The 72,089-nt window shown below is 37.6% G+C and overlaps 2 protein-coding genes and 1 long non-coding RNA gene across 4 annotated transcripts; 1 reads left to right on the forward strand and 2 right to left on the reverse strand.

The window, feature by feature from the left end:
- Positions 1-16,473: 16,473 nt before the first annotated feature.
- On the reverse strand, positions 16,474-18,462 carry LOC133789007 (uncharacterized). Its single transcript, XR_009873435.1, has 3 exons — positions 18,309-18,462; positions 17,986-18,073; positions 16,474-16,672 (listed from the first exon to the last, which is right to left on the reverse strand). It is a non-coding gene; the product is annotated as an uncharacterized LOC133789007 (long non-coding RNA).
- A 34,405-nt stretch (positions 18,463-52,867) lies between these two features.
- Positions 52,868-56,285, forward strand: LOC133789008 (uncharacterized). 2 transcript variants are annotated; one of them, XM_062226714.1, is made up of 7 exons: positions 52,868-53,080; positions 53,220-53,278; positions 54,000-54,282; positions 54,398-54,459; positions 54,942-55,140; positions 55,226-55,322; positions 55,925-56,285. In XM_062226714.1, exons 2-7 carry the CDS (start codon positions 53,231-53,233, stop codon positions 56,013-56,015), a joined length of 780 nt encoding a protein of 259 aa, XP_062082698.1. In that variant the 5' UTR covers positions 52,868-53,080; positions 53,220-53,230; the 3' UTR covers positions 56,016-56,285. The 2 variants fall into 2 exon arrangements, with proteins under 2 accessions (XP_062082698.1, XP_062082699.1); XM_062226715.1 differs by having other exon boundaries at positions 54,012-54,282.
- Positions 56,286-60,386: 4,101 nt separating this feature from the next.
- Positions 60,387-62,178, reverse strand: LOC133789009 (uncharacterized). Its single transcript, XM_062226716.1, has one exon. The coding sequence runs from the start codon at positions 62,134-62,136 to the stop codon at positions 60,595-60,597; it is 1,542 nt and encodes a 513-aa protein (XP_062082700.1). The 5' UTR covers positions 62,137-62,178; the 3' UTR covers positions 60,387-60,594.
- Between the last annotated feature and the right edge of the window lie 9,911 nt (positions 62,179-72,089).

Genomic DNA, 72,089 nt, shown 5'->3' on the forward strand with positions numbered 1-72,089 from the left:
ACGAGACAATGTCTCGTATTGACCTCCAAGTGTCTAAAATAACTTTGTCTTCCTGTATATAGCTGCACAAAGAAGCAACTCATTTAGGAGGGTTAGACTCAATAAAAAAGGTATTCACGTATGAAATTCGAAAAGTTAGGAAACTTACGAGGACGAGTGAAGTACCGATGAGTGCAGTTCTTGAGTCCATTTGACATAAAGAATTTATCTTTATAGTCGTTTGGGTGGCTGGGGAGGTCAATGACAGAGGCCATGCTGGGGAATCAAGTGAGGTTGTAGGAACCATCACCTCACCCTTTTTTCTTAGGGTTGGCCTTGAGGCAAAAGAAGTACATAATGTCGGCCAGGGTGGGGACCTCCAACTCATGCTTCGAAAATAAATTCTTTAGCCCCACCAAAAGCTTATATGAGTTTGTGGGGGAGTTGGAATGGAGCCAGTTCTATGTAGTTTAAAAATTATACTAAGTACTGGTCCAGTGGAGGAAAGCACTTGCTTTCAGATGCTCATCATGCTAGGCCCCGAAATCATCTTGAAGTGGGGCGCAACTCCGCTCTCCTTCCAACAGAGGACGAGCAACAAGGCCATCGGGTCCCATCTCAGTTTCGTGGCTTAGCAAAATCTTGTTCACCCTGCCTTGAGTCGTTATTCGAGACACGATGTGTAGGGTTATTCACCCCGCCCCGCAAACATTTTGCCCCACCCCGCCCCGGTTAGTTTCTTGGAGCGGGGCGGGTCGCACCGCCCTGGCTTAATCGGGGCGGGTCTGCCCCGCCCCATTTAACTTTTTTTTTTTTTTTTAAAAAACATTAAATTATAATTTTAGAATTTTCCCCAAGCCTAAATATTATTTTTTATTGTAATCTTTATATTTTACACTTGATATCAACTACACCATCAAATATTATATTTTGTTTTTTTATTTTAAAATTTACAAAATAAATACAAGAATAAGGATGAATTATATAAAACACATTTTTCAATATTTATAATTCTTTCTAGTCTATATAGAATTAAAAATATTCTAAACCACATATAAAATGTCAATTTTACGTACTATGTATATAAGTAGCATGAGAGAATTAAGTTAGAGTATACAAAAAAAAAAAAAAAAAAATTGAGGCGGGGCGGCCCTGCCCCGTTTAAATTCCTAGCGGGGCGGGGCTGCCCCGCCCCACCCCGAATTTCGCCCCGTTTTTACCGAGGCAAAGATGCCCCGTCGGGTTGGGGCCCCGCCGCCCCATTTTGCTATGCCTAACGATGTTCTCGGCCTCAAAAAAGGCGTCAGGGTCTACTACGATCTCCTTGTCCACCACTGGGCCAAAGTGGGGGAGGGGGTTGTTAGACGCGACCTCCTTGCCCTTATTCTTGCTTTGAGAAGAGGAGCTTGTGATTGTTTTCTTTTGATGGGCCATGATCAAGCTCGCCTGGCAACAAAGCAGTATGTTAGTGGCGACCTAAAATAAAGTCTAGTTACGGCGACAAAGGTCCAATGATCCTGGGGTTTGAATTTAGTTTATTTAGCCTAGAATATACGCGAGCTAAGAGGTACCCTAGCACCACCACGTGTTGCCATGCTCAGTCCTTAGTCACGCGCTATAGACTGGGGGAATTCCCTGATACTTCGGGATTCGCGTGTCAGACCTAGTACCCTTTTGAAAGCGGTTTAATGCAAAACCGCTCAGGGAATCGTAACCCTTAAGCTACCCAGAACTAAACCTAAAAATCCTTAAAATTCCTACACATAAAAAAGCAACCTAGATGCTTAATCATATGCCAAACCTGTAACGCCCTGCTAATTAGGGTCCATTACCAGGTGTGTTTAGAAACTAGTGCTGGACTTACTAACAAGTCATTTGGACTAAACATGTACTTAAGCCACTAAGGTTTAGGTATTAAAAACTTTTGATTATCTTATAAACATTTCCATTAGGTTAGTAACCAATTCTCTACATGGGATCCCAAAAACATTAGTTTAAAAGCTTGTTACAAAACTCAGATTACATATTAAGCCATCCTAAGCGGCAAAATCTGGGTTTAACCCTAGTTCCTCTGAGCATCTCGGCCGTGGTGGTCGAGCGGACTGCATATGTACATACCACTGCTAATGCCCTCCGACTCATGGTTGGTTGAGCTTTTCTTTACCTTTACCTGCACCACAAAGCACCTATGAGCCAGAAGACTCAGCAAGAAAACTCAATCAACAGTTCAGTGAATAAAACAACCATCAAAAAGTAATAACTGAATCCAGTGCACTCATTAAACCCAGTTGGAGACCATAGAGTCACACAAGTGCATGTCACACTTCCTTTCATGTTGTTGGCATTCGAGCCAGTCAAGTGCATGTTGCACTCCCAGGGTGGCCCAGCCATGGTGGCCTGCACTCCACGTACTTTATGCCAATCTTAGCTTATAAACTAAGTTCCTTACGCCCTTGACTTATAAGTCAAGCCACCACGTGCCTCCAACTTATAAGTTGAAGCCTTGGGATTTTCAACCATTGAGAATCTCCCAGAGCCCATCATATTCTAAACTAATAAGTTGATCCCCATTTAGCATTCTAATGATACCCTAGTTTATAAACTAAGCCTCACAGTTATAACAGACAGCCACATGTTTCATATAGCATACTTAACAGCTAATCACACAATGCATTATAATACATTCACTCAACAGTCATAAGCATAATCATAATTATGCACGTTACATCACACCTAATCAGACATTTGCAACATAATTGTAATCATGTTCATCACCTTAACTAAGCTCTAATCATGCATTCACATAACAGGTGCAGTTTTCTTACCTTTGGTCCGTATGTGGGTTACTAGCGACAACCCTTCGAGCACGATCCCCGATTCAAGCCCTTAGTGAAAACCTAGTCACAACCGCGATAAAGAAGTTCCCATCAATAACAGGTAAATAACAACTTCCAGACCAACTCTTAGCCTCCGAGACATCGAATTCCACTTAACAAGGAATTAGGATCGATCCCAAGCCCAAACGGTTAAGTTCCCATTCTAAAAATCTCACTTAAGCCAAAATTCCCCTTAAGAGTTGCGGGCCCTCCCAGCCGAGCCAAGGCCCGCCTCTAAATCCAGAGGCGGCCACCCTGGAAACCAACGCGCACTACGGCGCGCCCCTGAGGCGCCGCGGCCCGCCCCTGCATCCGAGCCCTGCTGGCTCAAAATCTCCTTCGTAGGCCGCGACTCATCACCACGAACCCAGAATTTTCTAGGTTTTTCTTCAACCGAATCCAACTAAAACTTATCCAATTCCATCCCACTCCTCCAATTCAATTCCCCAAACTCATATAATCATTCTCACCAATCAAACCCAACCAATTATCATAGTGAAACACATCAAATTTACCCAAACCTATCCCTTCAATTATCAAGCATGGATAAACATATTTTCTCTAAATATTCAGCAAAGCTAACCAAGAAATTTTAGTTCAGAACCCTTACCTTAACTGTGATGAAACCTTTGAACCTAGCCTCTGATTTTCCCCCAAGCCTAACACCTTGCTTTCCCAAGCTTTACTCCTCAATTTTCCAAAAAAACCTCCTCAAGCTTCTATGGCACCTAGAGAACGTGAGAGAGAGAAATGACAGCTGCTGAGTTCTTTGTTTCCCTTTTGTTCCTTAACCTTCTCAGCAATCCCAGTGTAACGCCCTGGATAGCCAAGACCGCTACACTGTGTATTTGTAAAGGTGCAAGACTTGCTAATCAAGCCATTAACTGCAAATCGTGTCGCTAGACATGTAAGAGCTAAGGTTTAAACGGTTTTGGTCTCAAAAGACTCATTTAGCATATATAAACTGTAGTAACATGTGATCCCACTCTGCCTTAGAACATCACAACCAAATTTGTTTCAGCATTTAACCAAACCCAGCAAAAATTCATAATTCAACCACAGAAAACAGAGTTAAATACTCACCTTAATCCCTGTTCTAAAGCTTGATAAATTCCTGAGCTAGACCTTCAATTCCCCACCTCAAATCACAGGAATCCCAGCTTGTTTCCCCTTTGATTCACTGTGTTTTTCTTTTGGTGTTTTCCTTGAACGTGAGCAAGAGAGAGAGAGAGCCTAAGTGCTAAGTTAAGGTCGGTTTGTATTTTTTTTCCTTCCAAAGGCTTCCTTAAGTCTGCCTCACGTGTTAAACTAATCCCGAGGCTCGGGGTGCCGGAACCGCCCCCGAGGCCAAAATGGTAAAATTCCCCATTAGTCCCGCCTAGACATTCTAACCTCGAATATATCTCCATATATTTATCTTCATGTCCCGATAATCCAATTCACTATCTACTATCTAATAACATTCCCGACTTCTCCAAAGTCATAACTTAACCCCATTGTGACTTTTCCCGCTATCCGACCCTAGAATCGTCTTGAGTCGTGCTCAACGAACCTGTCCACATAATAATGTGGTTCTCACATATATCACATATCATACACCACATATTATAATCATATAAACAATATAAAGCACATAATTATTCATTATATCACAATTATTCCAGTAATTCCCTCCTGGCACACTAATCAAGGCCCTTAAGCCTTATTAGCGAGTTTGGGTCGTTACAACTATCCCCTCCTAATGAGAATTTTGTCCTTGAAATTTAACTGAATAGCTCGGGATATTGATCCTGCATCACAGTCTCCAACTCCCAGGTCGCTTCCTCGACCTTGCTATTCCTCCATTACACTTTCACTAATGGAATCGTCTTGTTCCGCAAAACTTTATCCTTCCGATCAAGAATCTGAACCGGTCTCTCCTCATAGGACAAATCTGTCTGCAGCTCCAAGTCCTCATGCCTCAACACATGCGTACTATCAGATACATACTTCCGCAACATAGAGATGTGAAACACGTTATGAACTCCTGATAAGGACGGTGGCAAGGCCAGCCTATAAGCCACCTGCCCAACTCTCTCTAGAATCTCAAAGGGTCCAACAAACCGAGGGCTCAACTTGCCCTTCACTCCAAACCTCCTCACACCCCTCAACGGTGAAACTCGCAGAAACACGTGGTCCCCAACCTGGAACTCCACGTTCCTACGCTTAGGATCAGCGTAGCTCTTCTGCCTACTCTGAGATGCGAGCATCCTAGCCCGGATCTTCTCTATTGCCTCACTTGTCTTCTGAACCATATCTGGCCCCAAGTATCTCCTCTCACCCATCTCATCCCAATGAATGGGTGATCTACACTTCCTCCCATATAGCATCTCATAAGGAGCCACTCCAATCGTTGACTGATAACTATTGTTGTACGAGAATTCAATCAACGGAAGGTACTTACTCCATGAACCCTCAAAATCAATCATGCAAGCTCTGAGCATATCCTCCAATACCTGAATCGTCCTCTTAGACTGTCCATTAGTCTGAGGATGAAAGGCTGTACTAAACTTCAACTGAGTCCCCAGAGCTTTCTGCAAACCACCCCAAAACTTGGAAGTGAAGATAGGATCCCGGTCTGACACTATAGACTTAGGAACCCCATGGAGACGTACGATCTCCCTCACATACAGCTATGCATACTGATCCACAGTATAAGTCGACCTCACTGGAAGGAAATGGGCTGACTTGGTGTATCTATCCACTATCACCCACACCGAGTCATGAAGTCCAACTGTCCTGGGAAATCCTCCCACGAAATCCATCGTAATATCCTCCCACTTCCACTCCGGGATGCCCAAAGGCTAAAGCAATCCCGCTGGTCGCTGATGCTCAGCCTTAACCTGCTGATAGGTTAGACATCTAGATACATACTCAACTACAACCTTCTTCATCTCGGGCCACCAATATAATGTCCGTAGATCCTGATACATCTTCGTGGTACCCGGATGAAGTGAGTATGGTGTAGTATGGGACTCATCCAGTATCTCACGCCTAATCCCCTCATTTGTTGGAACACATATCCGTCCCTGATACCGGAGCAAACCTGTCTCTGAAACTGAGTAATCCTTAGCTGTCCCCGCTAAGGCATGCTGCTTACTATCCTGCAACTGCACATCCACCAACTGACCCTCCTTGATCCGCTCCAATAAGGTCGACTGCAAAGTAATATTGGCTAACTGGCCTACCACTAGTTCTATCTTTGCCCTAACCATCTCATCAGCCAATTCTCTCGAGATCCGAGTAGAACTATACAACTATCCTGGGCCCCTCTGACTCAATGCATCTGCCACTACGTTGGCCTTCCCAGGATGGTAAAGGATGTCACAATCATAATCCTTAACCAACTCTAACGAACGTCTCTGCCTCATATTCAGATCCTTCTGCGTGAAGAAATACTTCAGACTCTTATGATCAGTATAGATTTCGCACTTCTCTCCATACAGATAATGTCGCCACACCTTCAGGGCAAACACAACTGCCGCTAACTCCAAGTCGTGAGTCGGATATCTCTGTTCATACTCCTTCAGCTGTCGAGACGCATAGGCTATAACTTTCTCATTCTGTATCAGCACACAACCTAAACCCAACCTCGATGCGTCACAGTAGACCACAAACTTTCCTTCCTCCGAAGGAAGACTCAACACAGGTGCAGAAATAAGTCGTCGCTTCAACTCTTGAAAGTTGTTCTCACACTTCTCTGACCAGACGAACTTCTGATTCTTTCTTGTTAACTCTGTCATTGGCGAAGAAATCTTCGAGAATCCCTCAACAAACCGCCTATAATAACCAGCCAACCCAAGGAAACTCCGCACCTCCGAGGCATTCCTTGGCCTCGGCCAATCCCTAACTGCTTCCACCTTGGACGGATCCACCTTAATCCCTTCTACCCCAACTATGTGTCCAAGAAAGGTCACCTCTGGTAGCCAGAACTCACATTTCTTAAACTTAGCATACAACTGATGTTCCCTTAACCTCTGTAAAACCTGTCGAAGGTGCTGCTCATGCTCTGCCTCTGAGCTGGAGTATACCAAGATGTCGTCGATGAAGACAATGACAAACTGGTCCAAAAAGTCCTTGAACACCCTGTTCATCAGATCCATAAAAGCTGCTGGGGCATTGGTCAAACCAAAAGACATAACCAAGAACTCATAATGTCCATAACGTGTCCGGAATGCCGTCTTTGGTATATCCTCATCCTTGATCCTCAGCTGGTGATAACCAGATCGAAGATCAATCTTTGAGAACACAGTCTTACCTTGCAGCTGATCGAACAAGTCATCAATCCTTGGTAGTGGATACTTATTCTTAATAGTCAACTTGTTCAATTCTCTGTAATCGATGCACATCCTCAGAGTCCCGTCCTTCTTCTTGACAAAAAACACTGGAGCGCCCCATGGAGAGTAGCTAGGCCTGATGAAACCTATATCCAGAAGTTCCTGCAGCTGTATCTTTAACTCTTTTAATTCCGCCGGTGCCATCCTATATGGTGCCCTCGACACTGGCTCTGTCCCTGGTGCCAACTCAATAACCAAACTCAATCTCCCTACGCGGCGGCAACCCAGGCAAATCCTCAGGGAACACATCTAAGAACTCACAAACCAATCTGGTCTCCTCCGGTCCAACTGGTGAAACTTTGGTGGTATCCACCACACTAGCCAGAAAGCCTATGCATCCACCCTGCAGTAAGTCTCTGGCTCTCAACGCTGAGATCATAGTTATGCGGGGTCCAGACACCGCACCCACAAAGACAAAAGGGTCCTCGCCCTCCGGCTCAAAGGTAACCATCTTTTTCCCACAATCAATCGTAGCCCCATACCTAGTCAGCCAATCCATGCCTAGAATCATATCAAAATCTCCCAAATCCAATTCAATCAAATCCACCGAAAGTTCCCTACCATCAACCATTACCGGAAGTGCCCTAATCCACCTCCTAGAGACTACTAACTCCCCCGTAGGCAACAAGGTCCCAAACCCCGCAGTCTGATACTCACTAGGTCTGCACAGTCTGTCAATCACTCTACTAGAAACAAAAGAATGCGTAGCACCAGAATCAATCAATACTGTAAAAGGAAAGTCAGCACTAGAAAGCTGACCTGTCACTACTGAGGGGCTAGCCTCAGCCTCCGCCTGAGTCAAGGTGAATACTCGAGCTGGAGTCAAGCTATCCACCCTTCCTGCTTCACCTTTCCTTACCGCTGGGCAGTCTTTCCTGAGATGCCCCACTACTCCACAAACGAAACATGCCTTGGCCTTGCACTCACCCAGATGGCGTCTTCTACACCTCGGACACTCTGGATAGGTCCTCCATGCCTCACCGCCACCCTGGCGGCCTCCCTGACCACCCTGACCCTTCCTATCAGAACCAGGAGCGGCTGAAGTGTCAGGAGCCTTCCTCTTGAAGTCACTGGAGCCTCCGCCCCTACCTGTCCCGGAGTAAGGAGGCACCGCCCTGCGGCCCTCACGCCTCACCGCGCTCTCCTTCCATATCTTGTTCTCTGCTTCCTCATCAATAAGAGCCCTCTCAACGGCCTGGGCATAAGTTGTTCCTCTAGGTACTGTAGTAATCCGAACATCCCGGGTTATCATAGCATTAAGCCCCCTGACAAAGCGATCTTGCCTAGCGGCATCAGTAGGCACAAGATCTGGTGCAAACTTAGCAAGCCTATCGAACTTCAGGGCATACTCTGTAACAGTCATACCGCCCTGTACCAAACTTACAAACTCATTGACCTTCGCTGCCCTAACAGCAATGTTGTAGTACTTCTGGCCAAACAAATCCTTAAAACCTTCCCAAGTTAGTGTAGCAACCTCTCTGGTCTGCGATGCCACTTCCCACCAAATACGGGCATCCTCCCTCAACATATAAGCGGCACAAGCCACTCTATCCTGTCCCTCAATTCTCATAAAATCCAGAATCACTGTAATCATAGTTAGCCACTGCTCGACCTTCAACGGATCTGGTCCTCCCTCAAAGACTGGGGGTTGTTGCTTCCTGAACCGCTCATATAACGGCTCAAACTTGTTAACAACCTCCCCAGGCTGCACAGCTGGTACCACTGCAGGTGGTAAAGAAGGGGCAGCACTCCCTAATGGAGCCTGCTGCTGCAAAATACGAATTAACTCCTCTTGGCTCTGTAATCGAGCCTGCATCTCAGCCATTAACTGTTGCCAGTTCTCAGGGACTGGCGGAGGTGTCTGGCCCTGGTCATTGCCCCTGGTCCCAGACCCAGTGCCGTCTACTCGTGAAGATTTCCTCGGACGCATAACTATCCAAGTCAATCTGCAAGTAACGACTCGGCGGTCAGACCACAATGACAGGGTAAAGCTTCTCCAAAACTCATCAATTGCACATAATCTATCATAGATAACCAATACATATAAGCATCCATGCACCATAATCAATTAATCATCCATATACTCATTTACATGCACGACAATGTTCATAAACATGCCTCAATATTTTCACACAGCATTCCAGGGCCAGGCCCTATCAGTATCTCATGCTTCCTAGCAACACATGCAATAAATATCATCATGCATAGCTCATCTCAGACACATAAACACATAAGCACACGTATACACATTACCAAACCCCGACTTGAGCTTGTCTCCAGCAGCGAATGTACATATCCAGGCTGTCTTCAGGAACCCTTAAACCTAGGACGCTCTGATACCAAGTTGTAACACCCTCAATAGCCAAGACCGCTACACTGTGTATTTGTAAAGGTGCAAGACTTGCTAATCAAGCCATTAACTGCAAATCGTGTCGCTAGACATGTAAGAGCTAAGGTTTAAACGGTTTTGGTCTCAAAAGACTCATTTAGCATATATAAACTGTAGTAACATGGGATCCCACTCAAAAATGAAGTTAAAAGAAAGTTTACAAACTCCCAAAAGAAAAACTTAAAGAACCACTGCCATACTAAGGCCAAAACAGACAGTCATCAGGTTCCTTGTCCTTGTTAGATCTCAACCGTGGCGGTCGAGCACCTGACTATGTACATTCTACTCACTGAGCTCTCCGGTCAGGGCTGATCAAGCTTGCCCTTGCCTTTACCTGCACCACGTAGCACCCGTGAGCCAAGGCCCAGCAAGAAAACATTACAGATAACTCAAATCATAACAACAGTCAAATAGCTCAGAAAGCATGTATACTTATCAGATATTCCACAACAGATAATCAGCATACACGATTCAATCCAAGACACATTCTATCTTATATATCATTCATATCTCATAATATTCAGGGCCGACGTCTTAGGCCGCACCCTCTGTTTAACCCACTGACTCTGGCCCGCTTAAACCAAGCTCAGTGCATAATAAGCTGTCCTCGGATACCAGTGTCCAAGCCGCGCCCTGTGCGCTAGTGAGACCCATGGCACCCTTAGGCTGTTGGTTCACTAAATGGCTTGCATGGCATAATACCATCTTTCCAAGCATCTACAATAGGGAGCCCTTAGTCCCGTCACATATATTCAACCGGGTGCAGTTCTCTTACCTTTAGTCTGAACGGTTATCGAATTACGAGCAACGCCCCTCAAGCACGATTCGTTCCCGAGCCTAAGCTTTTATCACCTAACCACAATTAAAGATAGGGTTTCATAAATAATCAAATATTGGTTTCCAGTTACAAAACTAACTCCCGAGACTCCTAATTCCACCAAGCATGGTGGTGAAACCAAACCCGAGCACCCAAGACCACTCCCCCATGCTTAAAACCCTCAAAATCCCAAGTGTGCAACCAAGGGCTGCGACCTCCAAAGCCTAGCCGCGGCCCTTCCCCAAAATAGAACCCACTCCCTCAATGAACCATACACGCGCCGCGGCCTTTGCCTTGGGCGCCGCGGCGCGCCCCCTTGGCCGAACCTCCTTGCCTCCTTTGCATGCTAGGGCCGCGGCGCTCTAGAACAGAGCCGCGGCCCTCCCCTTCGAACCCAGTTTTTCCACCATTCTAGAGCCCAAAACCTTACCTTAAACCATCCTAAAACTCCCCAACTTTTAACCAATCCATTCCCAACCTTTTTAACATGATCTAAACAGCATAACTCCCAAGAAAACATAGCCTAACCTACACAATCTCTTCCTTTCAATTTCTGCAACCCAAATGCTAAAACACACACAAACCAGCCATCAAACTCAATCTAAGACCTCCAAACTAGAAGTTAAAACTCACCTCTGCTGTAGAACCACTTCACCAAGCTGTAGCCAAATCAAGTCCCCAAATTCCCTTCTTAGTTCTGCCTTAGAACATCACAACCAAATTTGTTTCAGCACTTAACCAAACCCAGCAAAAATTCATAATTCAACCACAGAAAACAGAGTTAAATACTCACCTTAATCCCTGTTCTAAAGCTTGATAAATTCCTGAGCTAGACCTTCAATTCCCCACCTCAAATCACAGGAATCCCAGCTTGTTTCCCCTTTGATTCACTGTGTTTTTCTTTTGGTGTTTTCCTTGAACGTGAGCAAGAGAGAGAGAGAGCCTAAGTGCTAAGTTAAGGTCGGTTTGTATTTTTTTTCCTTCCAAAGGCTTCCTTAAGTCTGCCTCACGTGTTAAACTAATCCCGAGGCTCGGGGTGCCGGAACCGCCCCCGAGGCCAAAATGGTAAAATTCCCCATTAGTCCCGCCTAGACATTCTAACCTCGAATATATCTCCATATATTTATCTTCATGTCCCGATAATCCAATTCACTATCTACTATCTAATAACATTCCCGACTTCTCCAAAGTCATAACTTAACCCCATTGTGACTTTTCCCGCTATCCGACCCTAGAATCGTCTTGAGTCGTGCTCAACGAACCTGTCCACATAATAATGTGGTTCTCACATATATCACATATCATACACCACATATTATAATCATATAAACAATATAAAGCACATAATTATTCATTATATCACAATTATTCCAGTAATGCCCTCCTGGCACACTAATCAAGGCCCTTAAGCCTTATTAGCGAGTTCGGGTCCTTACACCCAGCCCACTCAAACACTAAACTTAGCCCAAAATGACCACTATACCCTTATCTTATTCATCAAGTGTTCACAACGGCAATTTTGTCCTTTGCTTTAAATCCCGCTATCCACAATTTGCATTCTATAATTCCCACTACTCCCGATATTCTCACACAATTACCAATAAATTCCCATTACCCACTAATTCCCGGTAATGTACTAAATTACTAGAATACCTCTAAGCTCACCCTGAGCTAGGTATCAAGACCCCGTTGTGACTTTTTCGCTAACTTGCTCATCGGGATCGCCTCTTGTCGAGTAACCCAGATATATCCACATAATAATGTGGTCTCAATCACACAAGCACATATTGACATTTATACCCCTAACGGGTCAGATTACCAATATACCCTTCTTATAAGAAGCGGACCCACATGCACATAGTTAATATCTTTAAAATACAACCATGATTATATTATAATATAATTCACATATTAACTCAATTATTGCCTCCCGACCCCCTAATCCAGGCACTAAGCCCAATTAGGAAATTTTGGATGTTACAATACCCTTTCAAAACCCAAAAATCTACCCATTTCTTACGCGCATTATTTCTAACCAAGCCTAGTATTGCGTTTTTAGCCTATCACCAACCTCTATTAAGCCCAAACATACCCAAAGTAAGAGACTGTACTGGAAATTCCATAAAGCTTATTGAAAAATAAGAGTGAGAAATTTAAACCAAGCATAGAAACACTTATAATTCAGATGGTTGATCAAGGGAAATAGTGATAGCTCCGATGAGAGGGCTTGAGAACTTATGAAGAATGGGAGAATTGTGAAGGGTTTTGAAAGTTTTGAGAAGAAAGGGGAAAATGTTTGAATGTGAAGGTGGTGAGGTTTGGTTATGATCCTCCTATTTATACGAAAACTTCAGGAACCATTCTGGGCCACTTGATCAGGTCAGTTCGGTATCCAAAGGCCAAGATTAAATGACCCTTGAAAAGACAAAAAGTTGGCAGGACAGTTATCATAGTCCTCGAAACCCGAACAAGCGCCTATTACAGATGACCACGTGTTTAACACTCGAGTAGTGGGTGGGCATGATTTCACAAAACAGAAGCCTAAAAGCCCTTACTATGCATGCCAGAAGTGACGTCATGCACGCGCAGGAGCTTGGGGCCAAATGTTGTACCCTAAAATAAGCACGAACTGAATCACTGAGCACAGGGGTATTGTAACGCCCTGGTTACTCTAAGACTGTTACTATGGACTTTAAACAGTGCTTAACTCGCTAAATGAGTCATTTGGTTATAAACGTGCATCTAGGTCTTATTAATAGGCTAAGGTGAAAATCTTGATTAAAAGGAATGGATATATTTTATTTAAAACATAAAACTGTACATGGGCCCATAAAAGTGTTTACAAAGTTATTTACAATCCAAAATGGTCATTACAATGTAAAAATTACAACCCACCGACCTAAGCGGCAAAAATAGGGTTAACCCCTAGTTCCTCTGAGAAACACCTTGGCCGTGGTGGTTAAGCGGCCGCACATGTTCACATTGCCACCTAAGCTCTCCACTCAAAGCTGGGTGAGTTTTTCTTTTCCTTTACCTGCACCACATAGCACCCGTGAGCCAAGGCTCAGCAAGAAAACTTATTACTACATGTATGTAATATTAATAAATGATTATGATAATCATTCTAGGGCTTGCAGCCCTAATCATATAGTGAATCACACTTTGGGCTCCACACCCTAATCAAATAAGTGACTATTAAGTCATACTTTTAATAGACGACTAATAAGTCTTTCTCTGGATAGATGACTAATAAGTCTATCTCTAGGGCTCTGCACCCTAAGCCATGTGACATTCAGTCACCTGAGCCTTTTGGCTTTGGCTCTATGTAACAAGTCTTTAGACTAGACAAGCGCTTTTAGATTTCATCGAACTTAGGGTCGGTCAAGCATTTCATGCTCATGGTGATTATATCTAATCAGTTCGGCCTGTGTTAAACACATTAATGTTGTTCTTTACTCTTAAGCCAATACCATACGACCAGTGCCCAGTATCACCGCTGAACTTGACAGATAAGTCACAACTTCACGATCAATACTAAACACAATTGTCGTTCCCTAACTAATAAGTCATTTCCATACACAGATAAGCAAAGCTGTTATGCATTTACTATGAAATCAATGTCAATATATAGAGCACTCAACGTGCTTCATCAATAACCATGCATGTCACATACTGGGTGCAGTTTTCTTACCTTTGGTTTGAGCATGAAATAATAAAAGAGCAACCTTTGAGAACGATCGGTCCTTAAGTTCCTTAACGGTCACCTAGTCTTAACCAAATATGAAATCCCAAAAATAGAAATAAATAATAAAAGGGTTTATAATCTTAAACCTCACTTTCGGGGCCTCGAATCGTACTAAATTGGTTAGTAGATTCGATCCTGAGCCTTAAGAAATGAAACCCCGAGCCTAACCCTTGAAAAAATCCTCCATGGCACAAAAGGAAGGGCGCGAGTCTCAACTTGGTCTAGTGAGTCGCACCGCTCCCCCAAGACAGAGAGCAATCTGTCTGGGGTACTAAGGGCGGGTCGCAACTTGGCCTAGCAAGTCATAGCGCACCTGCTTCGTAGAGCCTAGGGGAGGCTTTGACTTGGATCCAAGTTGCGAATTGCACGAACTAGGTCACGACTTGACCCAGCGAGCCCAGCTCCGCTGCCCATTTTCTCAATTAAAACCTCAATCAAACCTTCACCAAGCCATCCCAAAATCAAAACCAATCATCAACACAACATATCCACCATTCCAACAACAAAACCCAAGCTTTGAATCATTTAAAACCACATCAAATGAGCACTTCTAAGATCAAAACTCTCAAGCTCAATAACTAACTCAAAACCTAGCAAAACTAGAAAATAAAGCTTAGAGTTCTTAACCCTGACTTGAATTGAACCCCTTCCAATGGCTGAACCAGTAACCTAAGCTCATAAGCCTTGATTCCCAAGGTTGAATCCTCAAAGTAAGCTTCAAAATTCAAAGAAAAGGAGAGAAAGAGAGATGATCGAGAGGTAGAAGGAAAATCCTCTGTTTTTTCTGCCTAAAGCTTCTACAACCAGCCACTTAATTTAAAATATATCCCTTGGTCAAAAGACCAAAATGCCCCTAAGCCCATTTAACTCCTAAATAGCCACCCAAGGGCAAAAAAAGTCATTTCCCACTTATCCCGCTAATTATAATTAATGTCCTCCAATTTTCGTTATTCCCAATATTCTCAAATAATAATTAAATCATACCTCATTAGCCGTTCATTCTCAGTAATGTACTAAGCATCAAATTACCCCGAGACTCACCTCGAGCCCGGTACTTAATCCCGTTATGACCAGACCGCTAATTTGCATTCTATGATCGTCTCTTGCCGAATAGCTCGAACGTATCCACATTATAATGTGGTCTTATCCATAAATCATAACACATGCATAAAAATATACAGATATGCCCTCAATGGGCCAAATTACGAAAATGCCCTTCTAATAAGAAGTGGGCCCACATGCATACAATTATTATCATATAATCATATAGCTCACATAATCATAAATATAACCACATAATTGCATAATAAATCAATTATGGCCCTCCCGGCCCCCTAATCCAGGCATTAAGCCATATTAGGGAATTTGGGACATTACAGGTACAACTGGCAGACAAACACCTGAAGAAAGCATACAAGTAGGACTTCCAGTTAACTCTGACGTGAGCAACTCGAGTTAAACGTGGTACTGTGACAACTGGATAATCTTCAGATCGCTTCTTAGGACAATAACCTAGTTCGAGACATGGGATAGCTAGATTGCCTTCTGGATACTCCGAACTTGGTTCGAACTATAGTTTGTTCACCCTTCGATCTTTAGCTCGAGGAATATGTTCAGCTCGTGGAAACCTTGTAGTGACGCACATTGAAGGATCCCCAAAGACTTGGAGGTTCCTTATACGCTCATTAATACCCAAGCTGTATTACATATTTATTGCATGAGATAATGTGTGTAATTTACATAGGCAATCGTACCCTTCTGTAGATGAGAAATTATATTGATTGATTGTTTACCATATATATGCAAGCGGTTACCTAAACCTGTTCATGAATATCCACTATAAATATCAGGGATAATGGACAAGAAAAATGACGACTTTTTAAGATACAGAAACTTTACAGAGATTGTAAGAGAATAATAATATTGTCTCGTGGACTAGGTGAATTTTTAACTACTGAACCACGTAAAATTGTGAGTGTGAGAGTTTGTTCGTTTAGTTAATTACGGTTCAGAAAAAAAACACTAATCTCTTTGTTATTGAATTTTTTAATCCACTGTTGGCGAAAAACTGCGACAACAAAATGTAATAAAAACATGTTTTAAAAAAAGATAATTTTTTTTTAAAGAAATCTCTATATATAAACCACCTTTGGAAAGGAAAAATTAGTTAACTATTGTTTGTTAAGAATGAGGTTTGATCAATATCAACAATCATATTAATTCATTAGTCCCAAACAAACATACATGATGAGAGACAACTCAATTTGTCTACTGAATAGTAAACATGATAATTAAGAAATAACTAAAGATATATTATGGATAATCACTTCCACTCCAAAAAGTAATCCACTTTCACAAACCATGACTCTTCTCTTATTGTAATATACGAGAACATGTTTATTGGCTACACTTATTAAATCGTTTCAGCAATATGAAGAAGGATCACAGCAGCATCCGTCCATAAGACAGCAGCAACACAGAGCTGCAAGGCTGAAAAACAAACCAACAAAGTATCAAATGTATAATATGTAATAATACTATAGTAATAGGAACGCTAGTTTTTATTATGTGGTAATGTATCATATGTTCCAGTTTACACATGTGCAGAAGTTATAATAATCTTAATTTTTTTTTTTTATGTAGTGATGGTGTTTAGAGGAGACATCTTGCATATTTTTGGGAAATTCAAAATAGTTTAAGGTGCCAAAAACAGAGTTTGAACTTTCATTTTCATCACGTACACAATATTTTTTTTGGACTATTTTGGACATTTTTTTTGCATCCTAAACTATTTTGAATTTCCTGAAAATATGTAGGATGTTTGCTCTAACCGCAATGAACACTGTCATATAACAAAAATAAGAGTGCTAAGAAAACTCTCTATCGCATTTTCTTTTACACTCTTCTTTATCCATGCATGATATGTGGATATTATTTAATTTTTTATATTTTAATATTTAAGATAGTAAAAAAAAAGAATATATATAACTTTTGCACATATATAAACTGGAGCAGCGTCATTATTACATTAAAAAAAACTTGGGGTACCCTGGGTGCTTCCCTAATAATATATGCATGGCAAAAATTTGTACGTTTAATAATAATGAAAAATAAAAAGTAATAGTGCTAAGAAGAGATTCTTTTTTATATTTTCTTTTACACTTAAAGGTATTGTTTTTTTCTTGAGGAAAACACTTAAAGGTATTAATGCTTCACTCAAATATTTTATACTTCAATAATGTTATAAATGATTAGTAATGTTCATGTGTTGAAAATTGAGAAAAAAAGAATGTAAAACAAAGTATAGAAGAGTGAATATATATATATATATATATTTTTGAGAAAAGAGTGAATATATATATATATTTTTTTTGAGAAAAGAGTGAATGTATTTTTACGGAAGATAAAATAAAAATAACATATTTTTTATATATAAATGAAGAAATAATTCTTTGTCTCTCCCACTAGAGAAAAAAAAATGGTTGATATAAAATAAAAATACTAGCAGGAATAATATATATCATAAAAAAAGAAGAAGAAGAAGTTATATGGTGAATAGACTAAAAATAGTTACCCAATTGTTCGAATTAAAAGAGTCAAGAAGGGCCACTCTACCCAGCTACTCTTTAGTATTTTCTAATATACAATATTGGTTTCTTAGAAGTAAAGAAAGGAGAAGAAAAAAACTATGAAATAAATAAAGAAGTATGACATATATAGTTAAGTTAGAACATAGTAGCAATTATATAAGTATATATATATATTATATACATGTTTTAAATTATAAAGTTTTGTGTACATACCACCCCTCAAGAAAACCAGGTTCTTCTTTCTTAGGCTCTGGAGCTGGATATTGAGGAGGTGCTATTGCAGGAGGAGGGACATAAGTTTCTGACCATTTTTCAAATCAACAACATTTTCTTATTCAACAAAAATAATCAAACTATTTTAAATATCCACACTTCATATATATGATTGGTTATATATATATAATAAAAAAATGGAAAATTTGTAAAGATAAAAATGTATGACTTTTAAATCATATTAATTAGTATAAACTAATAAAAAAGAAAAATATATATAGTTTTTTTTTGTTATTGTTAGTAAGGAATGAACACATAATTACCTGGAGGAGGGTCTGGATAAGCATTTTTTGTATCACTCATTATGTTTTGCTTCTCAAAACCCAACAAAAGAAAAGCTAATAATTGAGAAGAAGTAATAGGATATTATAGGTTGTATGCCTAGGTTGAGTTTAGTATATGTATATGTATATATATATATATTTATACTATGATATAGGCATAATCATGAGAAGAACGTTGGAAGGAATATATTATAAAGATAAGATTTTGAAAAGAATATTTAAAGAAAGCTCCAATATGTATTAATGGTGATCAGTGTTAGTAGTACATATTCTTGGCCATAACACTCATCCATTCCCATCAAGTCTCTAGATAAGTTTTTTATTTTTATTTTTTTATTTGAATGATTGCTAATATTATAATTACGTATATGGTATACGTATATATATGTTATGTCATATTCTTTATCAGCTACAACAACAAAACACATGACCTTAAAAATTAAAATAAATAAATAAAGGAGCTTTTTAATGGCAGTTCTTTATTCATTGATTGTAGTGCTTTTATTTGGTAAGTGATGCTAAGAAAATACATTTATGCTACACATTCTTTTTCTAATTTAAACAACTTGATGGGAAAGAAAGGAATATTCTTTTATTTATTTATCAATTATTTTCACCATAACATGGATTCGTGTCAAAAAGTTATCAAAAAAAGAGTTTCAAGCCTAAACTTGTAATTTAAGTATAATAAGATATATATAGTTAATAAGTACTATGGAAGTTTAGTTTATATAGTGGAAAATAATCTCCACTAGCTTTCACTTTCACAACACATATTCCCTCACATTTTAAAAAAAATTACAGAGAATAATATACATATATGGTGTTATTTGTGGTGTATATATGTTAGAATTTTGGAAGGAGAGGTCTAATTAATTTGGCATTGGTCTAATTAATTTAAATAATAATTCTAAAAGAATGATAAATAAAATCTTAATTTATTTAAAAAAAATAAAAAATAAAAACTAAAGAAACCTAAAAATCATAATTTTTTTTAAAATATATTAAATTAGAAAATAACAAAATTAAAATTGAATTAACTAAATAAAATTATCAAAATCTAAATAAACCTAAATCTAAAACAAAATTTGTGAAGAAAATGCCTCAACCAAATGAAGGAAGAAGGCAATGTGCGATGATGGTGACGATAAATTAAGTGAGACGCCAACATTTGTAGAGTTAAGAGATGAGCGACTAAGCTATGATCTTCAACAAAGACAACAAGTCTCACAATTTTTTATTGTGACTCATTATTTGGTGTCAATATAACTAGATAATAGTTTTTCTATAAATTTTATGAACTTCATACATTTGAGTTGCAAAATTGTTTGTCAAAATATGTTATGGTTTTGAATTTTAATTTTTATGGTATTTTTTGCAAATTAGAATTTACAAATATTAAGTAGTCGCAAAATTGCTTTATTAATATTAGAGAAAATAAACCTTTTGTTTTATTGATTTGTGAAAAGTGTCTTTGCAGAATAGACCTAATAGTATGTATAGGCTGAAGAAATAATAAGGATTATTTAAGCTAACCAAAATAGCTTAACAACACTTAACATACCTAAAACAGAATTAGTTAGGATAACTAAACTAATTGATTAACTAAAGCTAATCCTAATAGTCCCCCTCAGGATGGAGTGTAGAGATTGATTACACCCATTTTAGAGATGAGATCATTAAAGTATGTGGGAAACAAATCTTTAGTAAGAACATCTGCAATATTGTTCTTAGAGCTAACATGAATGAGTTTGAGTGACCCACTGTTGACTTTATCATGAACAAGGTGGCAATCTATTTCGACATGCTTGGTGTGCTCGTGGAAGGCTGAGTTTTCTACAAAGTGGATGGCAGCATTGATATCCAGTACAAAAGGTCTAGCCGGTTGTGAGAAATACAAAAGCCTTTAAGTAGAGCTTGTAACAAAGTGATTTCACATGTTGCATTTTCCATAGCACGACACTCAGCCTCTACAGAAGATTTGGAAATAATAGGTTGTTTTTTTTACTTTTAGGAAATGAGGCTATCTATAAGAAATACACAACAGCCAGAGATTGATCGTCTAGTGTTGACACAACTCACCCAATCAACATCATCAAATACTTTGAATTGCGCATCCATATTGGAAAGGCTCGTTTCTGCATATCCTTGAATATGTTAAGATAAGTAGATTCGGATGGGAAAAAAAGACCCTGCTCTAGAGTTCCTTTTAGAAATTGGAGAATGCATTAAGGATATAGCTTGTAAATAGGTTGTTTACCCAAAAATGGCTATTGATGATGTGGCAAAGATTTCTCACACGTGGATTGACACGTGGCGAAATTGAAAGGCAAAGGTGTTGTTCGGCTATCGACCAGAAGCACACCTCATCGTCAGTGTTAATTTTTTATACGACCAGGCTGATCATGAAGTCTGATTTATTTCCTTCTTAAGTTGTAATCTCATATTAACTGCATTGAATATTTCTTCATTATTATCCTTGATACGCGGTTATTAAGGAAAGATAAGGCCCATTGACCCATGTAACTCTCCTTGAGCCTATAAATAGGCATGAGATAGCTCAAGGAAGGGACCTTTTGGATTGATTAGATTTTTTGTTTAATATTGAGAGAAAAAGAGCTATAGTGATTGTTCATCGTTCTATTGTAATCCTTCCAAGGTTTGTGAAACTCAAAGAGCCCTAGTTCTTTGATCACGACTTTGAAAGTTCAATAATAACAATACACTAAGTGGACGTAGGTTGTTACCAATCATTGGGGCCGAACCACTATAATTCCTTGGTGTTTTTTCCCTTTTCATTAGATTATCTTTTCAAGTGTCATTCCATATTTTTTCGTACATTTGACTCCGTGTCGTTGGCCAATTTGAGGGTCAACATTTTGGTGCTTTCATTGAGAGCTTGTGAAAGAATCTAATGGCAAAAACATCCAAGAAGACTGGACAGGCCACTGGCGCTGCATCATCCCAGCCTCCTCCCCCAAATGTGGCTGAGGATGAACCACATTTGGAGCTTGATGAGGAGGAGTTAGATTTTGAAACATTGAAGGCAATGCTGGGGGTGTTGCAGGATGAGCTGGCCAATCTGAGGGCTAATCAAGAGAATGTTGCAGAGATAATGGCATCGCAGCAAAGAGAAATAGAACGCCAGCGTCAGGAGTTGAGCGAGCGACAGGCTGAAATGGATCGTCGGCAGAGGGATGCCATGGCCGCCCTTGAAGCAGCCATCCAGCTGGATAGCAATCAGGCTGCGCCAGCCTCCTAGCCAGATCAGCCACCAAACGGGCTGCCTCAAAGGAGTCTCAATCCTAGTCCTCGGCTCCGGCCGGCAAGCCCTCAAAGGCAGGAGCAGCCGCCTGTGGCTCAGGATGATGTCCCACCTAGGGATCCTGAGCAGCAGCCTCCATCTCAGGCTGATCGAGGCAATCCCCAGCGGCCGAGGCAGAATAGGGCCGGGCAACCACCCCGCAACCCTAGACGCCCAGGGGATGAAGAGCCGAATCTATCGAGCAGGGGGTAGCGTCCTTCTGCCAACAGGAGGAACTCCGAGACAGGCTCTGTGGTCAGGGGCCCCCAACGGCATAACAATGCATGGGGACCCACCGACCAGTACAGGCCTCCCCCTGACGCTCGAGAAATGCCAGCCCGAGGAGGCAACAACGTGAATAGCCGGTCACGCCATAGTCAGCCATAATTCAGAGATGGCCACGACTACAATGAAGCCGATTCCGGCAGAAGAAATGCTGGTTAGAGAAACGAAGAAAGAGGTGGAGGCAGGAGCCCCCCACCTAGAGAGGATCGACCAGCGGGCCATAACGCTGGGGGGCAGCCCAGGCAGCAGAACGTCTTTAGTCAGCTGGGAGCCAGCGAGCAGAGATGAAGAGACGATGATCTGAGGGACGTACTTAACGACCGCCGTGAAAGGCATGATGAGTACGTTCCCCCGGCACCAGTGGCCCCAGCAATCCCAGAAGTTGTTCAGGCTCAGATCGATGCCCTAAACTAGGTGGTGCAACAGCTGGTTGGGGGGCGAACATCCCACATTGAGTACGATCGGAGGAGAGGCACCCCCTTTGTACAGAGGATTGTTATGGCTGAAACCCCTAGTAAATTCAAGATGCCAACACTACCAAATTTTGACGGGTATGGAGACTCGGTATCTCACGTTAATAAGTTTGAGATACAAATGGATATACAAAAGGTGTCAGAAGATGCCCGCTGCCGCATCTTCCCTGCAACACTGTCTGACACCGCCCATGAGTGGTTCTTCAAGTTCCCTCCTGCTAGTATAGTATCATGGGAAATGTTTGTAAATGATTTTTATGGACAATTCTATGTGGGTCGCGTACACCCCACTGAGGCCAACCAGCTAGTCGAGATACGCCAGAAAGAGTGAGAGCCCTTGAAGGAGTATATTCAGCGCTTCATGCGAGCTGCAGCTGGAGCTAAGACTGTGGGCGATGAAGGTAAGATGATGGCCCTAATAGCTGGGGTTAGGCGCCATTCACCCCTCTGGAGTAGCCTCAAAAAGAATGGGGTAAGGAGCACCCAAGAGTTCTTAGATCGAGCTGACCGGTACATCAAACTCGAAGACACGATTGCCAACGAAGGGAAATCGCCAACAAAAGACAAATGGCCCAAGGAAGAACCCGCCAAAGCCACTAGCGGGTCAGAAAAACCCAATGGCAATGACAAAGGCAATGGGAATGGCAATGGTAGAAATGGTGGAAAGCGAACGAACAATGAACCCTCGACCTCTGAGAGTAAGCGCCCAAAAGGCAATCGGTATGAACCTAGATTCACCAACTACACTGCCCTTGTTGAAAGCTGAGCTGAGGTCTACCAGGCGACCAGCTTAAGCGTGCCTTACAAACGACCCACACCTATAAGGAAAGATATCTCTAAGAGAGATACAACAAAGTTCTGTCATTTTCACAATGACTATGGGCACGACACCAACGAGTGTAACCAACTAAAGGACGAGAAGGAGTTCTTGATAAGGCAGGGACATTTAAGAAGATATGTGCGAGCCGCAGGAGGATCTCAACGAGAGGCTCAAGGTTGCAACGAGCAGGCGCCTGCACGCCAACGCTTGCCACCTTTACAGCCAGCTCCTGTGGTAGGCACTCTACTCACCATCTGCGGAGGCCCACATCTTGCCGGAGATAGTGGGAAGGCAAGGGAACGATACGCTCGAACCCTGCTCCACGACCAGGACATCGAGATGATGAGTGTCGAGGATCGAGTACCAAAAAAGGCTTGAACAGAGGAGGAACTAATAACCTTCTCTGACGACGATGCCCAACACGTGCGATTCCCACACTCCGATCTGCTAGTTGTGGACGTGCAGATTACCAACATGATGGTAAAAAAGGTGTTGGTCGATACAGGAAGTTTGGTCAACATCCTATACAAGTCTTCGCTGGAAAGAATGAAGTTCTCCGTGAAGGACCTGGAGCCATGCATCCAAACCATTTATGGTTTCTCCAGAGAAGGGCTCGCCCCAACAGGGTCAATTAGACTCTCAATTTCAGCAGGCACCGCACCTGCTAATAGGACATTACTCACTACATTTATAGTAGTTGATTTTCCTTCGGCATACAATGCTGTAATTGGGAGGCCAATTTTGGTCGACCTATGAGCCGTCACCTCACCATGAAATTCCCAACAGACGCAGGGATAGGGTGCGTGTTGGGAAATCAGTGGGAAGCAAGGGAATGCTACAACGCCTCGATCACCAAGGCAAAGAAGGGTGTATCAAGAGATGCCACCGGAAAGGAGTTGCAAATGGCAATTGATGTTCAGGCCCGCTCGAGTGATAATGTCACCAAATAGGGCGTTGCCCAAAGTGAGGATAGGGACTTAGATCCTCGCTTTGGGGATTTTGAAGAAGAAGTGGGACCCATCGAGGACCTTGAAGAGGTCCAACTCGATGAAGAAAATCCGACCAGAGTTGTGAAAGTCGGTAAAAACTTAGAGACAACGACAAAACAAGCACTGGTGGAGTTTTTAAGGAGGAACCAGGAAGTCTTTTCCTAGTCGCACAAAGACATGGTCGGGATAGATCCTACAGTCATCAGCCATGTCCTAAACATCGACAAGAGTTTTCCATCAGTGCAACAAAAAAGAAGGCTGCTCGACAAAGATAGATCAAGGGCCTTAAAAGAGGAAGTCGAGAAGCTGAAGGAGAATGGGTTCATCAGGGTGGCGTTTTATCCATTGTGGGTCTCTAATCCCATACTAGTGCCCAAGCCGAATGGCAAGTGGCGTACGTGCGTGGATTTGATAGACCTAAATAAAGTCTGCCCCAAAGATTGTTTCCCACTCCCAAGGATCGACCAGCTGGTCGATGCCACTACAGGACATGAGATCCTCTCATTTATGGATGCGTACTCCGGGTATAATCAAATTAGTATGCATCCCCCTGATGAAGATCACACTAGCTTTCGGACTGATATAGAGCTCTACTGTTACAAAGTGATGCCTTTCAGTTTGAAAAACGCTGGTGCGACTTACCAGCGACTCGTCAACCACATGTTTAAGGAGATGATCGGCACAAACATGGAGGTCTACATTGATGACATGTTGGTTATGTCGAAGAAAGCAGAAGGGCATGTAAGGGATTTGCAGGAGTGCTTCGCAGGAGTGCTTCAGCGTCCTGAACAAATATCAGATGAAGCTAAATCCCCTTAAATGCTCCTTCGGAGTAGGATCAAGGAAGTTCTTGGGATTTATAGTTAACTCGAGAGGAATTGAAGCCAATCCCGAGAATATTAAAGCCCTGATCGATATGAAATCGCCAGCAAAGATTAAGGATGTTCAAAGCTTAACCGGAAGAATTGCCGCTCTAAGTAGATTCATTTCAAAGTAAACAGATAAGTGTGTCCCATTCTTTAATCTACTTAGGGGCAATAAAAAGTTTGAATGGACGAAGGAGTGCGAACAGGCTTTTCAAGCACTAAAAACACATATGGCGCAACCACCCATCCTGTCAAAGCCGGTCGATAAAGAAACTTTATTCATCTACCTGGCGACCATGGAATACGTTGCTAGTGTCATTTTAGTAAGGGAAGAAGAAGGCGTGCAGAAGGCTGTTTACTATGTAAGCAAAAGGTTGATTGGAGCAGAACAGCAGTACCCGCCCATCGAGAAGCTAGCCTGTTGCCTAGTTTTGGCCTCCAGGAAGCTGTGGCCTTTCTTTTAAGCTCATCCAATTACGGTCTTGACCGACCAGCCTCTTCGATAAGTCCTGCAAAAACCAGAGGCTGTAGGTAGATTGTTAAAATGGGCAGTCAAACTTGGGCAATTCGACATATCTTACTTGCCGCGAGTAGCGATAAAAGGACAAGCCCTGGCTGGCTTCATTGCAGAATTCACTGAACTTATGAATGGCGAGCAGATTGAAGAGCCTGACGAGCCTGAATGTCAAAGCCAAGCACCCACATGGAAATTATTTACAGATGGTTCTTCTAACGAGTGCCACGCTGGGGCAGGAGTGATATTGATAACGCCGGAGGGGCATCATTTTCACTGCGCAATTAGATTTGACTTCACTGCTTCTAACAAAGAGGCCGAGTATGAAGCACTACTCGCTTGATTGCGGTCAGCCAGGGATATGAATATAAAAGTGCTTGAAATTCACAGTGATTCTCAGCTGGTGGTGAATCATGTCATGGGAAAGTACCAAGCCCGAGGTTTAAAGATGGTTGCCTACTTGAACAAAACAAATGATTTGTTAGCACAATTTGATAAGCACACCCTTCAGCAGGTACCTCGCGACCAGAATTCGAACGCTGATGCTTTGGCCAAACTAGCAAGTGCAAAAGATACTGATACTCTGAACATAGTGCCAGTTGAATGACTATCTGTACCAAGCATCCGAGCATAGGAGACCACTCTGGTGATCCAGATGGTGGATACGTGGATGGCACCATACGTAGAGTATCTGACGCAAGGCGTGTTACCAACGGACAAAAACAAAGCAAGGACCCTTCAGCAGGAAGATGCTAGGTATATCCTGGTCGATGGAATCTTATACCAAAGGGGATACTCAATGCCACTCCTTAGATGTATTACAAAGGAGAAAGCCAAATAATTGATGAAAGAGGTGCACGAAGGTTTTTGTGGAGACCACGCTGGGGGGCAGAGTTTGTCAAAAAAGATCCTAAGGCAAGGATATTTTTGGCCAATGATGAATGAAGACTCGATGGAATTCGTGCGGAAGTGTGACAAATGCCAGAGATTCTCCAAAATCCCATGAGCAACCCCTAATGAGCTTAAACAGATGCAAAGCCCATGGCCGTTTGCAATTTGGGGTATCGGCCTAATCAGATCTTTGCCCGCGGGAAAAGGCGGTGTCAAATATGCTGTGGTTGCTGTCGACTACTTCACCAATTGGGCTGAAGCTGAACCGCTTGCAACCATAACGACCAAGAAAGTGCTAGATTTCGTGATCAAAAACATCATTTGTCACTATGGATTTCCAAGGAAGATCGTCTCGGATAATGACACCCAGTTTGATAGTGATTTATTCACGGATTTTTGCGAACGACATGGCATTATCAAGAGCTTTTCTTCAGTCGCTCATCCCCAAGAAAATGGACAAGTTGAAGCAGTCAACAAAACACTGAAGGATACACTAAAAAAAAGACTAGAAGAAGCTAATGGGTTGTGGCCAGATCGCGGACTCCTCAGGCGAACTGGGAGTGATGGCCTCCTTTCTCTCCTCGGAGGAAGGGCGCCTGTGGGCAGTGGCACCTTCTCCTAGTGTTCATATTTTTTACTGGACCAGTCAGAGGTTGACTGGCCCTCTCCCAACAGCCCACAAGCTCGGAGCTTGCCCTCGTGTAATAGATACGAGAGAGATCTCCTGCCGTAAGGGAGCTGAAGCAAGGCTTCTCTGTGCCCCTTCATTGCCTCATCGGGGGTGGGACGCTGGAAATTAGCTGAAAGGCGAGACACATTTCAACTAAATATGGATTTAAGAACTAAAGTCTCGAGCTCAGAAACAAAGGTAACGAGAATACTTACGAATCCGCCTGAACGAATAATGTCGAGACGAGGACAGACCATCTGTCCAGAAGAAGGCCCTTTTGAAATCAGGCGGGTGGTTGGGAAGATCCCCAAAAACCTTCGTCTCCTTGGGGTAGCTCGAGAGGTAGTAAAAGCCATCCCCTCCCCGAGCTCGTGAGGGGTTACTTTTTAAACAAAAGAGATATAAAATCTCTTGAGGTGAAGGTCCTTTCCACTCCAGCTCGTGATACAAGGACCTCAGGGCAGACAGCACCCTGTACGAATTGGTGTTGAGTTGGAACGATGCCAACCCAACGAAATCAGTAAAGTCTTTGAAAAAAGACTTCAAGGGCAGCAAAGCTCCTGCCCTCATGTGCTCCTGGCTCCATGCCGCATATTTCACTGTGGCGTCGCGGCCGCCAGGGGCGAAGCAGCTCCGTTCTTGACCAGTCGGAGCTCGACACTCCAAGGTGTCCGACAAAACAAGGCCATGGAAAGCCAAGATTTCAGTTATTTGACTGGTTGAGGTAACCGAGCTCCAGTAGAGCTCGGCCTCGAACCTCTCTCTCCTCGGCTGCGAGGATGAAGATTCCCCCATTAATGAAAACTGGAGCTCCCCTGGAAGATAGGCGACAGTGACCTTTAGCGCAGGGTCGAGGGGAATTGGCCTAGGTCCTGAAATGGGCTCCGGATAGAGGGCCTCCCGAAGAACTCTTCTCTTCTTTTCTATGACTTCGTCTATCTAGCGGCGGTAGTGAGCTCGAATGTCCTCTTGCTCACGCGCAAGGTCGAATTCTCTTATCCGACGTTGATTCCGGGCGAACAACGATTCAGGGCTCGGAGATTTTGGCTCGAAAGGAATTGTCAGCAATGACCCCCACCGTCTTTCCAGATTCTGTGACATCTAACGAGAAAGAAAAAATGGTGAGGGCCATGCATGCAAGAATCACGAGCTCGATGGGATGAGCTCGAAGATTTAGGAACAAGACAAACTAAATATTAAAACCCTTATTGAAGAGTCAGAGCGTGTGTTCCACGGAAGAGGAAAGAAGCGTGGATGATTTTTTGAAAATCCCGAAATTCAAGGGAAATAAGAGTGGCGGTTAGCCAGGAAAGGCATTCTTGGGTTTCGTGCATTTATCAAAGACAAGGGTTTTACCCGAAAACTTAGTGTACAAGAAACGTCGCCTAAAGATTCTCAAAACCCAGAAAATGGAAATCTCACTCAAACGTCAAAACTGGGTATAAACCAGAGATGCAAATCCAGCAGGGGAAATCTAGAAAGCATAAAAGCCTATCGGATCAAAACCTCCTATCGTATTATGCTAAGAACATAAACTAGTATATACACATACACAGACAAAATGGAAAACAAAGATTGCATACTTACACAGTGATGGCGATTGCAGAGAGATTGTCGATTGAAGAAGAGGTTGCAAGTAAGAACTCACTGACTCGAACAGACCAGGATTTCTTTGCTTCTTTGGCCGAGAAAACATGCACAGAATGGAGATTTTTTACGAGGAGGTCTCTGGTTTCTTTTTTCTTCTTTTCTTGCTCTTGATAAACGAAGGTAAAAATGAAGATGAAGAATGGAGTCTTGTATATATAGGTGGGAAAAAGGAGTTAATCTGGAACGTTGAATGAAATCCTTGCAAGATCCAACGGTTAGGGATCAATGACATGATGGCGCCGAAAAGGTGTCAGACGAACGATCGTGGGCGTGTTTCCAAGGTACTCAAGTACCGAAAATGAGCAATACCCAGCTGACGCGTGTCCATTTTCAAAAGTGTGACGGTACAGTTCTCAAAGAAAGTAGTTCAAAAGTTTCCTTCTCTTAGGATTCGAACAAATACTTTTGAGGGGGCAAGATGTTACACCCAGATTTCGAGCTATGTTAATTATGACCTCGAAAGTTGGATTCGCAAATAAGTGGACTCATAAGGTTGGAAACATGCTCTGGGAGTATATGCCGAGCTTGCAGGGATATAGACGATCCCGAGTATGGTGACCTCGAAGAGTTCATGATCTCGAAAGATAGCTCCGGGAACACATTCATCTTCAGGGACAACTTCGGATCAGGGGTCCCGAGCTCGACGCACGCACGATCTCGAAAGCCGTGTAGCCTCGAGAGATATTTCTAGCTCGACAGATGACGGGAAACCTGGGAAGCTAAAGCCTTAGAGAAACGCGATAACCACCTTGAATATCTACAAGTATTATAAATATGAGATGTAATCCTCATTTATTATTGTAAATCCCCTAGAATCGTGGGATATTATTTGGTCAGTTATACGTCTCCTGGTCTTCAGGGGACGTTTCCTTTTATATCTGATTATAGGCATTTAAAGCCATTTATTTTATTCACAAAAAGAGTAACTACCCAAAATATGTGGGATAGTATTCTGCAGCCTTCTCTATAAATAGAGAGGCCATGCACCATTGTAAAGGACCGAAATTCTGATCCTTGAGAGAAAACTCTGAAGAATTCATGCTTAAGAATTTTCAGAGATAATCTTGAGATTAATAACAGAGACTCGTGGACTAGGCAGATTTAACTGCTGAACCACGTAAAAATTGTGTGTTTGATTTGTTTTATTGTATTTGGCCATTATCAATTATTGTTTATGTGCTCTTCTTTCACTGTTTGACGAAAAACGGCGTCAACAATTAGCAAGTCTAGCACTTTATAAACACACAGTGTAGCGGTCTTGGCTATCCAGGGCGTTACAAATTTCGAGCGTAGATGAACGAACGGCTGGTGGTTCTTGAAACACTGAAGATGGTCTTCAGGAAGAATGAAGGTTTTGATTTTGGGTTTCTTGATAGAGAAATGGCTTGTGTAAAAAGAAAAAGGAGGCTCTGAAGAGGTTATATATATTTTGTCTATGGCATGAAAGAATAGGTAATCATCAGTTTCCTTTTTTTGAAGCATGGGGAAAGGTGATAGCCGTCAATGGATAGCTTGGGGACCGAAAAGCCATGATTAGACAGGGGTAGGTTGCTTTTTCCAAGAATGCACGAACTACTCTGACAGATTGGGTGGTGTAACCGAAGAGTCGTTTGCCTTAAAGTTCATTTATTACTGGTCGTAATAAATAAACTTGGGGGGCAAATGTTATCCAAAAGACAGGCACGGGTGATGTGGCAGACTTTTTAGCACGTGGCTGACACCTGGCAGAAGGTCCGCTCGACCATCGACCAGTAAGATTCTCCTGGCGTAACATTTGAAGTTTCTTTACGACCAGCATGGTCGTACACTCCGCATATTTTAAGATGATCTTGGGTAAATCATAATCAATTCCGAGATTATCTCCGATGATTCCTAATTATCTGATTAATTAGGAGAGAATATCTATAACAAATTCATGTAATCCTCCTTGAGCCTATAAATAGAGAAAGATAGCTCAAGGAAGGGACTTTTGGGCTTTTAGTTGAAGTTATACACTTACAAGAGAATTAGAGTTATTGCATTACGATTGTATTGTTTATCTCTCTCTGGCTTGTGAAACTCAGAGAAACCTAGTTCTTTGATCACTCCTTTGAGAACGCATATCAATAATAGCTTAAGTGGACGTAGGTCATTACCGGTTCTTGGGGCCGAACCACTATAATTTACTGTGTTCTTTACTGTTTTTGTCATTAAATCTATTCCAACACATCTATCCACATCAAGCATTTGACTCCGTGTCAGTTGACCAAAACGAGGGTCAACACATACTCGATTCATTATCATAACAATTTTTAATAATACTATAATTAATTTATTCTTATGCAATCACCCATTTTTCAACTAACAAGGCTACTAAAAAAATAACAAAATAGTAGCTAAAAACTTAGGTTTTACAAGGGAACATAGAAAACACTAGCTAGGGGTACTTTCTTTCCCTTAGTGAAATACAAATCAATGCAGCCCCTTCAAAGTACATTGGATATCTTTTCACTTTCCATTTGGACTTCAATTCTCTCCTCTGCACTTTCAAAGGTTTTAAAAAGAGTTTTATCATAGGTTGCATAAATGGTGGCACAAGTATCATACAACTATCCTTGCACCTTCTCTTGGGTTGCATTAACTTCACTCAAGGTTGCAATGATCCCAACATCAATTGCATTGACATGTTTACATTCTCTTAAGGTTGCATTAGTCTCATCACTACATGCATAAACTATGTCAATTTCCTTTAGAGTTATCATACATTCCTCATTGAATGCATTATTCTCTATTGTGATTACAATGGATTCCTCACCGAGTACATTAAATTTAATTAAGGTCATAAAGATCTCATCATCAATTAAAGTGACCCAATTAAATTCATTTGGAAGTACAATGATCTTAACATCAATTATCTTAACCCTAATCTTATTATGGTTAATTTTACAATTACCATGTCTCACATGATGATCAATAATTTTACAAACAAAAAAAGTATAACAATAGCACTTGAATAGTTCATTCACATTCACCATTGTACTCTTAACATAAACAATAAACTCAAACTCACAAAAATATGACAGCAAACACATTTCATTCCAATTCTTGAAATCTACACATTTAGAAGTAAAGCATTTGATGATACCAATCGCCTTTGTAATTCCATAGAGTAGTCTCATCCTTTGTTGATGAAGACTTTGAATCCATAATCACATTCATGTAGCGCATATCTAAATAGAATTTTCTTTGTTCTCTCATGGTTATGTGCTCAACACAAACCAAATCTTGAAGCATTGATTTGAAGATATTGTAGAAGAGATGAACAAATTTTCCTCATTGTTGATTATCCAAAACACAAAAAGAAAGTAATTAGGGATAGAGATTTTTTATTGTTGGGGATTTATGGCTTACAGTTTCCAATCCAACTATGAATAATGGGAACTAATTAAATATTTCAAATCCTAGAGACTAATCAAGAGCCATATTCAAAGTATGAATACAAATCTTGATAATTAAATAAACATATTCAAAGTACGAATGCAAATCTTGATAATTAAAAAATAAGTAATTAAATTATTATAACACGAATTTAAAAACATTTAATCACAATACAACCACTCATTTAATGATAGAATAACACAAATTAGATCAAGAGAAAGAATAGGCCTTCGTGGAGAGAAAACCAAGTTACATAAAATCATAAGTCTATGATTTTTGTAAATCACAAAATATAATAAGACTTAACACAAATGAAGATTTGTTGTCCGAAAATCTCTATTCCTAGTCTCCTCCTTGAGATTACTTGAAGCTACTACAATGGAATGAGATTGGAATTTACAAGCCTTGAATCTTTATGCAAGTCAAGCTTTTTTAATGAAGATCTTGGAGAAAAATAGTAATCTTGAGAGCTAGAGAGAGAGAGAGAGAGGTGAGTGATCAATTCACCAATTAACTAAAATGAACTCTTTAAATAGTTTAGAAACCTCATTAGACTCAACCAAGGGATTAGAGCATTTTAATTTAAATTTTGGAGCCAAAACACGTCACTGTATGGATCCATACGGATGGCCAAGGTGACATGTTGATGTTAGGAAAACTTATACAGGATCTTGTTTATTTTTATGTAAATCTTATATTAAACAAATTAATATAAGACAACTTAGAATATGTTTCTATAATAGAATTTAAACAGAGATAATGATAAGAACACTTACATTATACGCAGCAGAATGTATTAGTCCTTCCTTCAGTTTCTCTTACCCTTTAATCATTTTTGTCGCAGGGTATCACCAAGAAACTGAAGCGATCTTCAAATTTCTTCACAACCTTCCAAATTATCCTTAGAATCACCTAGACTAGAGTGGAAAATTTTTAACACATGAGATAGATACAAAGAGAAGAAGAGAAGAGAATTTAGAGGCTTAGAAAATGGCTTTTTGCTGTAGAGAGAATCTAAAAAACTAGAGCATCAAAACTTGATGTTCTGTTCTTCGGTTCATCTGTTTTTCAACTCTAACTTAGCATTCCTTTTATAAGTTCAATTAGGCCATTCATTTAATTAAAAAAATCAATAAAATAATAGGTAATATCAGCCATTAGGTCGAAATTCTCATGGGCTTTAGGCCCGTGAAATTTCTCATTTAATTATAAGCCCATTGGACTTAAAATCAAGGCCCGTATTATTTTCTATTGATTAGTTAATTAAATAATTATTTAAATCATTTATCCATTTAATTGTTTATAATTTGAACATTGATTTAAACTTATCTATTAATTTAGACACCAATTTGTCTTAATTAATAAATCTTCCCTAAAATCTCTTTTCTTCTCTAAATTGCATAAACTATCAAAAATTGACCTGGTCAACTTTGATAATTCTAATTGATAATTAAATCAATTAATTGAGACTATCTAGATGATTTTATCCAAGGTACAGTGGGGACCATGGGCCTATAAATTCAAGCTCGAATAAGTTATCATAAATTTAAAAAATAAATTTACTAACTTATTAATTCCTCATGACTCGACTAAAGACTTAAAATTGCACTCTTGAATTCATAGAACATTTTATAACCAATATAGATACATTATTAATTATCTATTGTTACAACCATAATTGTTACTCAATCCTCTATAGACGATCTACAATAAGATGGGACTAAAAATATTTTTTTACCCTCATTGTATTTTATCCTTAAAACACTTAGTTCCTTGTAAATGATATTTCAGTAAACTAATATTAATTACTGAAATAAGATCTCTATCATTTAGCACATTGAACCAAACTAAAAAGAAACCATCATTTTAATTATTCATCAGAAACTATAGATGTTCATATCTATGATTAACACTCCCACTCAATTATACTACCGAGTTCCCAAGATTTAAGTATGGGCTAGTCCGTAGGTTAAGCTGGTAACGAACAAGTCAAAGAACTTAAAAAATACAATAAGTTAGAATACTAACTACTCAAAATTGAGATTGAATTGACTTATGGTCAACTATATGATATGACTAGAGGAGATAATAACAGTTTGTTTATTTATCCTATCTACTGTCAATATTAGTCTAGTCTGATGTAACAAATACATCAGATCTTATCTACTTTGCTAATGTTCTGGAAAAATATAACACTACAATGTGTAAGTAGATCATATTGCAGATTGGCAAGTCAGTGCAAATCCTATACATTGACTAATCTTAGGACTAACTTATGTTTGAACATATAATCATATTAATATTCCATTGTGATTACATCACTATAAATACAATTAGCTATATGCTCGGGATTTAATAGAAGTTTATATCAAACAAATAATCATGAAAATAAAACATGTGAGCAAAGTGATTGACCAAGTCAAAAATGATTTCTATTCTTTTATTGATAATAAAATGAGATTACAAAGAAATTTAGTTTTAATTAGGGCATAAAACCCCAACAATTGTCTGGTACCATGCAATGCATCGCCTAGCAGGCAATGCATCACCTAGTAGCAAGTGATGCGTCGTGTGAGTGCTCTTTTCAAAGGCGAGCGACATGTTATCTCTAGGAGGTAACGCAACGTCTTTGCCTCTGGCTTGACACTCCAAAAATTGTCTCAAAACATCCCCAAATGCTCTCAAATCTTTTTGGGTGCTCTTATATACTCCAAAGAAACACCTTCGACCCAAAAAGATGATTTATAGATGCTTATACCACAAGTCAACTCTCACATGTTGACTTTAGTGAAACCATTATGGTTTTAGCACCTCTTTGTGCCTAACTAATTTCACTATCGATTTAACCAATCACAACATTGGCTGCTGGATGGTGCGTCCCAATTTAGTTACTGGTATGGCAGCCAAGGTTGAGCCATTTGAACTAGGACTAAAAGTTGTGTATGCATTGCTAATAGGTAGAAAACATGGTAAATCATCATCGGTAAGTAATGAAGATATGTCTTCTTGAGATAGCATTTAGAAATTTGGTCTCTATTGCTAGTTAGGGTATAGATGCATATGTAAGGCAACCAAAAGCTCTTAAATGATCATAATAAGGCTCTTTTTGGTTAAGAAAGACAAATGGAGCTCTGTTTATTAAATAAATGAATGTTTTAACCGCGAAACTTCAATAACATAGGGGTAATCTAGATTAAATAGCAAGGGTCCTAGCTACATTGAGAATATGTTGGTGCTTCCGTCACCAACAGAATTGTGATGTAGTCGGTCAACACAGGAATAATAATGTAAAATTCCTTTCCTATCATAAAAATATGGTAAGTTGAGTTCTTTTGCATTGCCACTTGGAATGGCTTTGATGTTAATGTCATATTGAGTGGAAATCAAAGCAAAAAAAAAATGATTGCAGAAGGAGCTTCACATTTAGTTCTTAACATGAAAACCCAAGTGTGCCTAGACTTATCATCAATGATTGTAAGAAAATATTTATAACTTTCTGTGTTAGTAATGTAAAATGGCCCCCAATGGTCAATGTGAATAAGATAAAAAAAATAGCGGATGCAAAGTGATTATTAGAAATAAAGGGAAATATTTTTTTTGTTTGGAAAAATGACATATAGAACAAAGCTTATCTATATAGTTTTGAGCAGAACAAGTAATTGTTTTATTGATATGACTAGAAACATAATGAAATGGATGCCAGAGCCTTATGTGCCATTGATTCGCATCAATGCAAGGACTGCAAATGGCATTATTAGTAATAGGAAGAAAAAAAAGAAATATCTTGCTCAAGGAAGAAAAGGCTGCCATGTTTCTTAGTTATCTCAATCCTCAAAATATGAGTAGGTTCATGTATAAAACAATTGTTAGTAGTGAAAATAACTAGGTGTGAGGTTTGAGTAATGTAAGAATCAACAAAAAAAAAAAAGATTGAGTCAAAATCCAAGCACAAACAGAACATGTTTAAGAGTTATTTTATTGTTGATATGGACTGCTCGTGGCTTAGTAATGGGGACAATTATACCAATAGGTGAAAGAACTATAGTTGCAGCAACCTTATCATCAAAAAATGAAAAACAATTGATGTCATATCATACATAGTGAATTGTACCACATCAACAAAAAAAAAATGTAATATAATTTTACCAAAAAAGTTGGAAACAATAAGAGCAATGCCATGAGTTTTTGGAAATTTTCTGTAAACCTGACAAGATCATTTGAATCATCAGAAGGAATGGAGACTTGGGAAGCATGAGCTTTGTCACTTTCAGTGACGGAGCCAAGAATTTTACTTAGTAAGGGCTAGAGGTGAGGTTTGCAAGAACTTTTTGGGGATGAAATTTGATCGGTTTTCGAGAATTTGTTTTGGCATAAATAAATATTTTAACAAATAATGAATACATAAGAGTGTCAACTTGATAGTAGGCTAGTTCTTATCTCCCATCAGAGACATAGGTTAGAACCTATTCTATCTAATTTTGTTTAATATTTTTACGTAAATATAAAAGTAATGAATAAATTAGGTACACAATAAATTAGTAAGCTATATATATTTTAAATAGATTTATTTTTTCAAAAATTACCGTACACAGTGGACTACAATATATATCTTGTACATATACAAAATAAAAATCTAAAAAGTTGAAAAAATAAAATATAGAATCTTTGTAATACCATTAATGGAATAAAACCCAACATAATTATAATTGTTTGTCTTCTGCATATACGTAATTATTTGTTTATTATCAAAGTTTTGTAATGGATAGATTAAAACCTAGTTATTACATATATATTTTATTTTTTATTTTTTTTTAAAATTAGTATAGGCTTAAGCATACTCTCAAGCAAGAGTGGCTCTGTCACTCGTTACTTTGTCTTATTCTATCGCCATAACTAGGAGGGAAAACATGGAGGAAGTAACATTTTTCAGCAAGATGACCTGGTTCATGACAGTTTGAACATGAAGCTCTTGGTTTCTTTGTTCGTGAAGTTTGATTAGTTGAAGTTTTGGTGGGTGGGTATTGATTTGGAGGTGGATTATGTGGTTTCTCAGTAACGGTGGCAACAACAAGATTATTATAGTAATAGAGGTGTCAAGACCATGTAAAAACCTTTTGCAAGGGTGGGAAATGGTTCAATTAGCAGAATATGACTTCTAATAGAATGAAGAGATTCATTTAAGTCAGTTGAAACAACAAAACGTGATCTCGATTGCACAAATCAAGATTTTTCATTCCGGCTTCACAAGGGTAGATGGTAAATGACTGATATTCATTGATTTCATCCCAATGAGCTTTGAGTTTTGCAAAATAGGTAGTGACGATATATGAATTGTTTTAGTTCAAAGATTTGAGGACCATTCCCTTCGCTAAAATGATCATTGATTTATACATCACAAAATCCCTAATTTCTTTAGAAATTGAATTTAAAATCCATGAAATTCCCATGTTATTTGATCTTAGTCAGGAGGAATGAAGTGGATCCATCGATGAGATTTCAAAAGAAAACCATCAACAAATGCCATCTTGCTCTTGGCTCCAAGAGAGATGGTCATAGAACATTTCCAGGATTGGAAATTTATTTTCGAAAGAGCAGGAGATGTCATAAGCATGTCAGGGTGATCTCCATTGCTGAGGTAGTAGGGGCTAGCCAAATGCTTGTGTGTAGGCCTAATAGTATATATAGGCTGGAGAAATAATTAAGGTTAGTTAAGCTAACCAAAACAGCTTAACAACATTTAACAGACCTAAACTGAATTAGTTATGACAACTAAACTAACTGATTAACTAAAGATAATCCTAATATTTAATGAAGGAAAAATAACAAGTGTTATATATGTTAATGAGAGAATATGTTTTTTAGAATGGTTGTTTATTGAATTTGTTCTTCATCTATTTTAACTCAAATATGGGCTTGTTTTTTATTTTGTTAGATTTTATTAAATTTACCTTTTTTTATTCATTTGTTTTTTAATTTTTAAGGTTTTAATCTAAGTAAAAGGGAAATTTTGTAGGTTTTAAATTATAAGTTATTGTAACTTAGTTTTTTTTTTAAATAAAAAAGTTAAATCGTAATTTTATTTATTAGATTTAAAAAAAAAGGGTTATATTTTGTTTAAAACTGTTAAGACCTGATGGTAGGATACTTTAACAGAATAAAGTGTTGGGGTGAAAAAAATTTGAATGTCTAAGTACAACTTTCACTTAACATAATTAATTTTATGAAAACCTAAAACCCTCATTTTCTTATATTTTATTTTATAAGAATATTTCGTTAAAATTAACGAAAAAAAATAAAAAATTATTAAAACTCAGAATTTTCCTTAGTCTGAAGAGATAGAAAAATATAATACTTAAATATAGACGTAACATATTGGAAATGAAAATTTTGGAGATATTATATTCTAATTTTAGTGTATTTATATAAAGTGGAAGGATGAATCAAATATATATTGGAAAAGGATAAGTTGATTAATTACATATGCATGGAGTTTGCAGATGTGACATAAAAAGAAACTTGTCAATAACTAATTTGAGCTCTGAAAACTGTATAAATGAAATGAAAGAAAGAAAAAAGCTTATCATACACTACAGGTATGACAAAGATGGAGGAATAATTTTTTATTTTTTATGTTTTTAAAAAAGAAAACGTATGTGGAATGTGGGCTCAAATCAATTCAAGGAAGGAACATATTATAGTTTCATATGGGTTGTAGTAGTGAGTAGTGATTTGACTAGGGATTTAACAAAGAGTGTTGGCTTCATCCGCATACAATGTATGTATATACATTGTATATAAGATTAATGTATACTATTGCCTAAAGTCTCTAAGCTTCATTTTTAATATATTATTCTATATATGTATATATATATTATATTTTATATAAGATTAATGTATACTAATAAATGATTAATGTAAAACCATTTATAAATGTGTGGAAAATATAATAATAAGAAAAAAATAAAAATACAACACAAGAAAATGATAAATAAAATGATTAAATTATAATAGATTTTTATCTCAGTTTTAGAATTTTTATTGTTTCTTGAGTATCAAATTCTAAAATTTACTATTTATAGAAAAATAATTAACTGAAAATTGACATATTCCATGTAAGTTCATCCAAATTTTATAAGTAATAGTTTAAAGCTAATATAAAATATGCATTAAATTTCTAGTAAAAAAAATATTCATCAAATTATATTAATATTAAAATTTAAAAAGATAAAAAAAACTTAAACATTATAAATGATCTATTTTAATTTTTACCCACTATTTTTAAATCTTATTTTATTACCCAAATTTTTAATTAATGTACCCATTATATTCCTTCAATTACATGTTTTTTTTTCTCCTTAAACACACTACAATTAGAATGTATTTCTAATTTAACTATAATATGACACATATAATACACATTACAACAACACTTAGAATCATGTACTCAAATAAGGGTAATTTGGAAAATCTCATGATAATAATGAGTAATGTTCAACTAAATATATTTAGTGTCTAATTTTAGTTAAATATTTCTAAAAATGGATAGATCTCAACTTTTCCCAAAGAAAAAGCCTATTTTTTTTTGTTCGCATACGGTCCCGAATTTGTTTAGGGCGGCCCTAATATATACTAGAGACTAAAGTTAATAATAAGAGTAGAGTACTAGAGTCTCTTTCAATTCATCTCCGTAAAGGAACTTATTACCAAAGTTAACTTCCTTTTGGAAAATGGGTTGGCCTAAGCTACCTTTTCAAACTTCCAATGCTTTTTATAATTGTAGTATAGTACACATTTAATTAATAACACTTTTATTATAATTTACTATAATTAAGATATTAATTATTGACATTGGGATAAATAATGCAGACTATGATCAAGAGCTTCAACAACCCAATTTTCTGATCAATACTATGATCAATAATTCCGTCAACTTTCTCTGATCAAGAGCTTCAACAATCCAATTTTCTAAAAAGAAATAGCCATGGGAAAAAACAATAGGATATTTCTACGAAAAAATATTACTTTATTTATATTATTTATTTTGAAGTGCACAAGTGCCTGTATCAAATTAACTTAAAAAATGGGTGAGTGTATCTTATTTGATTTAAAAACCAAATCAAAGCTAACAACATCTCTAATGAAAAATGTAAATTTTATGTCAAATTTAGCATAAAAAATGAGTTAATGATATATAGACAAACTTTACAATTGTACCAAAAGTTTGGTAGTGGTGAATACTCAGCACTATGCGGCTAAGGGGAAACAATTCATTTATATACTCTGCAACAATAATACAACCACTAATAATAATGTGACAGGTGGCCTTATTGCTGGTTTTAGGGAGACCACCAAAACAGAGAAAGACTAATACAATTCGTATATTACTAACTGTATTACATTTACTAATAATCTGATAATTAGCTATTAAGTAACTCATTATTCTTAACACCACCCCTCAAACGAGAGGGTGAGCTTTTCACACCGAGTTTGGAAACTAAGTACTGGAATCTTGAATGAGACAGTCCTTTTGTCATGCAGTCGGCAATCTGGTCTGTTGAGGGAATATATCTAACTTCCAATTCCTTGTTCATAACCTTGTCACGAATGAAGTGAATGTCCAGCTCGATGTGCTGAGTCCGAGCGTGATAAACGGGATTCGATGCAAGAGCACTAGCACTAGTGTTGTCGCACCAAGCTACTGGTTTTTCCAACAGAGGAAATTTAATTTCTCTGAGCAATGACTCTATCCACGTTATTTCAGCACTAACATGAGCAAGAGCTCTGTATTCCGATTCGGTACTGGATCTTGAGACTGTCGCCTGTTTCTTTGATGACCAGGATACAAGCGTGTCACCAAAATATACACAATAGCCTCCAACTAACTTTCTATCATCAACATTGCTGGCCCAATTTGCATCAGAGTAACCCACTATGTTCAATCGTTCACTACAGCAAATGTGAAGTCCCTGTGTGTGAGTTCCCTTTAAATACCTTAAGACCCTCTTCGCTGCCTTCCAATGCATGTCTGTTGGTGCTTTAAGAAATTGGCTGAGCAAGTTTACAGTGTGGCTTATATCCGGTCGTGTGTGGCACAAGTATTGCAGTGCCCCAATGAGACTTCTATAGACTGTAGGATTTTTCATTTCATTTCCATCTGTAATAGACAGTGATTTTCCAATAGCTATAGGTGTTGGACAAGACTTCAAATGTTGTAAGTCGTGTCTTTGCAGTAAATCTTCAATGTATCTAGTCTGAGTAAGATAGATCCATGTTCTGTCTCTTGATACTTCAATCCCAAGGAAAAAATGCAGCTCCCCAAGGTCTTTTAGAGTAAAATATTCATTCAGTTTTTGAACAAACTCACTCAGTTTTTGGGTATTATTTCCTGTGACAATAATATCATCCACGTAAATTAATACTAGAATGATGATGTCGTTGCTGATGTAGAAAAATAGAGAGGTATCGGCTTTGGAGTTTCTGAAATTCCAGTCTAATAATGTGTTCTTCAACCTGCCAAACCAAGCTCTTGGAGCTTGTTTAAGTCCATACAAAGACTTATGTAGCTTGCATACATAATCTGGTTTTTCTGGGTCCTTAAATCCCTCGGGTTGACACATATATATATCTTCTTCTAAGTATCCATTCAGAAAAGCGTTATTAATGTCTAACTGTCTAACAATCCAGTTTTTATATACAGCAATACTCAGAACAATTCTTACTGTGGAGGCTTTAACTACTAGACTGAAAGTTTCGCCATAATCCAATCATGCTCTTTGGTGGAACCCTTTGGCTACCAATCTCGCCTTATACCTCTGAAATGAACCATCAACATTCCTTTTAATTTTTAGCACCCACTTACAGCCAACCAGGTTGTAGTCTTCACGCCTGAGAACCAATGTATAAGTTTTATTTTCCTTCAATGCTTGAATTTCATCACTCATTGCCTTTTTCCAGCCACTGTGCTTCAAGGCTTTTGGAATACTAGTTGGCTCCTCGAAAATTGGTGTCCACCGTGACTCACCAAGGTATGTTTTTGGTTTGAAAATCCCAGCTCTTGCTCTTGTAATCATTGGATGTGAAGGGCCCTTGCTAACTGATGTTTTTTCATGGCAGTATATGTTGTTGTTCCAGTGTTCATTTCATTTTCTGGGCAATTTTCTACGTTTTCTTCAGTGCATATTTCATTGTTGGTAATCTCAGGAACAATGAGCCCGTGGTCAATAGAATCAAAAGCTGAACTTGTTGAGTTTGGATCACTAACCTCAGTTTGAGAAGGTGCTGCTGCTGGAGTTGCCGTGGGAGATTCTTGAGATGGTACTGAAGTTCTTTTTTCTTGTGTAACTTGGCTGAAGGATTTGAAATGGATATTTGGAAGCTGGGACCAAGACTCATTCTGAATGACTAGTTGTTTTTCAAGTGCAAAATTATTTAGAAAACTAGTTTGGAATGGAAACTCTTTTTCATTAAAAACGACATTTCTGGATATGTACACACGGCCAGTGGAACTTAGGCACTTGTAACCTCTATAGGAATCATTGTAACCCAGATTGACACACTTTAGTGAGTGGAATTGAAATTTGTGATTTTGATAGGGTCTTATACATGGATAGCAAGCTGCACCGAAAGTTTTTAGCCGTTTGTAATCTGGTTTTCTGCAATAGAGTGTCTCAAATGGTGATTTCTCATTAAGTATTGATGTTGGAAGTATGTTTATTAAATAGACAGAGGTTTGAAAAGCATCTACCCAGTATTTGCGTGGCATTTTGGCTTGAGCAAGGAGAGTTAAACCCATTTCTACTATATGTCTATGTTTTCTTTCAGCCCTGCCATTTTGGGCTGAAGTGTGTGGACAGGAATGTTGAAAATGAATGCCACTGGTTTTAACTAAATTTTTCGAACACCTGGTATTCACCCCCCCCCCCCCCCCAATCGCACTTAATGCTTTTGATTTTGGTCTCAAACTGGTTTTCAACAAAGGCTTTAAAATCAGTGAATGCTCTTAGTGCATCAGATTTAAATTTCAATGGATAGAACCATGTATATCTACTGAAATCATCAATGAAATGTATGTAGAATTTGAAGTTTGTATTAGATGCAATTGGGGCAGGTCCCCACAGGTCAGTATGGATCAACTCAAGAACTTTAGAAGCTCTATAGGTAGATAATTTAAATGGCAATGCATGAGACTTCCCAAACTGACAAGCTTCACAAAAATTTTCAACTTCATTTCTGGGAATTTTTACATTGTTTGAATCACAAATACGTTTAAGGACCCTAGATGACAGATGGACAAGACGCCTATGCCAAACATCTTTCTTGGAAATTTGAGAATTGGTTGAATGATCAACACTTGATTTTGACATGTTTGAGACACCAAAAAAGAAACGAAAAAGTTTCTGACCACAACCAGATTTGTTGCTCGAAGATTTGAGCTGATATAAACCATCTTTAAGCACTCCTTCCAGCAGCACCTTCTTTGTGACCTTGTCCTTCACAAAACAACAGCCAGAATGAAATTCCACAAATATATCATTATCTGAGGTTAAGCTTGATACACTGATCATATTTTTTGCAATTTTTGGAACCAGTAATATGTCATTCAGCAGTAGAGATCTAGACACATTATCAGTATTTAATTTGGCAAAACCAATATGAGAAATGTTAAGCTGATTACCATCACCTACGACCAGTTTTTCCTTACCACCATAGTCATGTTTCTGCATCATTTTGTTTTCATCTGCTGTTACGTGATTGCTGGCTCCACTATCCACAAACCATGCCTCACTGTCAACGATCTCAGGCGACGCAATGTAGGCAGCTACTTGCTGGTTTTGTTTCGGATTCACAGAGTTTCCAGTTTTTGGATCTGAACCCATATACGACTCGTCGTATCTGTTGTAGCAAATGGCGTCTGAATGGCCATAATGACCCCAAACCTGACACGTTGGTTTGGGTCCAGAGAATCTGCCTCCACGACTTCGTCCACCACCTCTAGTATAGCTTCCACGGTTACTTCCTTGGGTATTTTGACTGAAATTGTAATTGCTTCCACGTCCACGGCCGCTACTGTTGGATCTGTTTGCTAGATTCACATTTGGTGACCCAGATAAGTTTCCCGACTTGTTGATACTCAAATTTTGGAGTCGCTCCATCTTGTTGTCGAAGGCCAGTAGAATGCCTTGAAGTTCTTGCCAGGTGGTCAAGGTACGGGCTTCAATTTGTAGCACGATAGGAAAATATTCAATGTCTAGTCCTGAGGTCACATTGGCGATGAGTTGGTTTTCTGGGTAAGGCTCTCCTGCTAAGGCTAACGAATCTGACCATCTTTTCTTCTGCTTTAGGTACTCCTCCATCAATGTCGACCCTTTCCTGGTTGTCTGAATCAGTGTTCGAGTTTCGTCCATTTTGGACTTTGAGTGAGCTCCATACAAATTTTCCACGTCTTTCCACAGAGCAGCTGCCGATTCACATCCCATTACTTCCGTGGCAATACCTTCACTCATGGAGCTATACAACCACCCCATCAACAGTTGGTCACCCACGATCCAGTGTTCAAACTCTGGGTTTATTGTTACTCCAAAACCCGGTTCACCTTCTTCAGATGTTGGCGCTGGTACATACTCCAGAGGGCACGGTTGGGTTCCGTTCACGAAACCATCCAGGCGATGACCACGAATCACGGTTGACACCATGGTTTTCCAAAGAACATAGTTCTTTCGGTCAAGCTTCAGAGGAAAGGGTTGATTGAGTGTATTGAAGGGCTGAGTGTAATTTTGTGGGGTCGAAGCTGGTGAGCTTGCAGCACCTGCTGCAGCTGTGGTGGTGGCCTGAGGTGTCTGAGAGTGTGAAGACATAGTGCAGAGCGTGAACCTCTGCTCTGATACCAAGACAAACTTTACAATTGTACCAAAAGTTTGGTAGTGGTGAATACTCAGCACTATGCGGCTGAGGGGAAACAATTCATTTATATACTCTGCAACAATAATACAACCACTAATAATAATGTGACAGGTGGCCCTATTGCTGGTTTTAGGGAGACCACCAAAACAGAGAAAGATTAATACAATTCGTATATAACTAACTGTATTACATTTACTAATAATCTGATAATTAGCTATTAAGTAACTCATTATTCTTGACATATATTTTGCTCAATATTTATAATTGTGCTCCAATACACAAAAAGAAATTTAACTTTTAATGCATATAAGGGGATTGTATTTAAAAAATACCCTATCACATATATGAGTCTCACTTTAGTCCTACTATTTACCTTAGTACCCAAAATACTCCTACCATTTGTTCCGACTCTCTCTCTCTTCTCTCTCGGTCTCTCTATATTCCCTCTCACTCTTGGTCCCGAACAAAAAAAACTCTCAAAACCCATAATTGAATCCATCGCAACCCAATAAAATCGGAGAAGAGAAGCATTGTCGGAGAAGGTCTTCGGAACCAACACTTAAACATCGGACTAGAAGCACCCACTACAACAAAATTGACATTTAATGACTATTTATAATGACTTACACTATTTAGTGATATAGGTGTAAGTCATTAAAAGTTTTTGTTGATAACTAACTATGTAAGTCATCAAAAGTGGTGGAAGACGTTATACTTTAAAATATGATATAATATTTTATTTTTTTGTAAATATCATAAATTGAGCCGAATATATATAAGGAAAGACTTCTAACGTCTCCGCTGGGAAGACGTGTCTAGCCTCTAACGCCTTTCCTAAGAAGACGTGCCACATCGGACGTCTCCGAATATATATAATATTATTTTTGTGCTTATTTTTTATAGTTTTTGTGGGTTTTATTAGAAATATTAGTTTAAAGTATGAAAAATAATTTTTATGTATATTTGAGATATTACATTGTTTAATTTTAACATGATACCACATTATTTACTATTTTAAAATTTTTATTTACTATTTATTCCGAAAATTATATATTTTTTTATTAATTTTTAATGTTTGTTAAGTATATATATGTAAATATGTTTTGCTAAAATGTATTTAATAACTTTGTCTAAAATAATAAAAATAATTTAATTTTAATTTTACATACTAAATAGTAATTCAAGTTAATATGTTTATAATTTTTTTAATTTATATTATTATTTAATTAGAAAATTATATATATTTGTAATCTTTATTAACATTTAAGTATGTTATTTATATATAGTTATGTTTTTTTTTATTGATTTACTAATCTTTTATTATTTAATTAATTTAAAGTTTTAATTAATAACATAGTGCGCGCATTGCAAAAGTGAAGTAAATTTGCGAGCAAGGATTATTAATTGCAAGAGGTAATTACATTATTAACATTTAAGTATGTTATTTATATATAGTTATGTTTTTTTTTATTGATTTACTAATCTTTTATTATTTAATTAATTTAAAGTTTTAATTAATAACATAGTGCGCGCATTGCAAAAGTGAAGTAAATTTGCGAGCAAGGATTATTAATTGCAAGAGGTAATTACATTATTTTATTTCTTGTTTTAGTATTATTGAACTTTTGTTAAATATTCGTCCATAGTGAAGTAGGTTCTGAGATTAAAATTGTGTGTTGCAGTGATAACAGAAGGTTGAGAACTGTATGATTTAGTAAAGTAGGTTCTGGAAAATTTGTTTGTGCGCTGCGAAGTTATAAGGAAGAAACTTATTATGTGTTGTTTGATTTGTTTGGCTTGTTGTTCACAGATGGTTAAATCATTATTATAGGGGAAATGCTGCTTGATTTTGTCTAGAATTATGTATTCTATTATTATATATGTATTGTGTTGTGCTTATTTGATTAGATTTGATTAAATTGACAGATGGTTAGGTTACTAATATAAGAGAAATGCTGGCCAATTTTTTGTATGCTTATTTAGTTTTTTTGTTTAAGTTTTCATAAACATAGGAAATTATATGGATAGACCTAGACGTTACTTGAAGAAATATGTATGTATATATATAAATTTATAAAAAGTTTACGATTTATTTATTATTAAAGTAGATATAATCAAATAATAATGATTAAATAATATATTGTACTTTATATTTTTTGTAGCTAAACACTCCGCCATATACATCAGCACAGATTAATGAAATGCGACAACAGTGGACAAACGATATGGTACCGATAGTTCAAAGTCATCGTCCCAAAAAATAGGTTTTTATTGTTTATTTTTTCCATCTTACTATATGTCTAGCTAGCTAGTGTAATATTTGCTGATTTTGTATATGTAACAACAAATATTAATTTTTTGTATTTTTAGCTAGCTAAAACAAATTATATATACATTTCAGTTTTATTAATAAAAATTCACAATTTAAATTTGCATATAATTTAGATTTTTTAATTAATATATTTAATTTAATTTCAATATATATAATTAAATAATCTAAAAATAACTATTTAATTAATTATTATTATTTTTTAAGATACAAAAGCCAATGATGACTCCCAGAGAGAGACGTTGAAAGTCTACAAAGTCTCCACATAGGAGTCATCGTAGATACCTATGATGACTCCCAGGGGGAGACATTGAATGTCTACAAAGTCTCCCCATGGGAGTCATCGTAGGGCCACTTAAGATGGCTCCTTCAACAATGTCTCCCATAGGGGGAAACATTAAATGTCTACAATGTCTCCCTCATATAGCCATTAAATGCCTGTTTTGTTGTAGTGACCCAGACGCAACCAAACAACTCCGAAGTAGGCGAAACAACTCCCAAGTACGCGAAGGTGGGAGTTTTCTTTTTAATTTGCAATGTCTGATTTTTTGTTAATGTTTTGTTCATAGGTTAGATCGAGGCTGGGTAACTGAGAAATCTGGGTTTTTTTTCAAAAAATTTGACCCACCTCGATAGACCTCGATAGTATATGTTAGGTCTGTTTTTGAATGTGTCTCTGTAACATCCCTAAGGTAGGGTATGTCTGCCACATATTCGTAATTCTAGGGTTTACGAGTATATAAGGCACTTGACCAAAAGAATTAAATAAAATGATACGAAGAAATACAGAAAAATTTTAAACTTTTATATAAACTTATTAGTAGAAATTATTACACGTATGAATACTTTAAATTTAAGGCAGTCATATGAAAACTCTAAACCATTATTGCATTGCTACTGAGTCCATGCTCCACAAGTTGCTCAACAGCTAAAGCCACACCTGGAAAAATGTTGGAAAATAACATAATGAGTTAACGCTCAGTAAGCAAATCTCATGCATACACATACACATGAATGTCGTGAGTTTGTAGTGCACATATACTAATATGCTGACTTATATACTTATGCATTTCATTTATTGCTCATGCACTTTCAAACTTTACTTTTATGCTCTTTCTTTTAGTTTCACATTTTTATGGGCCCAGAATCACTTGTGCACACTGTTTGATTCAGCCAATGCCTGCAGGGCTTGTTACACATATCATATAGAATCCCATGAGTTCTCCTCCGGCTAGCCATCATCTCAGCTAGGCTCATCATAACACTCATTTCATCGTTGCCATAGCTGCCATACTTATTACACATATGGAGGAGAAAGACGGAAACATGGCAAACATATCTGAATGGTCAACTCTGACCTAGCCCACACTAGTGGGCAGCCACTATAAGTCTTATAGATTTCCATCTTCTTTACTGAACTTACTTGATTGCTTCATCAAAACAGTGGCACCCTTTTTAAACATCTTATTATCACTTTGCTTAAGCCTTGTGTCATTAAAATGTTCACTTCACATAAGACATTTCAAGGCATTTCACAATTTTCCTCATATTTATATGCATGGTCTTACATCACATAATAATGTATCACATAACTGTACATGCCATGCATACATGCTGATGCTGAAATGCCAATGTTCATGTTCATGATTCATGTTTGATGGTATTCAATCAAGGCATTGTATCACATCTCATACAACTCAAAACATCTTTAGTCATAATACATGAAGCTTTGGGTTGGTGGCGTTGTTATACCTTAATGTAGAGCTATGACTTAGGTCTAAGGTTTCCAGCCTAAAAACTTAAACGCTTCATATATCATAACATATAACAAATCATGAACATAAAGTAATCCACATATCCATCAACATAAGAACACATACTTGCACATAATTCATATCATTCTTAATAAAGTAAGACATCTTTCACATATCACGGAATTCATCAATTACATATCACACAACACCCTTATGGTGTTCATATAACCATTCTTCACATACTTATCATATGCATCATCATCATCATACCATACTTAACTCATCAGATGTACACAATCAATGTAGTCATGTATCTTACACTTAAGCACAAAATGTGAGATTTACTTACCTTAGGTCCTTAGCTTATTTTAAAATTGCTCAGCAAGAGTCAATCAATAAAATCCATACAAATCCTATTCAAGGCACATCATTTATTAAATTCTATCAAAATCGTAAATATACACTATTGATAGTGTATATTAACAATACCATAAACTATATGAATGATAATAATAATTATTATCAACGTAATACAAATAACTCTTCATATAAAACATTGCTTATTTAATAATGTACTCTCATGATAATAATAATAATAATAATAATAACAACAACAACAACAACAATAATAATTATCATCTATAAATAAACTTATTTCAATAATAATAACAAAATACCTCAATAACAATACATATATGAATGTATATATATTCAAATAGTCATTTTATAAAAGAAATCATATTTTTAACATAAAATTGTAATAATCAATATAATGATAATAATATAAATATAAATATTTATATTATTATTAATTAGTCATAATATCACTTCCAGTGATATAATAAATATATTTTCTCTAAAATTTACTGGTCTTACAAATATCAATAACTGTAAGAAACTAATATTTGATATTATTTTGATATTCAAATATTAACAATATATTAATATATAAGAATAATTGTTAAATAATAGGTTTACTATATATCACACTTTTCATATATATATATATATATATATGAAACTATATTCTTGATTTACTTAACAAAATAATAACAATAATAATTAAAATTACTTAATCATAATAATTTCCATATTAATATAAAATCAATTAAATGTGTATTTTTATACTTTATTTAATATCTAATATTTTCTAGAAAATTGGACAGCACAACGGCTATAAAATGGACAAACCCAAAATCAAAACCTGTATCAGAAATATATATAATCCTAGACAGCCAGTATAATTACAGAAAAATATTCCATATATCAATAATATATAATTATATACTATAAATACACATAATAACAATTACTCTAATCAATCACAATTAAATCATAATATATAGGTCAAAGAAATTATACCACAATGATCGGGTTCCACAACAAGTCAAACGATGATTTTCTGAGACTCAAAACGTACTTCAAAACCTTGAACACTAAGTTTCGACCGTCGGTCTACGATGGATCGCGGTAGCTCGTGGTGGGCCCACCACCCAACTATGGTAGATGTAGGAACAAGTTATTGGGTTTTGAAGCCCACAACACGAGGAACACGATGGTGGTGACGGATCGGCAAACGGATGCCCGAGGTGGCCGAATCGCAACTTTGAAGTCGCGGGGTGGCCGAACTTAAATCGACCAGTTGAGGTGTTTAATCGGCGAGTGAGCTCTAGATTCCCGCGTGGTCAATAGTTCGGAGGCCTCTGAATCCAACGGTCCGGCGCGTGGCTATAATTGGTGACCGCCGGTGGACGTTTGGTGGTCGGGCAGACGCACGCACGCGAGAGAGAGAGAGAGAGAGGGAGATTTTATGAGGAGAGAGAGAGAAAGACTCGGTTAAAAGGCTGAAGCCTTTTTTTATTTATTTAAATTACACTTGGACCCAAAATACTAAAATTCTTTTCAAATAAGCCCTTTAGCAAAACTTTCTTAATTTTATAAAAATCCCCAATTAAAATTATATGACATTTGGGTCCAATACTTGACTACTCAAGTTTCTCTCTCTTTAATCTCATTAAAAACATAAAATGATATTTTAAACACTATTTTTCCATTACTATTTCTTAAATTTGTAAACTTGTACATTTTATGTATTAAAACTCTGATTTATAATAAAAAATGTATAATGAAAATGTTGGATATTACAGTCTCGATTGACCTCGATAGTATATGTTAGGTCTGTTTTTGAATGTGTCTCGATTGACCTCGATAGAACTTGATGCTATTAGATATTTCAGCTTTAGGGTACCTATATGATCCCAAGACTAGAGCTGTAACTGTGGGCCGGCCCGGCCCGGCCCACATTTTCGTGCCTCCAATAAATTCGGGCCGGACCAGCCCATTTTTGAAAGAGTAGGTCCAGCACGGCCCATGTCGTGCCGTGTCGGGCCGGCCCACTTTCCTTATTCAGGCCCACTTTTAGGCCCACTTTTTTTTTGCTAAAAAATGTGAAGATGGAGAATTGAACCCTCTACCTCCTCTTTAACCATCAATTGACTTACCACCAAACCAAATACATTTCTTTGTTTAAATTATAATTTTAGATATTTTTATATACTTTTTAACAATATTTTACACAAAATTATATCAAAGATAATTATTAGAATTTTAATACCTAATAATAAATGCTAAAAATTTAACTAACAAATCTTAAAATAAATTAATATAATTATAAAAATATAAAAAATAAGACATATATTATCATTTTAATTTATTAATTATTGACAAATAAAAATTTATTATGATTATTAATGTCAAAATATCGGGTTTTTTATCGTGTCGTGCCTTCGGGCTTGTCGTGTCGTGCCGTGCTAAGCTCGTGTCGTGCCGTGCCTGGCCCAAACCCATATTTTTTCGTGCCGTGCCTGGCCCAAGCCCATATTTTTTTGTGCCGTGCCAGCCCAAGCCCATATTTTTTCGTGCCATGTCGTGCACGTGCCTCCCGGGCTCGTGCCGGTTTAGTGCCGTGCTCAAAAGCCCGGCCCGTATTTATAGCTCTACCCAAGACCCATCGCCACCCCTCTGCAACCTGACCCCGAACCCAACACTCCAAGCCAAGAACTAAGAAATCGAAAGGTCCACCCTAGCCTCGTCGCACCCAGGCGAGTCCCAGCCCCGACTGCTGGCCATTTTCAGATTTGAACATTTTTTTTTTCAAATTCGAATATTTTTTTCTATTTTCGAGGTGACGTAATGACATGGTCGGAGTGGAGGATCAGCAATGAGAGACAGGCGGCAGCTAGGTTCTTGATGAGGGAAGAGAAAAAAATGGGAGATAGAAATGGGGTGGATTTGTTTTTGTTTTTTTTTTTTTCTATCTTCAGGTACGTGGTAACTGATTATCTTCCCGTATTTTGTGTGTATATTTCTGGGTGTAACTAGTATATATATATATATTTATTTTTACAATTATAATTCTTTTTTTTTCTTTTTTACCATTGACCAATTTTTATTGATTTGAATCATGAAGAACTTATAAATATGTTTACATTTAGGTTAAAATTTTTAAATAAATTAATAGTATAATAATATCTATTTTGGTCATTCTATAGAAATCATCAAATAATTTATATAATTTACCAAACATTTTTATACAATTTTTTCAGATCACAACAGCTCTAAATCTATAATTTACGCAACATTCAACGACTTAATCTTATATCTGATTTTTTATTTTTCTAGTAGCACAGCTGATTGTTCCATAAGCTGAGTCTCTCAAATACAGTACTCCCTCCTCTCTCTCTCTCCATCTCTATCGCTCAGCAGCTCTCGTCTCGACCCCTCTCACCTCGACGACGACGGCACCTTCTTCCTCCGTCCATCTCTCGATCTCAGCCTCTTTCTCACTCACTCAGAAGATTAGCTACCCCGACCACACTCCACACGCACGGTAACTCATATTTTTGTTCTGAATTTTTTTTAAATTAATAGCTCTCACTGTCATATGAAATGCGTTTCATACATTCGGGTTTCTGATTTCTTCAATAGTACTACATAGGGTTTCTGATATGATTATTTGGTACTTTCAGATTGTTTGCCAATGGAGTTTAGAGATGCGATGCGGAGAGCATACAGTTATAATGTTCAAGTGAGTAGGGGACACTTATTTCACTCAATGTTTTATTTTATTTTTTGGGTATCTTTTGCTTTGTACATATTCTAGACATTATTTGTGTGATAAAAGTGTCATCTTGTAGAATTTAGGCTTGGTTCTGAGTTTAACAATCTACAGAAAAGAAAGAATAGTAGACCTTTTGAGTGTAAATTAGATTTTGTTTGTATTACCTATTGTGAAGAATGATTTATTCAATAGTGGAGAGAATGCAAAAGATTGATCCATTTAGACTTAAGGGGTTGTTATTTCCTAACCTCTAATATTGTTCCTATGAATATTCTGAAAATAGAATCTTTCCGCAGCATGAGAAAAAACAAGGATAGGCTTTCTTTCAGCATTTCTTTTATTATTATGTGAACCTTTGTAAGCTGTTTTTTTATATATTTTTTGCTACAGAATATCTAAAATGTAAGATTTTAGTTCCTGACGTGCGCTTCATGAGCATTCTCAGAGCTCATTGCCAACTATAACCTTTGTTTTGAAGAATCTTTTTTGTTGAAAAAAATTTGGTTGTAGAAAATTTCTTATTTTCATCAGGCTATATTTCTACTTCTAAATTAGTTGTTCATCTATGTAAACGCGTGTATAATTTTTCGCACCTATGAGAGGTTAATGGGGAGGGATGATTATTGAGAAATTTTATTCAGGGCACCTTTTCTCTTCTGAGCTTATTTTCAACTTCCATTAAATCCAGTTGCTGGTGCAGATTGGAAATATCGGGATTCAAGTTGTTTGGCATATTCTACATTTACTTGTCAGTGTCTTCTACGTAGTGCTGGGAATAACATATGTTGCAGAAAGCTATCTTATCTCTAGTGGGTTATGGAAGAAATACAGAGCCTTCAACAGTGGCAAAGTTCGGTACCTGGCCATTGTGGTAGAAAGTGAAGAAGCTTACCAAACTTCAAAAATTATCAAGCTTTTGTTGTGGCTGGAAAGCATTGGTGTGAAGCATATCTGCCTTTATGACACAGAAGGTGATATTATAAGTTGATTAAGCAACTCTATTCCTCTCCTATCAATACTAATGGTTTGAAGGTGTAAGTTGACAAAATTAAATTGCTGTTTTGTTTTTATCCTTGTCATGTCTAGGAGTAATGAAGAAATCAAGGGAGGTCATCTTGGAGAAATTGAACAATGTAACAGAGTTTGAGGTATCATGTTTTAAACTTATGTTGCTTTCATTTGTTTAGCTAGGCAGTGTTTATGATTGAAGTTCTCTCATGTTTAGGTTTTCAAATATGTTCATGATCATTCTTTTATGCTTGTATCAAACAACTCGTGATTGTCTCCCTGTGTCATACTGTCTTTTATCTTTTTGTATAATATTAATTTTAAAGCTTGCACTATCAAGATTGTAAGGATTTTTATTACGAGAAAAGTTGACAGAAATTTTATGATACTTCAATTAGAAACTCACATGGCTGATGTCTTAATAGCTTTTCTACTCTATACTGATATGTAATTTATTGAACCACACATGGCTAGGCTTTTTCATGATGTGTCATACAACAACTGTTGTTCTATGATATTTTTGGCTTAGTTTAATTAAACTTGTATAAATGATACTTTCTGTATCATTTGATGGACCTTTACGTCCTTACTCAATGTGAACCTAATGTTTATTATTTTACAGAAAGCTAGTGAACATGACAAGTTACTTAGCCAGAACTGTATGACCCTGGAATTCGCTTCATTTTCTGATGGGAAGGAAGCTGTGGCTAAAGCAGCCAGCTTTCTTTTTAGAAAGTATATGACATCCACTGCTTTGAATGGAAACCAGGAAGAGAAAATGTTTACAGAAGCTCAAATGGCAGATGCACTAAAAACTATCGGTTTGTTTTGCTGTTGATGTGTTTCTTGATTGGTTTTGATTGCACTCATCTTATTTGTTGATTTTTTTTTTAAAAATTCTATCAGGATGCAATGGACCAGAACCTGACCTCCTATTAGTCTATGGACCTGCAAGATGCCACCTAGGTTTCCCTGCTTGGAGAATTCGATACACTGAGATTCTGTAAGTAGTCTTGCAAAGTTAATCATGAAATTAGTTGTGTATCTTTTTTCTGGTATATCTCTATAGTGAATACTTCAAGAGTTAAATTTTTTTCTATGGAAAGACAGTGGTCCAATTACTTGATTAGTTCAAATTAGGCCAGTATGCTTAATTGTATTCCACTCTCACTTCTTTTTTCTCACAAGCTTTTGAGTGACTTACCAATTGAGAAAGGTGCTCTCCATTCTTGGTACTTTTCTATCCACTTGAAGAACATTTTCCCAAATGACCTATGCTTCTAAGTTTGTATATATCGGAGACATGAAAATAAAAGATGCATTATTCTATCTTTTAGATTTTATACAGTGTCTCCATCATTCTACCATTTTGTTCTACCGTAATTGTCACCGTGTCGAGGGAGTCTTGATTTAAGATCTAGATGTAATTATGCGCATGTGAATTCTAATCTGTAAAAAAATATTCACCCCTTTTACCATCCTCAAGCTTTTCACTATATTTGCTCCGAGTTGGAGATTCTTGTATTGATTATTGAAAATCTTAATCGTGTGCATCGTCTTCTTCTGAGTTCTGACCTATGTTGGGATTGCTATTTTGTGTCACAGACATATGGGACCACTGAAGTTCATGAGATATGGCTCCCTAATTAAAACCATTTACAAGTTCACCATGGTGCGCCAGAACTTTGGTAAATAACTCAAATGGTTAAGTATGTGATTTGTTCCCACTAAGTTTGAGATTCGAGTCCCTTATTAGTAACCATATAGCAATTGCTATAGCTTGTTTTAAGTCCCCAAATGTTTATAGCCGGAGAAGAATTCAAAAGTTGAAGGATGTGAAATAATTAGAAAAAAAAATAAAGTGAATCTTCTTTATAGTTTGGGGAGAGGAATAAAAACTAGGAAGGATATCTTATTATTTATTTATAAAATTATTGTATTATTTTATAAAAGATTATTATTATTATTGTCATTATGCATTAAAAAAAAAAAAAAAATTCCTTCCAATAATGAAATGGAAGGAAAATTAGAAATGTTAAAGCTCACTTTCCAATATTCTTACTTATGAGAGAAAAGGACGTGAGTACAAACTACACCCTTGATCTTGATCTTGTAAGTTACCACTTATCAATAAATTTATATATTGTGTCCTAACATTTATTCTTCCCCCAAACTTTGGAAAATTAGAGAAGATAAAAAGATGGTGGTTTGATAGGAGAGAAAATAGGGAAGGAAAGAAAAATGGAGAGAAAAAAAGTAGTGGAGCCCATACTAAAATATTTCTCTTCAAATTGGATAGAAAATATAGAAGAAAATGTTGGGGCTTTATAGGACCAAAATACCCTTGACAAATTGACTAAAAAATTATAGTTGTATTTTTTAATATATTATTGTAAAAATATATATTTTTAAATTATATTTTTGAGCTCAAATATCAAATATCTCAACACATAAGTACTACTTTATTTATTTAAATTTGTTCTTAAGTTTATTAAAATCTTATCATTTTAGCTATAAAAAATAATTTTATAAAATAACACATTATCAACCATCATGGATAATATTTCATATATAATAAAACACATACATATCAAGGGTATTTTTGGAACTAAGACAATAGAATCAAATTGAGATGTCTATAGTGGGTATGGTATTTTTATTATGAGACCCCATTTAATGCATAAATACCCAAATTTTCTTTTATAAGTTTGGAAAAATTATTTTTATTTATGCTATATGTGACAAAAGTATATTTTTTAAATAATGAGTAATACATAAAAATTAAAATAAATATTAATATGAAGGTATAAATGTAAAAAAAAAACATTTTTGTCTAGAAAGAAAATATATTTCTTTTCTATCCTTCACTTTTTCTATCCTCTTTATTTTTTCTCTCCTTCCCATTTTCTTTTCTTCCTACCAAATATAGCAATAGAGTAACGTGCTATACCGAAATTAATGTCATGTTTAATACATGATAAATTTTGTTTACATTAGTAAAATGTCAAATCCGAACTATATGAAGAAGTACAACTCAAATAACTTGAGTTATATTTTCAACCTAACCATTGAAATTGTGAACAAGTTGGCTTGATGTTTAATATTTTTTTGTATCATTATACCCAAATTAATGTCATGTTTAATACTTGCCAAATTTTGTTTATGTTAGTTCGATGTCAAATCTAAACTGTGAAAAAATACAACTCAAATTATCTAACTTTATTTTCGACCCAATGAAAAAACACATGATCCAACAAGTTGAACTTGAACTAAAGATAGAATCACAATAGTAATGTTTTTGAGAAAATTTAAGAATACTAAAGATAGAATTACAATATAGAGATGCTGATAAACTTGCATATAAAAAAAAATGATATATTTAAATAACATGTAATTTTTAAAAGAAAAATTTAAATAACATGGAAACTTTTTTATTCCCACATGTCTGATTTATAATTTCTCAACAAATAAAATTTGTTACCAACTGTATTAAATACAAAGGCTTTTACCTAATTTACCTTTAAAATGCATGTCTGTTCGATTAAGATGCTATGAAAAAATATAGGGTCGTTTAAATTTGACTAAACATAAAACTAAATGATACCCATGTTTGGTCTAATTTTCACCTATTTAACTATGAATATATAGATGATATAATTATTTTTCTAAAAAAAAAAAAAAAAAGAGAAAGTCCCTCTTGCCTTTGGTTATGGGCAGTTCAGAAAAGGAGTTAATGTAGACAGAAATAACAAAAAATATGTATTGTCAACATCTAAACTCACTTGTCCTTTTAACTTATTATTTTTATTGTTGATGAGAAAAATAAAATGCGTATTTTAATTTTACACATACCAACGTGGCTCAATACGTGGAATTTTTAATTTTTTTTAAGGTGACATCATATTATATTATATTATATTATTAAATTTTATATCATGGGTATTTTAATATTGTTCTTATTTATTTATTTTACTTGGACTATGTTTACTAAAAAACTAAATTTAAGGATGAATTTTGTAATTTAAAAAATTTGGAGTGAAATCTGTAAGTTAATTGAACCAAAGAGATATTTTTTTTTTATAATTATTATAGTTGAGGAGATAATATATGAGTTTCTTTTGACAAAAAGTTTGAACAGTTGTCCATAAGATTTTTGTTCTAAAAAGATACTCTAATATAAACAAAGAAGCACTAACAAGGAATTTAAAATAATTTATATTTTTTTTGATTTTATATTTTGTCTAATTATCTGTTTGAACCTTATATTTTGATAAATAATTTTTTGGATTTTGTATTTTGTAAAATAATTCAAATAAAAGTCTAAACTCGATTTAAGTCAAAAAAAATTTAAGCTAAAATTATAAATAATTCATCAAACTAATAATTTAAAATTATTTTGTCTAACAACTGTATTGTTATATTCAATTTTTTCTTCATCAAAATTGAATTTAAAGGTCTATTTAAACTATTTTACAAAACACAGGGTCTAAAAAGAAATTTATCAAAATGCATGGTCCAAATAGATAACGAGATAAAACACAAAGTCCAAAAATATATAAACCCTAATTAAAATTACTTAAATAATGAAACAATATTTTAGATATTTTTTCAAGATAAAGATAATATAAATTAGACGTCAATAGAAGAAAATAGTTTGTTTCCTGATGGAAAAAAATCATTTTTTGTACAGTTTGCCCCATAAATTGGTGCCACACCACCTCAAAACTATGTCACAGAAGATAATGACACCTTCCATAGTGTATAGATGATGATGATGATGAAAAATAGGATAAGAAAATGACCCAACTCTTATTATCAAATTATATATAATACTTGTATTCAAAGAAAGGGGTTGTTGGGTTATCATTGGTGTTTGATTCTCGAGAAAATTTGTGCACACCTGTCCATGAAAAATTCAGCTGTCTAATAATGTGGAAAAAAAATACAAAGAGTCTCTTTCAAATTATTTGGAGTCTTAATTTTCTAATAGGATGAGTACTACTTCCTTACTATTTCACTAAACCCTCTCACACGTCAATCTTAGGCACCAAGATATTACTTTTTTTTTGTTATAAAAGTAGGGATTATGGGGATGAAGACAAAACTCTAATTGAAATTTTTATATTTTAAATGATTGATGAATTGTTTTTTAATTATTTCATTTTCGTCAATAATTTGCAATTACTTCAACTTTTTTTCACGCCTTAGCAAATGGGGCACTATTTTTTGTTTACACACTATTTATTAGACAAGTTATTAGACCTTCCTTTTGTTTGTCTTTTTTATGACAGAAATTTCTTTTTGTTTTGAGACAAGTAAAATTTATAATCAAACTTAAATATCTTTTTCAGTTGTTTTTTGGATTTGTGTTTTGTAAAATAATTTAAATAGAATCATAAACCTAATTTTATTCAAAATTTTCTTAATTAAAATCACAAATAATTTACTAAACTAACAATTCAGAACAAAAATAAAATTATTCTACATAAAAACTGTGTTGATATATTCAATTTTTTTCTTCATCAAAATTGAGTTTAAGTGTCTATTTGAAACATTTTCCAAAATATAAGATCCAAAAATAAATTTGTTAAAATTCAGAGTTCAAATAGGTAATCGAAAAAAATACACAATCCAAAAATATATAAACCCTAATATATAACACTTTTAATAAAAAAAAATCAATACATAAACAAACTACTCATACAAATAATCCTTCCACGTGATTAAAGTTCAATCAAAATGAAGAGCCCGATTAATAAAAATAAACGAATTAAATAACAAAATCCTTAAAACTACATAATTAGTTAAACATCACTTTTATCACATGCCTAGATAACACTTTATTATCAAACTTCTTTTACATCCTTACATTAATGAGTTTTATCTAATGATTAAAATTAAGAACATATAAATATGTGCTAAATTGAACTAATTCCTTAAAATGTAATCATTTTATTTCTTTAGTACTCCTAATCAATCACTACGAATAATAACTTATTTTAATCATTACCGATTTCTTTTCTTCTTTTATTTTTTGTTAATTATATATCATCCGAGACTAACCAAATTAATGATTAAGATGTCCAATGACACACCACTAATATTATCTTTAGTCATAATAATATACAAAATCAAAGTCAATAAAACTCAAAAAAAAACAAAAACACCAAATGGAAATTTCTTCGAATATCAATAACATAATAGTAATAATAATAATAATAATAATAATATTTAATTATGTAATTTCAAATCTATAATTAATCTTATCACAACAGTCACACTGATGCTTGTGAAACTTTGGTAACAACCACCTTACCCGGCTCCTGACCCAACGACCCGCCAGGTCTCGTGTCAGCCGCCACCGCCGCGTAACTTAGCTGTGGCCCCGGAGCCGCCGCCGCCGATGCCTGAGAAGGTGCCAACACCATCCCACCTCCCGCGGTATAGAAAACCTGTCTACCCGTCGCGCTATCGTACGCCACCTGGGTGTACTGACCCACGTCCGATGTAGGAACCATTCCTCCGCCTCCGCCACTTGGCCGCCCGATTCCCATCCCTTCCTGATACGTGGCCGCCATCTTCGGCGCCTGAGTCGGAAGATTCTGTGGCGGCGCAGAGAGAGGCGGCTGATGTTGCTGCTGCTGCGGTGGAGGTACCACATTGTACACCGGCTGTTCCTGGTAAACATCGGGAGCCATTCGCTGCTGCTGAACTTGGTAGTAACCTTGAGGTTGACCGGGTGGACCGGTAACCGGTCGGACCATGGGTTGGTGATGGTAGACCGGAGCACCGTGAGCCGGGATCATGTACACCGGATGGTCCTGTGCTGCTCCTCCGTGGTTCGGTGGATATCCACCGCTTGTGACTTGCTTTTCCGGCCAGTAACCCTGCGGAGGAGGAGCAGACATGGCTGGAATCTTTTCCGGAACTTTATGGATGTAGTAATTTTCTCCGGCGTATCCTCCGACCAGATTCTCATCGCTTTTTCTTCCATACATGGCTTGTTGGTTTTGTTGTTGCTGTTGATGATGGAGTTGTTGCTGTTGATGTTCGTGTTCAATTTGCAACTTCTGCAACTGCCTCTGAATATCAACCGGGTTAACGGGTGGGTTCGACCCGACAACGCGATTAACTCCACCCATAACCTGATATTCCGGCGCCGGAGCCAATGGTTCCGGAACAGTCGGCGGAGGCGGAGGAGACGCCGCAGCTCTGATGCCAACATTTTTCTCGAGGCCAAACAAGAAGTCGACGTTGTTGTGAACTGGAGGTTTCTGGGCCGGGTCGGATCCATGATTCTGAACCAAATTCAAAGCCTCGACGAACTGATCCCGATCGGGGTTCGGACCCTCCGAACCGAAACTTGAGGCGGAGTTAGCCACCATGGGAAAGAGAAACAGCCTCATCCTCGCCGGCTTACCAGTGGTCCGGTAGAAGCGATCGTACTCATGCATCATGTGCTCCAAGTCATCGTCGTTGGTGACGGAGATCAAGGCGTCGAGATCCTCACCGGGGAGCTGGTACTTAAACGAAACCTCGTTCTCGCATAGAGCAGAAAGCTTAGAAACCATATTGGAGAACTTGACGGTCCGATCAACGGCGAGGATCTTGGTCTCGCCGCCGATGTAGCAGAGTTGATTGTCGTGAGGACGGGGGAGGATCTTGCCGCCGTAGCTGCACATGAACTTGACCTTGTAGTTCTGATGTTGCTGCGGCGGTTGATCGTCCCACGGCGGTGGATTCTCGAAGTCGATCTCTCTGGAGTGGGGCGACGAGTCACCCGAGTCAGGGTACGAACTGTATGAGAAATTCTCCATCGTTAGGTTTTTTTTTTTTTGTTTTTTTGTTAGGAGAAATGTGAAGAAAGATGATTTTATTGGGGTGTTAAAGAGCGAAAGATAGGGTTACCGGGAGTAGGAGGGAATTTAGGACACGTGGCGAGATATGATTGGATTGAGACAACTTGAGACTGGTGGTGGGACCCGGGCCGCATTTAATGGGAGAAGGGAGTTTGAGGAGAGAGAGTGAGAGAAAGAAATAAAGAAAAGATAAGAGAGTGATGTGTTTTGACTTGGAAGAGAAAGAACCATTCGTGAACAGTTACTCTTAATTAGATTAATTAATTAATTGTGTTTTTTTAGGAAAATTAATTAATTATGTTTTTTCTTTGCGAAAAATTAATTAATTGTGTTGGTCCTATGTTTCACCACTTAGAGCACTCACATTGGGTGAGTTATATTACTAAAATATGTAAAAAATAGCTAAAGCTAACAAAAATGGGTATACATTGGATGATGTATTTTACAAATATTTTTACATAAAGCTACAATACCAAGCTATATTTAATGTATACTATTCATCCTTTAACTCAATATTATAATATTAAAATATATTAGGATATTATTGATAGTTATAAAAAATATTTGAAATGAATAAAAAATGTTTGAAAATATAATATTTAAATGATATAGAGAAAAAAATAGAGAATCTGATGTATGGTAAAATGTAAAACTTAGAGGTAAAATAGAAAAATGTGTGTTTTTGGAATGTATTTTAAAGGTTGAAGTAGAGCACCGGATGTGAGTGCTCTTATCTTCATTTCTTTCCAAAATACCAAATCGCCACGTACCTTTTATTTATTTATTTATAGAAATTTACTCATTTGTTATTTTTTGTTTTTATAAATTATCATTATGTTCTTTATGATTTTAATAATGTTCATATAGTACTTTGTATTTTGAAAACATAGATATTTGGTATCCTAATTGATTAAATTTTGTCAATATGACTAAACTATCAGTAAAATTTTATTAATTAAATTTAAATTTTGAGTATCAAATAAGTATTATTTGTAAACACAAACTACCAAAATGATATTTTGCAAAAAACACAGGTACCAAATGATTACCTACTTTTTTTTATTTTTATAAAGTGTAGTATTTGCCACAAAATTTCCTAAACAATATGGTTTATTATATTTATTTTTATTTTACAACAATAATATTTATTGATGTTACTTAATTAGGACAGTTGTAAGTTCTTAATTGTTTAGATCTAACCAAATTATCATCATGTACTATCTCACCCTTTTGATCGCAAAATGAGATTATAGAAATATTTATGGTGAAACCATTTATCATTTATTATTTGTTTAACAGCAATAATGCAAATTACTAAAATAGTATGTTCCATATAGTATCACATGATTGATCTAGGTATTAAATAATAAAACAATAAAGTTTGATTTCTATAATAAATTCTAATTATCAATTTAAAGATGTATATATATATATATATATAATAAATATAGCGATATTCTTGTTTAAAAATAAAAAATAATTTGAAATCTATCAAAGTATAACTTCATACTTGGAAATTTTATTTTTCCCACCATTTAAAAAATGAAAATTGAATATATATGTTTATAAGGAGCGATTACACCACATCAATTTTTTTGATAATACTGGTGTATTATTTTTTTTATTTTCGGTACCTAGATAAATATAATTTTAATTTTATTATATAAAAGAAATTCTAATAAAATTATAGTACCGAAAACATGATTCAAATAGTTTGTTGCACGTATGCTTATATTTTTGTATACACGTGTAAATGTCAATTGTTTGAACCTTATTTTCAGCACGGTAAATTATTCAGAATTTCTTTAAAATTTGCAGAGTGTCTTAAATGATTATAATGTACACTGTCATATAAAAAAATTGAAAAAAAGATTATCGAGGTATAGAAAACATAAAATAATTATACTGGTCTTATCAAAAAGTAGATGCACTGATGTGGGCTCCCATGTATATATGTAGTTGATACCATATACAAATATTGTGATTTTGAAGAAAACATTAAATAAAAATTGTATATTGAAAAAAGAAAGTATGGTTATACATAAGATATGGCATGCGTAGATTATTAATTAATAAATATTTTAAATTATTTAAATTATCTAACGAGACAAGTTCCATATACATTTTTGTCCAAATGGGAATACTTTGAAAGCCATAATTTTATTTGCTCAATTATATAATAATATTGCCAAAAACAAATTTAACTAAATTGAATCTTTTGATGAAGTTGAATTTCGATTTTGGATGTGATATTGAATTTTATGTGTTGAATTATAATGATGAAGTTTGTTAGAATTAATTAACAACTCGTAAAGTTACTTGTTGAAGATAAACAAAAAATTTAAAAAAAAAAAAAAAAAACTTAAGGTCAACAAATGAAATATGTAGCTTCCCTAGCATTGAGTTTCGATAGTTTCACACATGTATAAGATAATAGATATAGACTCTCTCCGTATTTAATGTAGTTTTCACTAAATTCACACCCTAATAATTAGTTTATGATTTAAAAATAATTTTATAAATTTAAAAATACTAAATACATAAGATTCATCAAGGTATATATGTTTAATTATATCTCTTCTAAACAACCAGTGTCTATATAATAGAAATTTTTAGTTTTAACGGTTTATTTTGTTAAATTTAACATAATATTTTAAATATTTAACGGAATATACCTTTAAAACTAACTTAAAAATATATATATTTATCAATTATATTAATATAAATTTAAATTATTGACTACCGTAAGAAGAAAGATTAAATAAAATAAGCGAATAGAACGCAATTTTTTTTACGTGGTCCAGGTTATAAAAGAACTCTAGTCCATGAGTCTCTGGTATTAAGAGGATTGTAAGCTTGTGAGGGCAAGCTTCAATGATGTATTCTCAGGCAGCGTTTAGATTGCTCTAAGTACAAAGTGTTTTCTCTCTAAAAAACCGAACCCTTTACAATGAGACTTCTAACCCTATTTATAGAGGTTGGGATCATTAATACTAATTATAAGTAATTAATACACATTATTCTCATTATTGGGGGATTAATACAAATTCAATGCATTGAGTTGCATTGAATAGAGATCACGACCCAATCGAGATATGTGGGGCCTACTGTAGGAAAGCACCTACTACTTATAGGGAACACGCCCCAAATGCTGCTAGGGCGCGCTGTAAGTACTTCCATGTTAGACGGCGTAGTGGGTGTGCGAATGTCGAGTCGTACACTCGACAACACTATTGACAGATCGCCCATAAAGGTTGTCAGACGATCCTCTGGCTCTGAAAACCCACATTTCCTGACACGTTGTGCCTTATCTTAGGTCCGAGAACCAGAACCTCGGACCTGGGAGACGACTGGGGGACGAGAGCCTTTGCCTTAATTGCCCGAGCTGGAGAACCTCAAGCTCTGAGGACGAACCTTGGGAAGTATTCTATTGAGGCACCCATGACCCATTGTCAAAGGCAAAGTCTCTACTTATAGGGAACACACCCCAAATGTTGCTAGGGCGCGCTGTAAGTACCTCCATGTCAGACGGCGTAGTGGGTGTGCGAATGTCGAGTCGTGCCCTCGACAACACTATTGACAGATCGCCCATAAAGGTTGTCAGACGATCCTCTAGCTCTGAAAACCCACATTTCCTGACATGTTGTGCCTTATCTTAGGTCCGAGAACCAGTACCTCAGACCTGGGAGATGACTGGGGGACGAGAGCCTTTGCCTTAATTGCCCGAGTTGGAGAACCTCAAGCTCTGAGGAAGAACCTTGGGAAGTATTCTATTGAGGCACTCACGACCCATTGTCAAAGGCAAAGTCTCACCTAGGAGTACCCTTGCTCCGACTAGAGGCCTCGAGCAGTAACATGCCCCGATGATGTCTATGAACCTCCGAGCCAGTCACTGGGGGTTGCCATGTGTTTGAGGTTAAAATATGGACAAAATTTGCCTCCCAAGTCTCTACTTGCCCTCGGGCAGTGGAGACTTAACTTAAAGGTGATTTGAAAATATGGAGGGAAAAAACGCTTGGGTTTTCCTCTGACTTCACTCTGAAAAGAAAACCCACATGTCAATGCTTTTGGAACCCTAATCGTTGGATTGCTCATGATCTCACCAGGGCAAGCCATCCGACGGTCGTGGGGAAGTTGTTTCCCTCATAAGTTTTACTGGGTATATAAGCTTAGGAAAACTATCTTCAGCCTCACACGATAATCACACTAAATAAAAAACCTTCTCAGAATACTCTCTTCTCTCTTGCCTGCCCCTCACCTTCAATCCCTTTTTTCTAGGAGCTCTGAACGACTGACGTGAATCGTTGTATTTCTGGGCAGACGGCAAACGGTATTTCAAGGTTAGGACTCGCCTCAGCACCTACTTGTTGGGGTTTTATGTCCTAATTAAAGCTCAATTTCTTTGTAATCTCATTTATTATCAATAAAAGAATAGAAATCATTTTTTGACTTGGTCAATCACTTTGCTCACATGTTTTATTTTCATTATTATTTGTTTAATATAAACTTCTATTAAATCCCGAGCATATAGCTAATTGTATTTATAGTGACGTAATCATAGTGGAATATAAATATGATTATATGTTCAAAATAAGTTAATCCTAAGATTAGTCAGTGCACAGGATTTACACTGACTTGCCAATCTACGATATGATCTACTTACACATCACAGTGTTATGTTCTTTCTAGAGCATTATCAAAGAAGATAAGATCAGATGTATTTGTTACATCAGACTAGACCGATATTGACAGTAGATAGGATAAGTAAACATACCATTATTATCTATTCTAATCATATCATATAGTTGACCATAGGTCAAATTCAATCTCAATTCTGAGTGGTTAGTATTCTAAATGATTGTATTATTTGAGTTCTTTGACTTGTTCATTACTAGCTTACCCTACGGACTAGCCCATACTTACATCTTGGGAACTCGGTAGTATAATTTAGTGGGAGTGTTAATCATAGATATGAACATCTATAGCTTCTGATGAAGAAGTGAAACAATGGTTTCCTTTTAGTTTAGTTCAAGGTGATAAATGATAGAGATCTCATTTCAGTAATTAATATTAGTTTACTGAAATATCATTTACAAGGAACAAAGTGTTTTAAGGATAATATACAATGATGGGTAAAACGATATTTTAGTCTCATCTCATTATAGACCGTTTATGGAGGATAGAGTGACAACGTATCTATATTTTTTATAGAGCGTTGTATGAATTCAAGAGTGCAATTCTGAGTCTTTAGTGGAGTCACGAGAAATTAATAAGTTAGTAAATTTATTTATTAGATTTATGATAACTTATTGGAGCTTGATTTCATAGGTCCATGGTCACTCTACCTTGGATAAAATAATACAGACATTGATTTTAAGTCCAACGAGCTTATAATTAAATGAGAAATTTCACGGGCCTAAAGCCCGTGATAATTTCGACCTAGGGCTGATATTATCTACTATTTTATAGATTTTTTAATTAAATTAAATGGCCTAATTGAGTCTATAAAAGGTGTTGACCCTTGATTTGACCAACGACACGGAGTCTATTGACGGTGAGAACTCGTCAACCAAGTTAAGTTAGAAAAATTGAAATATAGAACTTATCAATGAAAAACTTCAAATATCTAATCAGAAACTCAAAGAATAGTTACAGAAAGAAAATGGTGAAATGAACTTGTATTTCTTATGGTGTAGTGCTACAATGTTTTTTCCAACCAACCCCCTTCCATGTGGAAGTGGAATTCCTTTTATAGTGGGCTCTAATGGCCCTTGATTCATTGTGGTCCAGGGGACCAGATTGTACGCAAGTACGGTGTCAGGAGAGTGGTATCAGGGGTAGTGGTGTCGGCTCCAGTACATGGTCAGAGTCTGTGGGAGCACCTCCACTTTAGTACTTGATTGTGCCTCCACTACTTGCCCAGTACGAGTGTTAGAGACTGGCTGGTGAGGACCATAACAGGTACCTTACTTGTACAACCACTACTTGTCCGGCGTGGGCCTTGTCTCCGTACTCTACTTCCTTTTGGTTTGTAACTGCGCTTTGTACCTTTTCTGACTTCGCATCGAATCGCTGTGAGGCTTGCTATATATGCAGCGCGAGATGCCTCAGAGAGGCCATGTCTCGTGAGGCCCCTAAGGACGCGAGACGCCTTGCAGAGGTCATGTCTCGCGAGCCCCCTAAGGATGCGGCTGCCTCCGCGAGATGCTTGTCTTCTTGGGGAACTTGTCCTTGCTTATGGCATGGGCTCATGTGACAATACATGACCACATTAGTGGAGTAGGCATGACCAATTGAAGTGGGCTTGTCTCGCGAGACGCTACCATGCACGCGAGACGCCACCCCTAGCGAGGTTTGTGTTGGTGCGCGAGATGCTTCCCCTAGCGAGGGGCCTGTTGGTGAGCGAGACGCCACCCCTAGGGCGCGAGACATGAGGCGTTGCATGCTGTGCGAAGCACGAGACAATGGTCTCGCGAGGCCATCACTAGGTGCGTCGAAGGGAGATGGGCGCGAGGCGTGAGGTGCTACATGCTGTGCGAGGCGCGAGACAATGGTCTCGCGAGGCCCTCGCTGGGTGTGCCGAAGGGAGATGGGCGTGAGGCGCTACATGCTTTGTGAGGCGTGAGACAATGGTCTCGCGAGGCCTTCGCTGGGTGCGCCGAAGGGAGATGGGCACGAGACGTGAGGCACTGCACGCTGTGCGAAGCGTGAGACAATGGTCTCGCGTGGCCCTCGCTGGGTGCGCCGAAGGGAGATGGGCGCGAGACGCGAGGCGCGAGACAATGGTCTCGCAAGGCCCTTGCTGGGTGCGCCGAAGGGAGATGGGCGCGAGACAGTGGTCTTGCGAGGCCTTGGTGGCACGACCGAGGCGAGGCGAGGCCATCCCTCACGAGGCCCTAGTGACACGGCCGAGGCGAGGCGGGACCACCCTACGCGAGGCCCTGGTGACATGGCCGAGGCAAGGCGGGACCACCCTGCACGAAGCCCTGGTGACATGGCCGAGGTGAGGTAGGACCACCCTGCGTGAGGCCCTGGTGACATGGCCGAGGCGTGGCAAGGTCGTTTGGGATGCCACGGGCGCGCGAATCACTGGCCTACACGAGGCCCTTTCTGCGGCAGAGACCCAAATGCGCGTGTTTTGGACCTGTCACAAGCGTGGAATTTTGAGCATCCTCAGAGTCAAATGCACAACAAAGTATAAAGCAAGAATGAGAAAATTGATCTAACGGAAAAGAAGAAAACACCAAAGAATTATAGTGGTTCGACCCCAAAGAATGGTAATGACCTACGTCCACTTAGTGATATTGTTATTATTGAATCTCAGAGCAGTGATCAAAGAACTAGGGTTCTTGAGTTTCACAAACCTTGAATGTATTACAATAAGACGATGTACAATTCACTATAGCTATTTTTTCTCTCAATATTTAGCAGAAAGATTCCGGAAATGAAAAGTTCAAAAGTCCATTCCTTGAGCTATTTCATGCATATTTATAGGCTTAAGGAAGGTTACACATGGCAACATGCCCTATCTTTCCTTAATAATCGTGTATCAAGATAAGAATGAAGAAATATTCAATGCAGTTATTTTAAGATTACAGCTTAAGAAGGAAATAAATTAGAATATACGACCAGCCTGGTTGTATAAAAAATTAATCCTGGCGATGCGGTGTGCTTCTGGTCGATAGTCGAGCAGTACTTTCGCCACGTGTCAACCACGTGTGAGAAATTCTAGCCACGCCATCAGCAACCATTTTTTGGGTAAACATTTGCCCTCTAAGTTTATTTATTGCGACCAGCAATAAGTAAACTTAGGAAACCGACTCTTCGAATACCCCACGAAATCTGTCAGAACCGTCCATGCTTTCTCGAAAAAGGTGACCAATTATGTCTAATCAAGTCTTTTCGGTTTCCCAAGAATGTGTCTGACGACCATTTCACTTCCCCATGCTTAGAAAAAGTAACTCATGATTACCTCTTTTAACGTGCCTTGGTTTTTATAAATAACCCTCAAGTTATCATTTTTACCTTTTACCTACTTTTGCCTTCTTGGAAGTGATGCCCGAAATGCCCAAAGACAGGGGCCTAACTGTGGAGGAGGTTAACACGGCCCCTCTTCCACACCCTACCCAAAAGTATGAGGGCGACGTGTTTGAAGCAGAGGATTACCACACTTTGCTTCGACACCCCAACGCCATCGAGGCAGTCAACAACCTAGAGCTGACCAAATATCACCAGTCCAAAAAGTCTCGAGAGTTGGCATCCCGTCACATCAGTTACCTAGATAGGCTGGCCAAGAAGGCGTTACAAAAATAGCTGGCAAAGGAGAGGCTGGCGAACGCGCGCGCTGCGGAGGAGGCTCGAGAGACACAAGAGGATCGGGAGCTCGAGGAAGAGCTTCAGGCAGGGATGGAAGCTTCCCACCTTGACTCAGGTAAATCACCTTTCGCTCTGACTTATGCTTCCCGAGTAGGTGATAGGATAAGTCTCGAGCACGTTTGGGCTTCTCCAGCCCTCCTCCATTGTGGTCAAATTTCACATCGGCGTTGGACTAGGAAAGAATTCAAGGATTGCATGGATTTAATAGACGTGTATCTCCACCGCCCGAGGAGGCAATCAACTTCTCGGGGTTTCGTACCCCTAGAACGAGTGACATCTTTCAACTCAAGTTGGTTTTTCCAATGTGGTACCAACATTACTTGTGAGGTGGGAATATGATAATACATCATCACTGTTTGCACCGAGGCTCATCTCATTTTGGGCCTCTGAGTAGCTTATTGTATTGCATTATCCTTTTGTGCAGAATGTACGCTAACTATTTAATTTGTTCTTGCAGCTCACATGGAACTGACAGACATTGCCCGGTCTGCACTGAGGTTAGGAGTGCCCCCCAGCTCTTCGATAGGAGAGGGGTCGTCGCATCCTCGGGAGCAATTTGAACCCTCTCCTCCGGCCAAGAGGCAAAGAGTCTCCACTCCCCTTGTAGAGGTCCCTGCAGTCGACTTGCCCCTGGTAGTGGAGATCCCTTCCTCTCCCGGGTCAGACGAGACGGTTCAAGAGCCAAGGCAGGAGGAGATCCCAGAACTAGACCAAGTGTCGGTTCAAGACTTGGAGCAGGATGCGATGCCACCCCAAATTCGTCTCCTAGTGTACCCCGAGAAGTATGAAGGGGCCTTGCTGGAGTAGTACGAGAAGATGCTTCAACACTTTGAAGCAAGGCTAGAAGAAGGCAACAAAGCCATGTACGAGACAGCCGATGCCCTTCATCAACTCAAGCCACACTGAGAGAGGCCATCATCCCTCCAATTGGTTAGGCCGAGCTGAAGACTTTGTTCTCCGCAAAACTAGGGGAGATCGTTTCTCCTCTCGCCACCGAGCTCCTCCAGGGGGTTAACTCCACCTTGTGCGAGTTGATTGCCCAAAGCTTTTCCTAACTTGGTGATAGTAACGAGGCTTCTCTCTTGGCGTCATGTCGATACGCCTCTGTCTGGATAAGCTAATCATTCCCATGCTTGAATTCAACTCAACAAGGTTTAATTAGACTAACACTTTCCCTCTTTTTTACTTTTTTTGTTTTGCGGTTTGGCTTGGCCTGCCAGCGCCTATGAGACATTATGATGGAGAAATTGTACGCACTCCAGAAGTCCCAAGACAAAATTTCCTCCCTTAAGGAGAAAATGAAAGGCCCTCGGTAAGAACTTTCCTGGGCCAAGGTTGCCCTCGAAGCCGAGTGAAAATGCTCTTGGGAGCTTGAGGAAGTTGTCTACAAGGTCGCTGAGGACATGCAGTAGGCTAAAGAGGAGATGAAGGCGGCCATTGAGGGCATGCAGTGAGCCTAGGAGAAGGCTAAGAAGGCCACAACTGAGGTCGCTCGAGTGGTCCTGGAGAACTCCCAACTTCAGAAGCAGGCTTAG

Source organism: Humulus lupulus, chromosome 7, assembly GCF_963169125.1.
Source record: "Humulus lupulus chromosome 7, drHumLupu1.1, whole genome shotgun sequence".
In the NCBI taxonomy this organism is placed as follows: domain Eukaryota; kingdom Viridiplantae; phylum Streptophyta; class Magnoliopsida; order Rosales; family Cannabaceae; genus Humulus; species Humulus lupulus.

Bases quoted from the DNA above. Each gene is read 5' to 3' on its own strand.
- LOC133789008 (XM_062226714.1), top strand. From the start codon at position 53,231: ATGGAGTTTAGAGATGCGATGCGGAGAGCATACAGTTATAATGTTCAA. The intron at 53,279-53,999 runs GTGAGTAGGGGA...CATTAAATCCAG, and splicing joins CATACAGTTATAATGTTCAA to TTGCTGGTGCAGATTGGAAA. The intron at 54,460-54,941 runs GTATCATGTTTT...ATTATTTTACAG, and splicing joins ACAATGTAACAGAGTTTGAG to AAAGCTAGTGAACATGACAA.
- LOC133789009 (XM_062226716.1), bottom strand. From the start codon at position 62,136: ATGGAGAATTTCTCATACAGTTCGTACCCTGACTCGGGTGACTCGTCG.